Source organism: Molothrus ater, chromosome 1 (assembly GCF_012460135.2).
Source record: "Molothrus ater isolate BHLD 08-10-18 breed brown headed cowbird chromosome 1, BPBGC_Mater_1.1, whole genome shotgun sequence".
Classification (NCBI taxonomy): Eukaryota; Metazoa; Chordata; class Aves; order Passeriformes; family Icteridae; genus Molothrus; species Molothrus ater.
Window position 1 is genome coordinate 111,916,345 of NC_050478.2, and position 72,089 is coordinate 111,988,433.

At 34.6% G+C, this 72,089-nt stretch overlaps 1 long non-coding RNA gene across 1 annotated transcript; it reads left to right on the top strand.

The window, feature by feature from the left end:
* Positions 1-26,974: 26,974 nt before the first annotated feature.
* Positions 26,975-42,043, top strand: LOC118697566 (uncharacterized). Its single transcript, XR_004981781.1, has 3 exons — positions 26,975-27,051; positions 40,122-40,173; positions 41,976-42,043. It is a non-coding gene; the product is annotated as an uncharacterized LOC118697566 (long non-coding RNA).
* The last annotated feature ends 30,046 nt before the right edge of the window (positions 42,044-72,089 follow it).

The following is a 72,089-nucleotide window of genomic DNA, read 5'->3' on the forward strand; positions in this document are numbered from 1 at the left end:
AAAAGTTGCCAGTGGCTAAGAGCAGGAACATTTGTTCACACAGCATGGAATGAAAAACTGCTTTTTGAAGTGCTGAAGTGAAGGGCTGTTACTTCCTAAAATGATGCCTGATGAAATGCAAGTACTTAAATTTTGTGATTGAATGTGCTCATGATGTCAGCATCAAGCATATTTAATGAGTAACATGATCTCTATCTGACCTGCAACAAAATGCCTCTCTAAGAAAAGCTAAATAATAATGTGCTAAAAGCAGAAAATGTTCCTTTCAAAACTGAAATGGAATATTTCTGAGGAAGCTAAAGGTGGTTATGCAGCTGGTTTCAGGATTTTCTTATAACAGTTACAGTGTCTTAGAAACATACTGGGAGTTTTTTCATGATTTAATATATTTGCTCATATTTCTAGATTTAGACATTTACCTTAAAACAAGTCAAATGAATTATTTTGTAGCTTCTGATTTGGTCTTAATGCATCCCTGTGTTACAAAGATTCAATCTAGAAACCAGATGCCAAGGCTGGTAGATGTGGAAATATGGTATATAGACATCCTCATGTATTTCTGCTTTTTGAGTTACAAGTATTTTTGGAAAGATAGGGTAATTTAGCATTAATGTAGCAAAGAAAGTAAAAACCTGACCCATTTCCATTTCCATTGGTGTTTTGTAATTTTTAAATGGTCCCTTGCATAACTCTTTTGAAGTATATTCTAATACCCATTTTATCATTCTAGGTAAAATATCTTTTTTTTTCTTTTTTTTTCTTGGACTAAACCTACTGGTGTCAATAACATTATTTGTGAAAGGATTGTGAGTGTCACAAAGAAGTCCATGTTGAGCGTCTGCTTCACATGCCAAAAAATCATCAGGTAAATTCATAAATGGGAATTCCACATGGAACAAGAACTCAAACTATAATGTATAATTTAAAAGCCTAAAAATTTTTCTTAGTTTTCAATAATTTAGATGTGCTTGTCTAGGGAGTAGAAAATAGAGATGAATAGAGATATGGGAACAAGGTATGTTGTGCAGCATCACATTACTTCAGTAAACAGTGAACACAACCTAGCCAAAAAAGCTTCTTTTCCTCCTTTTCCTACCACTCAAACCAAAGGAAACTAGAATAAGTAATGGGAATGTAAATAAATTAGAGAAGCCTCTCAAAAGAAAACTCAGAGCATGAGATTTTTCTGAGAGAACTAACTCAGCATGTTGCCTACCTAAATCAGCAGAACACCTGCCTCCATTTGGGATCCAGGACTAAATTTTGTTCTTGAGTCTGTGTGAAAATCAGGTTAATTGCTCTTCTCAAGTGCAACAGGAGAAAGCTCCTGCCATTAATTACTGATAATTCCTCTGACCTCTGGGATGTAAAGGGAGAGAGAGATTTGGGCTTGAATTCCCTCATAAGACAATCAAACCCTTATTTGTTAAAATCATCACCATAGAGCATTTTGGCATAGATTTCTCATTCTCATCTTGCAACAGTTGTTTGATTTCTTAGTTAGGGGATTATCTTCAATTATTGCTGCAATAAGCAGGTGTCCTATTAGTTTTCTTTTGCATGTCACTGCTATAGTCAGTGAGTGACAGCATCTCTTACTATAACCAAATAAATACTGTGTTATGAAAAATAAAAATACCTCAGCAGGGAAAAAAAAAAGTCTTAAGTTATAGTATGTTATCTCTGTCTCTGGACCTGGTTTAGGTTGTTTCACATAAATTGATGTCTTGAAAGTCCCCAGCCTCCTACAGGCCAGGTGCTTATTGTTAGGTCAAATTTGACAGCCTGCTCTTTGCTGACCTTTCAGTAGAACTAAAACTAGTTCCATAATGTCCTCTCAGTTCCATCCCTTAAAATGAGTGAAGAAGGAAAGCATTTATTTCATGGATATCATTGAAGATTAGCCAGAAGATAAAAAGAATTGTGATTCATTAAAGCCATAGTGCAGCAAAAACTGCTAGCACCCTTTCCCATTGGAAACATAGGTTTCATTCTTAAACATCTGAAAAAATAGTAAATCTTATTAAGCAGATGTGATAAGGAAATAAAGTAGATTGATAGGAAACTAGTAAGAATGTGCAGGAAGTACTGCATGTATGTATATCTCAGAAGAGATGAAGATGATATGTTGCATAATTTTTACAGATTTTTTTTTTAATTAAAAATAAAATCTAGAGCTTGAAGTAGTAACATTCATTTCCTTCACCAATACTATAGCTATATGCTCTTTGTATGATAATGTTTTTATTCCTTGAAAGAATGGTAAATTATTTTGAAGAAATTTTATGGGCAGGATTGTTGCTGTTAGTTGTTTACTCAGTACACTAAATCTCAAACCCTGTATCTACACTTGACGTAGCCAAGTTTTTAAATGTGAAAAATAGTAAAAAACCTCCAATATAAAAAAGGTAATAAAAAATTAAATTTATTTTAAAATTCAGATTTTTAGAGTACCTTTCTGTTTCTTAAGGCACAGTCTTCAGATAATTTCGGATATGATTTTATTACAACTTTTGAATTATGTCTCCAAGCTCTTTAATAAAGGGACGTATGTGAATATTTAAATTTTCAAAAACCAAGTAACCTTTTAGTTTTCATTAAAATAGGTCCCTTACTCTTTGAATCATCAAGTTACATGGAACCTATCTATTCTAAGAAATGAGGAGAACCTGAAACACTGAGCTATTTAGCCAGATTTCAGGATTCAGGGCTCTTTTTTATGTTTAATTAGAAATACTTCCACTCTAAAAGTTATTTGCCATTAATTAAGTTTTTTGTCTTAAAGATTATCTACATGATAAACTTTGAGGCTCTTGGGCTCTCTGAACTCATGTGGCCAAACCACAAAAATGGAGATTAAATAAAAATGGTGATGTGGCACTGCTTATTAATTGAGAAGGATTCCAAAGCTATGGTAACACAGAAAGCACAGACTTTGAAGAGAATAGCTAGCACTTTTCTCTGTTTTGATTTGCTGTATCACCAAAGGTCCTTTTAACAAAACTGAAACGCTAAACCAGCTGCGCTAATCTGTTTTGTTCAGTTGTATGCTTTTAAACCAGGACACATTTAGAACTGAAATTGGCTTAAAAACCAGGACTCCATTCTGGCTTTCTTTGAAAGAAAGGTCAGGCTACAGGGTAGCCGGCCAGTTTCCTGTCTTTTCCCTTTATTCTGGTAGCTTGAGGGTAGCTTGTAGATTGTGCTAGAAAATATCTTGTCTAACCAAAATGCTTAGAGCCATTTTGTTTGCACTGCTTGGAGGGAAAATGAACAACTATTGCTATTCTAATCCCCTTGTAGAAAACCATCAATTAAATAATATTTTCTGGGAACTTCAATAAGTTTTACTCTTTTCACAGCCCAGCTGCAGCTTGCACTGACTTAATAATAGAAGTATATATGTATATACACATAAAAGTATTTGATAATTTGTTTGTAAGGAAATATGAAGAACTCCTACCAGGAAGAATCAAACCAGAAATTGCAAGTGGGGTAACTGGGAGTCAAAAGGGAAGTCCCTGAATGCCATACACTCTTATACCTACATGTGGCAGCATCAGAACACCATTTAAGTATCAGGAAAGTAAAGTATAAGCATAATCGAAAGTAAGAACTTAATGGGCACATGGTTCATTTGTCTACTTTACAATGTCAACCTCAAGAGTGAACATTCTGCCATGGATCATCTGTTCATAATTCCTGCAGATGGTTTCCCTGCCTTTACAGAGCATTTGAGAAAGCTCTGTTAAGAACAACACCAATAGTAGATCATCTGGGAGTGCAGCTGTTATCCAGAGAGAAGTCAGATAGTAAGATGAAGGGAGAGGAGGAACAAATCAAAACCAGCCTGCTCATGGCACTTATCACATCATGCTCATTTTCCTTTACTGCAAATTTTAACATTTATAGGAATTGAGAAGATTATCTGAAGTACAAAGAGTCCTTATGGATTTCACCACAAGGACATGCATTCTGGAGTATTTGAACATTTTTTTTCAGTCAAGTCATTTAATATAGTCCACTTTGCAGCTGACAGTGCAATGTTTACTGGATCAAAAGAAAGCTCTTGTGTTTAGCATGTGGATGCACTTATAAAGTCACATTAGGTAAACAATGCCTATGACTAACTGCTTTAATGCAAAGAAATTCTCATTCTTTCAGTTTCTCAATCTCACCGCCTAAAATAAATCAAACTATTGCCTGTATCTGCACCTAAACTGTGAAGTGGTCTGAAGGTTCACTTGCACACAGACTCAGGTGGGCTGGTTGAAAAGCATCTTTTAGAAAGTTCAGAGGTAGTTATCAGCAACAAGACTATTGACAAACCTTTGATAGACTTGTCTTTAAAATGATTTAGTGTAAATGACCAGGATGAATTTTTCACAGAACTTTTTTAGCCTTGTTTTCTAGGTTCATTCTGTCACGGAGCAACTTCTGAGCTGTATTCAACTGGTTGTGGTAAAGAGAGATCCCCAGTTAGTCACACTTTTGACTACCTAGAACAGTCTGGAGTAGCAGTAGGTATATCCACACACAAACTGGATGCCAAGCCCTAGGAAACCACAGATAAAGTTCTTCCTGTAGCAGCTACTTTTCAAACTGCTATTTATGATGTCCATAACATTTATAGAATTATCTAGTTTGGAAGAGACCTCTAGAGGTTACCTAGAGCAACCTCCTGCTCCAAAGAAATCAAATTAAAGAAGGTAACCTTCTTGTACAAAGTACAAATTTATGACCAAATTTATGGTAATATTTTTTCTTTTATATCTACTTGAAATTTTCTATGTGTCAACTTTAATCACTTGACTTGTCCTTATGCTTTACCCCTCTGATGGCAGTCTTCTCTTCTCCAGGCTGAACAACCCCAACTCTCTCTGTCTGTTTTAATAGGAAAGGTGGTCTGTATCTTTGATGGCATCTTGTGGCCATTCTCTGGACTCAATCCAGCAGATCCACATCCTTCTTATGTTCAGAGACCCAGAGCTGGATGCAGTATTCCAGGAAGGGTCTCACAGGAGCAGAGCAGAAGGGGAGAATCACTTCCCTTGACCTGATGGTCACACTTCTTCTGATATAGCACAGAATATGGTTGGCTTGGCTTACAGAAGGATCATCCGCATGATCTTGGCAGGCATAGAGGTAAGACTGAGTGACAATTCCCTGTGTCTTCTTTTTTTCTCTTTAAACAGTCAATGGGAACTTCACCAGACTGCTGTGACTTCTCAAAGATGATGGAGAGTGGCTTAGCCACTTCATCAGCAGGTTCCCTTAGATCCCATGGACTTCTGCACCTCTCAATGTTCTCACCTTACCTTAAATGTTCTCAAACCTGATCTTCTCCTGCAGTGGGTGCTTCTGCATTCTCCCAGTTCCTGCCTATGTGTGGTGGAGTTTGAGGGTCCCCAGGATGAGGGAAGAGATGAGAATCTTGACTCCGTGTTTCAGAAGGCTGATTTATTATTTTATGACATATATTATATTAAAAGAAAATTATATACCAAAACTATACTAATGAAAGAGAAAGAAGACATCGGAAAGTTAGAAAAGAATGAATAAAAAAATCTCGTGACAGACTCCGAGAGTCCAACACAGCTGGCTGTGATTGGCCATTAATTAAAAACACTTCACATGCTGGGTAAACAATTCTCCAAATCACATTCCAGAGGAGCAAAATATGGAGAAGCTGAAGCTTCCCAGCTTCCCAGGAGAAGAAATCCTGGCAAAAGATTTTTCATAATATATGTCAGTGACACCTATGCCTTCTGTGATATGAGTGGTGCATCTGAAGCACTTGCTGGTGAATACTAATAGAAAAAAGTAATTGAGTACCTCAGCCTTCTCCATATCCTGAGTAACCAGGTGTCCTATTTCTTACTGAAAAGGGCTCACATTTTCCCTAGTTTTCCTTTTATCACCACCATACTTGTAGAAACTTTTCTTGTTTCTTCTTCATGTTATGTGCCCTTTCACAGAGAAATTTAAGTTTGGTTTCTGAGGAAGCCATCTTGTTTTTGTGGAGTGGCTGGAATTCCTTTGTGCTGCTCTTCTGCAGCTGGTGCGCTCCTGCTGATTCTCTGATCCCTCTCCAGACTCTGCCCATCTCCTACTGTCACTGGCATCAAACTGCCAGGATTGGGATGGACTGACTTCCCCTTCTATGGTAACTTTAGTTTAAAGCCCTCTTCGCAACTTGGCAAGCCTATGATCAAAGATGCTCTTCCTCTTTTCTAGCAGATCATGATTCAGTGAAAGCTACACTTGCTTTATCTCCACAGCATGTTAAGTAATACCTAATCAAATAATAGACTCATTATTTCTTCAGTATATTTCTCAGGATACTTTGGCTGCAAGTGGAAGAATCCAGGTTATATAACCAATTTTATTTTCCTTCCCTTGATGTGATAACGTGAGTCAGATAAAGTCTTCAGGAGCGTAAATACTGAATCTATCCCTTTCATGAGCAGCTGCAAGTTTGACATTTTGACTGCATTATCCCAAACTGCTATTATCTGTCATTTACTGTGGAGAGTAAGTACAGTTTAAATGGTTGAAATATATGATCAGCTAACTAATAGAGAAAGAGCATATTGCTGCAAAGAGTTAAATATTAGTAAAATGTTGACTAATTGCATAGTGTTGTAACTACTTTTTATTTCAGTCTAGCAGTGGTGGAAAAGACACATTGTTTGGAAGCATGTATTTAGAAATCGTCAGGTATGTCAAAATACAATGTAATTGGATAAAAATGTGCATCAAATATAAATATATAAATTTAAATAGGTTCTGTTTTCTCTAAAAGGTTTGAGGAAATCTCACTTATCTAAACAGGAGAAAAGTTAGAAGAGGGAAAAGATGTAAATTAATTACATGAAATTTATTACATTGTAGGTGTTCTTACCTGTGAGTTCAATGAACATACTACATGCATGATGTTTCCTACATCATGCATGTAGTATATTTTAGTAGTAGTGCTGTATTGTGTGTGAAATCTGTGGTGCTTATTATGGGGTAATTATGCCAATTTTTCCTTTTTGTTTCCAAAATGCAAATTGCTATAAGCCAGAGGAAGAGAACACATATATCAAATAATTTTTCTGTCTTTTTATAAATACCTTTTTGTAAATGTACTGTGAGCAAGCATTATAAGGGAGTAAATAGCCTTCAATTTATTGGGGGTTTTGTGTATTTTCAGGAAAAGCAGTGGTGTGCTGTATCTTAACAGAAATAAAGCTTCACATATGTCTGACACAATCACTGGCTTCTCTGTGATGACAGAAACAATCCGCTTGCCTTCAAGTCTTGGCTAAGAGCCTAGGTTAGAAATGGGAAGCTTCATTTTATTTGGTGCCCCTAGATAAGAAATATGAGCTTCAAGATACACCTTGGAGCCACAACAAACTTGAACTCTAATGGATTATTGTGGAAAGAGAGATCTAAAATCATCGAAGCATTCCAATGCTGCCAACAGCAATGTCGAACTTGGGCCGGCTGCTCTCTGGTATCTCTGATGATCAGAGCTGTGGTGCGAAAGTGTGAGCCAAGGAGGTGATGATTCCCCCTAATATTTGGATGAAAAAACACTCTATGTTTTATTGACTGAAAGCAGCTGTCCACTTTTCATCTGTAAGTAGATTCAGGTTAGATAGCCTAGTGCTTTTTTCAATACGTGAAGTGGGAAGGTACCTAACAGCCAAAATTTTTAAATTATGGATACTTGTGTAGTTAAATTCTAGCTATTTATTTCTGCTGGATAATATTTTGTTTAATATGACAGAAATCAGAGAAAGGACAAACCTTTCAGTTCATAACATTACAACCAGTCCAAATCTTTTGCAATAGAAGGCAGCAAACTTTATAGGGAGAAATGTGGGTTTTTTACCATTCTATATTATACAAGCAGGAAAAGCAGTTTAGAAGAAAACAGGGCAATCAGGCAGAACAAGCACCCTGGTATTTTGAAAGATTTAAAAATCAGTAGAATTGCAATTTACAAAACTAAAATTTTGCTTTTTCAACCAAATTTGTCATTCTTATCCATAGGTATTTGAACAATTTAATAAATGCTCTGATCAAGTGACAGATTTGTGTCCTCTTCTTGTCTACATCAAGGGTCTGGTTTTGGAGGAGTTATCTGTCTGGTAAACTGGATCTTCAATTATTTACTGTTGGAACTATGGAAAGTAATTTTAATCCAGTTTATTAACTGAAGGTTAACAGAACTATGATGGAAATAACAGCTTCCTTAGTCATTGTTGCTCCCACTGTTATTAAGGCAGGAGGTGGGAACTTGTAGAATCACACTGAAAAAAGGGTAGAATTGCTCAGTGTTTACTAAAGAATCTATGTGATTCTGCTCTTACTGCGTGTCACCTGCTTGAATGAAAGCTGCATTTCAGCTTTCATTTTCACTCTTAGAAGAACAGATTTTTTTTTCCTCATTTTATCCACATCTGATCCTTCTAAAATGGCTCCTTCACTATGTTGTAATGGGAATACATCTACTTCAGCTCTTACCAGTTCTTTTAATTGATTGAGTGCTGTCAGTTTTATTAATACCATAAAAAAAACTCTTTGTCATTGTTACTTGATTTAGAAGTGCTGACCAGTTAGTTAAATTTAAAAGCAATAGGAATTATCCCATTCATGTTCATTATAACACCTTCCATTATAACTCTCTTTATCATTGCTGATGACTAACTTAGGTTAATCAACCTTAAATATTCTATATAGTATTTCTTGTTAAGTATGATGTTTTTATTGAGATTTCTGGAGGGATGAAAAAGAAAGGCAACGTAATAAAATATTGGAATTGTCTGCCTGGGGAGGTGGTGGAATCACCATCCCTGGAAGTGTTTAAAGGAAAGACTGGATGTGGCACTCAATGCCATGTTCTAGTTGAGGTGTTATGGCATGGGTTGGGCTCAATGATATTGAGGTTCTCTTCTAACTTAGTGATTCTGTGATTCTATGATTCTATAATGCAGGGTTCCTGTAAGAAAATATTGTGATTTTGTTGTTGGGTTGGTTCATGACCTATATTCAAGAGAAAAGTTAGTTATGACAAAACATTTGTTTTTAAAATTTTGCTATGTTCTGTTAAAAAATATTTTTTTTCAATGGACTATGTGTCTCTTCTGCATTTAATTTACCAGGAATCATCTGGATCTCCTCTTTTGAGATTGGTTGATAAACTGGGACCAGACTGCATGTATAGAATTGTTTGTGGAAAGAAATGAGGAATACTGCAAGTAGCATACTGATGTGGTCAAAATATATGAATAAGGATTTAAAAACCAAAGGGTCCATATCCTGTATCTTGTGATGCAAGAATGAGTAGGAGTATCAAACTTCAAAATAAAGAAGATAAAAAATAGGAACAAGATTGCTGTGCAAATACAGAAGGTTAGAATAGTGATTAGTATGGGAATATAGGTGTGATTAATAGTCAAACATATGATGTGGGAAAGACAAGGTGAACAAGGGCCCAGTAGCCACACATTTTCCCCAAAGAGCTGGTTGTCAGCTCCTATGGAATGAAGTCAAAACAAGATCTGAAGTCTGCATCATAACTTTTTTGACATTCTGAACCTAATTTAAATATTTTGTATTTGCCCCACAAAGAGATTTAGTGGGTGCTAAGAAAAAATGTTTAGGTCTCCTACAGTTCATGTAGAGAACTCTAAAATTCAATTTCATGGGGATGCTATAAGTCACTGTTAACACACTTGAAATTTTTGCTATTAGCCGTTGTACCTTTGCTAGAGGAAAATAAGGGAGAATTATCTGCTTTCTCATACGACAGGTGATATTTTGGAATTTTTTTGGCTTAGATATCTAGTATGGTGCAATTTTTTCTTCAATTTTAAAATATTAATATAAGGCAACTTAAAGCCTACTTACTGAATTTGTTGAGGTTTTGAAGGATTTTTGTTTGGGGAATAAAATGCACACATTCTTAGGAAACTATCATCATTAATTACACTACTCACAGAAAATTTATGTTATACTGGAAGAAAAAGCCCTCATGTAATTTAAGAAGTAAAAGGCTTTTGCTAATATATGTTATTTTCATTGGATAATTACTAGGAAGTCCACTGTCAGTAAAACACTTTTGCTGACAGTGACTTGACCTAGGCGGGAATTTCTGTACTGGTACATGCATTTCTTGGGTAGGCTGGGGATGAAAAACTCCTTTATCAGTTTTGAAATAATTAGTTTCCTTCTACATATCTTTTATCAAGTATTTGTGTCTTGACTGCATATGCTATTTTACTTTTAAGAGTATTATATGTTTTAATAGACTTTAACAACAGTTTTAACTCTAAAGAGCTCTGTCAGAAGAAAAAAAATGTTATTCAAAATGCTAATTATGAATTTTTCAATAATGGAACATTTCAAGCTGGTAGTCTATCTGTGTGTGCACATCATAGACGTGTATGTGTATATATATATATATATATAGACACACATACATGGAGATATATGTATATAAATATATACTCTGTGTATATACAATAAAAAGTGTGGGTTTTTTGTCTTGTCTGCCGTCTTGCTTCATGAGAGTAAATGACATCTTAATCTGTTTTTAGACATAGATTTTCTGGGAAGGTAGTATCCACCTGAAAGCACACGTGCTCCCTTGTGTCTTAATTGCACTCATTTCATTGTAAAAATGAATCAGATGAGACCTCTTTTAAATTCTACACATTTTTAGCCTCTTTTATTAATTCCTGATGTGAGATAAAAACAAATGTTTAACTACTACGCATTTCCTTTGGCATGCCAATATTCAGTATTCACGTTATTTCAAAGTCCTTGGCTATCCCTGGAATGTTTGATAATTTTCTTCTTTCCCTACATACTTGTATCTAAATATGTCTTTAAAAAATATTGTAATTATCTTTTGATCTTTTCTTATACCAAAGTTTGCTTTAAAAAGAAAGCCTCTTTTCCTACTCTCTTGTATTACTTCAGTCCTTCTGGAGTGCAATCCCTGATTTTCAGAAGAAGAGACTGAGTCACACATACATAAAATGCCACCATGCAGAGCTTCCCTTTCCCTGTGGCTGTCAAGTCTCAGGTCAATTGGTCATCTGGCATTTGTGTGCGGTTGTTGAACCTCATTATTGTTGCACCTCTGCTCAGTAAGACAAAGGCACTGCCTGGCTGTTAACAGTTTAATGTGTTAAACAGGGTACAGAGGGCTGCAGTGGCAAAGTGTGCTGCACAAAATAGAATGTATAAATTGGTACTTAGCTGTAGTACAGAAGTGTGCAATAAAATTTATAGCTGTGAATTTTACTCAGTTGCAGAAAATGTGATGTGAGTGTAGGGACAAAGTCATGTCTGACTACTTAGATAATAAGAACTCACTGAAACAGTTATGAGGAAAAACTCTTTTGAGATTTCTTTTAAATTAATATTATAAGTATAGTAGAAAAAAGTAAATTAATATTCTTTCTGTGTACTTTAATCTCTTTTGTCTTCATTCCTGACCATTAAGTTATAGTAGGAAGATTTTTTCCTATAAATGTGGAAAAAATTTTCATATGAATCCATCCTACGATTTCAAAGTGAAAATGTGTTTGAGAAGACAATTACATATTTCTCCCTTAGTCAAGAGCTAAAATTTGTATTTGCACTCTATCAGACTGGAGAAATACACTAGCTGGAATTCTGGATACTTGCAGTCCATCATACAAGTACACTAGGAGCAGAGTAGCATAATTTAGTTTTTCTAAATGCATATGCTAAGCACTATGTACTAATGGATATGAAGATAATTTGAATTCTCTGTTATATTATTCTTCCATATATGTTGTATTTGTTTTCACTGTTATTCTTTTCTTTTAGTATCTGCCTTTAAAAGATCTTCATGAATATCTGTTTGCTGTTGGATGATTTTCTTTTCTTTTTTAAAATTTTATTTATTTATGCATCTGTTTATGTCAGTGATAAAGTCTAGAAATAATATGTTTGTGGTAAGTCCTTTTAAAGAACTCAGCACAGTGTCTTTCCTAAACAATCTTTTCCTGCTGCAGGACACTGGAGAACATCTGAAGTACTGAGGAAGACAGAATCACAGTCTCTAAGGCTGATCAAACAGTGAAACAGATTACTCAGAGAAGTGGTGAGGTCTTCATCCTTGAGGACATTAAAAATCTGACTGGGAGTCCTACAGCTGTGGGTGCTGCCACTGCTTTGAGCAGTGGATTGCAGTGGGCAGTCTCCAGAGGTGCTGTCTAGCTTCAAATATTCTGTGACTGCAACCACAGTGAGCCAAGAAAATGGCAGTTTTGTCGTGTGCACAGTGCAGAGAGCTCTGTTTTCATGCTGAGGAAAATGCTAGTATGCTCCCACCCTCTGACCAGAAAGGAGGAGAGTGGCTCAGGATGGAGAGGAGAAGGGAGCTGGAAGAGCAGTGGCTGTGTTTCTGGAATGCCAAAGTAACAACTAAATGTTCAAATCTCAGCTGCCTCTTTTCCAAAGGTCTCTGTGGTTAAAATATTTTTAAAAGCTGACCCTATGGATCAGCAAGAGATGATCTTTATTATGACCCTCACTTCCCTAGTCTACTTACCCTTTTTCCTCTGGGAGCACTGAAAGGATAGCACACTATGTACTATATTTCTCTCTCTGAAAAATTCCCTTTACTTAGAGAGAAGATGAAATATTTCTGCTTTTCTTTCATCTTCTAGCACCAGTATCCCTTTCTGCTTCTTTCATCCCTCAAAGTGTCTCTCTTCCTCCTAGACTGCTTGAAAGAAAACACCTACCTCATTCAGTTATTATATAATCTAGGGGCCCTTCCTTACTTCCAACATCCCCTCCTTTCTTTTTCCACTTACCTCATTAGTGAACTCAGTCTCCACAGGCTTTTCCTATCCACTGTGAATGCTGCTGTTATCATTCTTGCCTAGTGGAGGGGAAAAAAAAACCAAAAAAACCCAAGGATGCTATTCCTGCACTGGGAAGTACTCCAAATTATGGATTTCCTTAGCAAAACTCTTGGAACTCTATTCCACCTCCTTACCTCCCACACTGGGCACACTGAAAATCTTTGTAAAACAAAAAGTTTTAGAAGAAATAATCTCAGCCTAGACACATTAATAAAAACATGTTTCAATTACATAAGTAAACTATGTCATATGTTGAAACTGTCTCTGTCACTGTCTTGCTACTGTAGCAGTTATTATTGATACTTTCCAAAAAACCTTGTGCTCATTTTTCTGTAACTTTTTTTGTCTGAGACTCGCTTTCTCCTAGTCTTTCTGATGAAAGCAATATTCTTAGCATTGCCTTAAATAGCAGTATGTGATTTTAGATTATTCTTACTGTAGGTGGTGTCATGCATTTTAAAAAACACACTATTTTTTAAATGAAAATTCAAAATTCTCCCTGCGCAGTGCAGTTCAGATATTTGGGTTACAATTTTTACAGGCACTTTACTTGAAGAAAACCCACCCTGGTGTAATTTCAGAGGCGAACTGCAGAATCTTGTACTGAATCTCAAATAGGGTATAAATGTATGAGTGGTGCCCAAAAGTCAATGTTGCTTCTTGCACACAAATATACTTCTCCAAATCTGCTCAGTAGAACTTATTCCTGGAGGTTTGTCACCAACTCTGGTGCTTAGAAGCTGTCTCCTAAGTGTGCTGGTTTCTAGGAGCAGGCAGCTAGGTTACACCAAGGTACTGAGCAGTTCAGACATATATTTTTGTCAAAAATGTTCTTGGTCTCTTCTCCCAGGCAACTAGCAATAGCACAAGGGGAAACAGCTTGAAGTTGTGCCAGATGAGGTTCAGGATGGATATTAGAAAAACAATTTTCACTGAAAGCATGGTTAAACATTGGAAAAGGCTGTCCAAGGAAGTGGTGGAATCACTATCCCTGGATGTGTTCAAGAAATGAGTGATTTGTTTTCAGTGTCATGGTGGAATTATGTCAACAGTTGGAGTTAATAGTTTTGGAGGTCTTTTCCAATCTTAATTATTCTATGATTCATTGGAAACCTGAGAGAAAGTGAGTAAATTTGGCTCTATAGTTTTTTGGAGCAGTTGCCTAGGAAGAATGCATAGTTTTTGAATTAAAACAAGTTAGATTGGAATACATAAATTGTGCATCGAGACACTGGACTTTCAAGGGTAACATGAAGTGGATTGAAGTTCTGATTTCTGCACCATTTCTGGGGATGTTCTTTTCTATTTTTCTTTGGCAAAACCACAATTACTCCAGTTCTGAGTGGTTCACAATTTTTCACTCAGTGTCATCCATTACAGTCAGTCTTTGTAAATCTGAACTGTTATTCACACTTAATTTTCTTCTAGGTGGTGGGAAACAGAATATTACTGTTCTTCTCCAGTAATACTTTAATGCATATGTTGATTAAAATAATCTTAGCATATCTATATTTTTTTTCCCTTTTGTTTTTCTTTTTCCACCACCCACCAAGTCTCAGTATCATGCCTATTCTGTACTGATAGTTTTGAACAGTAGCTTTATCTGGGCAGTGGGAAATCTAGCTGTTCTCACCTAACTGCAGTTTCATTTTTGATCATAAAATTTTCAGTTTTTCCTGCTTTCTTACACACACTGTCTTCTTGGGGGAGAAATAAATTCCATTCTCTCTAGGGCTTATATAGTTGACTGGGCAGTAAATAATATTTTATCACTTTCCAACCTAAATATTTTCTCTGTAAGTCTTTGTTCCACTAGAAAGAGGAGGGGACATATTTAAAATGAATGAAAAGCATTAAAAGACACTTTCTTAAAGTACAGGAAAATAGGGGAAAAAAAAAAGAGACAGCTTTGTCTTAGGAAATGGAGCTCTCAGGTTCTAATAGAATAAAAAGTGATTGAAGCCTAGTCCAGTTAATAAACCACTTATGTTTCTAACAATTTCATTTTCAATTTTGAAAGTGTTGTGAGTTTTAAAGTTTCTGAATGTTTTAAATTAATAAAAAACTAGGATTATCAATTGAGAAGAGGTTGATCCCTTACTGGTGCACAAAGAAAAATGTCTTCGTTTTTCTCAGAATTTGTTTCTAATGATTATTTTTTTCAAAATTTTCCAGGATTTGGTTTAATAAAACCACACCTTTTCGATATTGTTTATTGAGCAGGCACAAGAGCATGTGGATTCTTAACAGTGAAAGGATGGCTCTGTGTTCAAAGATAATCTACATAGCTTTTACAAAACAGGAAAATTACAATAAACTTCTTCATGCAAGTTGCTAAAACAATCTCATCAGGAAGAATTTGTATTGACATGGAAGGAATGAAGAGGAAAATTACAGAAATGAAGATGCACATCTAAATATATTGCAGTTTGAAACATTTCAATTTGCATGCAAATTGGATATTGAAGAGAAAAATTATAAGAAAATTAAGGTGTAAGTCCTTTTATAAATTAAGAGAATGTACAAAAAGCTGAAAGACATTTTACTTGTGTCTCTGCTACCCTCTTGGCATATATATTATGATTTTTACTACCACCCTTCAATTAATAAAAGGTAAAAGAGTTTTGATTTAATTCCAGTAGGACATATAATGCAGTACATCACAATATTATTGCAGGGCAGTTATTAACATTAATCATTATGTATATATTCTCCTTGATTTATTAAGCAGAAAGATGAAAGGAAAAAAAATAATTTGAGGAACAAGGTCAAATAAAAACATAAAATAAAATCTACTTTTGGAAAAAATTCAACTGCATAAATATTAATCACATTTAGTTTTAAACGTGTCTGCAAATTACAGTAGATAAATTACATTGCCACTGGAAATTACATAATGAGAGCTGTTATGCAAGGGAATGCCTGTGTTACTGTATTAAAAATGATACTGCACTCTGCCTGCTTTTATCTGTCTATCATTAAAATTTATGTTTATTGGCCAAGCCACTCATAACAAACTCTCTTATTTTTGGATTAAATACTAATTTGTTATAGCAAAATGAATGCTCTTATGCAGTCTTTTAAGTCTATTGGAAATTTTTATTTACAAGTACTGAAAAATAATTGAACATAAAAATTATTAATCCCATCCAGAGAAAGAAAATATTTTTAACATTTCTTCACAAAGTCGCTCTTTTTGATTATACATACAATGGTCTTATTGATATCTAGAAGAGGCATGCATGTGAGAAGGACAAAACCACTTCAAGTTGATTGGCAAGATTTCATTATGGGATTTTATTATGAGAATTTTAGGTTCATTTGTAGTTAGCAAACTACCCCAAAATATAAATTAATTTACTGTGGATTAATATTTGCAGCAACAATATGCCTTTTTAAACATGATCATCATGCTTTATACGAATGTCCAAACATCTAACTCTCATTTAGGTCTTCTGTCTTTTGTCTTCTGGCTTTAACTAAGTTTGGGCTACTCTTTAGTTGTCTGTGTTACAACTGTAAAAAGACGAAACACATTTGTGAAGTAAGTGAAGGAAAGAAACAATTAGAAAACCCCATAACATTTATGAAGACAAAAGTAATTTCCAAATATGCAGTCAACGCTGATGTGGCAATAAAACACAGCAGAATTTCAAACAGAGCTGGCTTGGTTTTGCTGTTGGATGTTTGAAGGTTACCAAACTGCAATGGGCAGTTTGTTTAGTGCAGCGGGTGTGGGTGGGCTCTTACCCAGAAACCTCCATAGAAGTGCCTGGGTCTCATTGTGCACCATCCTGGTAATTTTGATCTATGAACCTGGAGGAGAATACTCTTGTAAAATGCTAGGAAAGGCAAGTCCCAAAGGCAAAGGAGAGAAAACCCTGAGGTTTCCAGTAGTAAATGTGAACTATAGAACTGTCAAGTGAGATTCCAAGAAAAAATGGGCAAGGAGATCTGAAAAATAAATTCCACTGAAAACTAAGTGTGACATTATTACTTCAATACTTCTATGGACTTTCTTCATTTTGTGTTATATTTTTCTTTACACAAAACCAGAAAAAAAAGCTTTTTTCTTTTTTTAAGCATGCCATACCTGGGTACATGCTATGAAGTTCTCATGAGAAGCTTGCACTTTCAAAAGCAACTCTGACACAAATTATCTATTTTTCTCTATAGCTGACAAAACTAGCTGTAACAATACTGGAATACAAATAAATAACACCTAAAAATATGTAATGAGAAAGAAGAAACTGTAAACCAGAACTATGGATTGAATATTACTTTGGAGACTTGAAGGGTTATCTAAAATTTAGGCATATGGAAATACATACTTTTACATTTCATTAGTTACTTTCAAATACTCTACACACTCAACATTCCTTAAATGTTGATGAGACTTTTTTATGTTAGTCTTTATAGTGATAGTTTATATTTGTATTTAATTTTAAAGCAGTGACTACTTAGTAATTCTTGTAATATGTTATTGTCAAAATGTATCATGTTCATGGAGCAAATACGTAAATTTGTTGTCATAAGTATTCTTGTCTTAACTTGGACTTATTTTTTGTGTTATTAAAGGAGACTTTCCTGCTTAAAATTGTAAGAAAATAAATGGATTGGTTCACTGTCATGGTAAGATAATGAATGCATTTTATCTTTCTCTAGCATGCTAGCAATAAAGTATGTAACACAGCATGATGTTTGATATTTTCTATCTATTTGTGTGGGTGGTATTGTTTTAAAATTAGCTTAAAATCTTTCAACAAAATATACAGTAAATGCTCTTAACTCTTCTAGCTTGAAGCGCATTTGAAGTGTGTCTAATAGGAAGATTTTATGAGAATCTCATTGGACCTTAAAGTCCGCTTCTTAGGACCAATAACAATAGGGGAAACCAGTAGAACTAAAGCCAATATTTAGCAGAACTAGTTCAGGGTTTTCTTCATCCAGATCCAAACATTTCTTAAGTTATTGCCTCTCAGATCATCCTTTCTTGGAAACATATATAACAATGTATATAACAAGCAATGGAAATTAAACATACAAGTGATCAAGCTTACCTCCTATTACATCAGATATTTTAATTCTTGCTTAATAAAAAAAAAGTTTAAAAAACACCAAACTTTTTTTCAACAAGAACTGTGTTTTGTAATTTTTATTTATTTATCAAAATGAAACAAAAAGTTACCAAGGGTAGAATAGATTGTGAGCCTTTTAGGGAACATTCTTTATTGGTACTTTCATGCTTGACTGTGCAACTAGAAAATCAAAATGCTATCTAAACAGAATAAGACTATAATAATAGCTTTTAATACTTTCATTAGTACCTAGATATTCTAAAACCTTTTTCTTCTGTAAAAAATAAACAAAAGTAATCAGCAAAATAAAACAACAAGCATTTCTGCATAGGTCAATGTATCATAATTATCTATGTATAAATAGAAAATATGGATAAATGTATGAAAGGATCATCAGCAACTCTTAACCAAAACAAAAAAAAATTAAGTTCTGTAGGGGAAACTGACAGGAAGAAATACAGAATTCTGCTCTGGAACCTCTTACTGTGAATGCATCCATAGCAAGGTAGTGACGGAATCATGGTTTCACCCCAACCACCAGCTAAGGGCTACATGGCCACTTTACGCATTTCTGCCTGGTGCAATGGAGGAGTGAAATGAAAGAGCAAAAAGTGAGAAAACTTGTGAGTTGACATAAAGTTTAATAGGGAAAGCACCCACCACTTCCCATTGATAGGCAGATTTTCAGCCATTTCGGAATTTAAAATTTTGAAGATGATATTTTTTGGATGACAACTGGACAGAAGAACAAATTCTTAGGTGTAATTTTGATTAAAGATTCTATTTATATTACAGGAATTAAAAGTTATTGATAATTTTATAAGGAGGCTTTAATTCTGGTACGTGTGACGAGGTACATATTTACCTTCAAAATTATGCAATTCTTGTTGATTCTTACTTAATTGATATTATTTTCTTCTGGATCCTGCCTAGCAAGAGACATCAACTCAGCATTTTTGGAGGAGGTTTAGCTCTGCATGAAATAAATATTGTCATCTCTTTATTCTTATAAACAAATGAGTAAATTATAGATGGGGATAGAGTGGATCCCAACTACTTGATCCCAGCTACATGAGCCGGGGCTCATGATTACTGTGAAGAAATGAATGGCCCATGGTCAAAAAGGCACTTCAGGTTCTACTGCCTACACCTACAATGTCTGGTGTTGGTGCTTTAAAGCAGGAGCCCATATCCAACATATCTACCTAGGAGAAGACATGTGATATCTCTTGCAGTTAGTATAGTGGCAGATTATATTGCAAGAGCTGTGTGTTATACCTTAGAGTAGCAAGTTTGCCTCTGTGTGTTTCTTCTCATAGCATTATCTTTATACTATTTTTTCCTAGTAAACTCTGTGAAAAGGAATGTCAAAATTCTGGGCACCTCAGTTATGGGGACTAGGGAGCCCTACCTAGCTTTGTGCCATGGAGGTCTCCACTTCTAAGACAAAGGATAATTAATTTGCAGGAGTCCTGCCAGGATTTTGAAGGAAGAAGGGAGTCATTATTGTACAACAATGATATTTCAAAGGCGGTAGGGTCTTATATGCATGAGTTTGTCTGTTAAGTGGACATCCCCAAAATGAATTGACACATCAACCTGACTCAAAATTTCATTCCAAAGCAGTACAATACTCTTAAAGTTTAAGAAATACAATTCAGTGAACATAAATACCATTTTAACACTGTTTATCAAAATAAAAATTTCTGGGTTTATGCATTACTTGGAGATGATTACACATTATCTTTGGCAGATCTGTTGTATGTTATAATTATGAAGATAGAGATTCAAACAACATTTGACTTCTGTAAAGATGTTTCCAGGAGACAATCGCAAAATCTTATTGCCCTTCTCTCAGTGACTGAATTTGGTCTTAGTCTCAACTTCTCCCTCATTCTGTCTGCCCTTAGTTTGAGGATCTGAAAATCCTTTATTCCTCTCTCCTTCAGTGCCACTTCTCCTACAGAAAGCAGGATCTGAGGATCTGTGCCTTTCTGTGCTTCATCTCTCCTCTATATCTCACATCAGACTGTTCCAGATGAATGTCGCATCTGACTCACATTCATCATGCTTTCGAGAAAGAGTTTATCAACTTCTAAAGAAAACTAAAACTCCTTTGCTTCCTCCACCCCTTTTCACTACTTTCAGGATTCAGTTAAATAAAAAAAAAAAAAAAATCCATTAAAATATTATTGAACTCTCCATGCTAAAATAACAGTGGGGCCTCCCTTTTTTCTCTTGTTAAGTCTTCTCTTTTGAGTGATTAACATTCCAATGAAATACATTCAAAAGCAGTGCAGAAACCCTTTTAAGCATTCTACAGTTACTTTTGACCTGGGTCTGAATCCTTGGCAGCAGTCAAGTGTTTGAGTCAGTCAGATGTATGAAAGAAATGGTTTTTTCCTCTGTAGGAAGACATTTGAAGTTTCAAGCAAAAATATGCAGTTTGGCACTTTCAGTAGTGTTGTGGCATTAATGAAAAAAATATCATATTTCTGTGTCAATTTTTTATATAGTATTAAGGTGTATTTTTTTTTCCTTTTCTGATTGATATTTCATTAATGCATCATTTATGGCTGCTCTAGCTGCCCTGATTTAATGGTTCTGTCATCGTGTTGTGATATAAATATCTAGTCTTGTACAGAAGATTAGGTCATGTGCCAGTATTACAGTCTCTCAACTGTAATGAAGGAAGACTGTGTTTACTTCCTAAGACAAGGACCCTCCTAAGAGGTTCGTCTTTTATTATTTTTTATTATTCTTAGCATATGTTCCACACAATTATTCAATGTCTATGAAAAGGGAGGCTCATTTCCCCATAATTTTTCATAACAATTTATTACATTCATATCTAAAAAACTGATGCCAAACTGAGCTTTATGACTTTTATCTTCGTTATCTTTTCCTCTGTGACATAGCTGAAAACACATTCCATTAACTCTAGATCTCGTCACTTATCTTTTTGTCTAATAATAAGAAACAACTCCGTATACATGAGAAGAGTCTTATCTTCCCCAAATAAAAACATTATAGAAGGAGGCTCCTTAAATCAGGTTCTAGTAGTTTTTCCATGGGAAAATTTGTTTCATTCTGTAACCTGACTTTATAATTTTCCCCAATATTTTCAGTACTTTTCTTCTTTTTACAGAATTTATTCTGTTGTGTCCTATTACTTGTCACTGCATCATGGAATTAAATGCAACCACATTCTTCTCAGTAACTTTTTTATCACTTTATTTTTGCCTCTGTTTATTTTGGGGACTTCCAAGTAGTTCAGTAGCTGATTCTGCAACTTGAATTTCATAAGAAGGCTGCTCTTACTTCACTATGAATTATGCTGTACAATGCAGAATTGGGTGAAAAATACATTGGCATTCCATCTACAAAATAACATGAAAGTTTTGTAATGGGAAGTAATGCTCAGAGAGACCTGGAATGCACCTTACTGTCCAGCAACAGAAACAAATTTACTGCTGATGGGGTTGCAAAAGGCAATAGTAAGGTAAAATTTCTGTTTAAATGGAAAAATTCAACCAGTGCTTGTGTCACAATCAATCTGATTCAAGCTCCTTTACAGCATTTATTTATTTGTTCTTCCTTTGAAAGTAATTTTTCAGGTTTCATCTGTAAATAATAATGACTTGTGAGGCCTTATTTTATGAAAAGAGTATTTGAAGGCTGCTAATGCAGTTGCTGGGGATAAACGGAACCACCAATAGAGGGAGCATTGCACTGGAGCCATTCAGATTACTCAGTATTTTGAGAACAGGTCACTGAGATAATGTCCCAAAGGAAACACAGAAAGAAACTACTGACAAAATAGATACATTTTTAGCTCCTATTTGCTTGGTTCCCAAAGTTAGTTCAAAAGCCAGTTAAAGTTCCTGATTAAAATGAGACTCACTAACAATTTAAGGAAAATACAGAGGAAAGAACACTGGATTGAGAAACAGAAGATTCCTCCACCAGTAAGGCTTTGCTTATTTGGGAGGACAGCTAAATAAGCCAGCCTTAGAAAGAAGGATGAATGGAGATATTCACTAACATAGAATCATGGAATGGTTTGTTTTGGAAGGGACCCTAAAGATCATCTGTTTCCAACTCCCTGCCATGGACAGGGGCATCTTTCAATAGACCAGGTTGCTTAGAGCTGAATCTAACCTGGTTTTAAACACTTCCAGAATTGTTAAAATTCTCTTTTAACAATTTTAACAATTTCTATTAATCTAGAATGCTATTTTCTCCCCTTTATATTACAGTGAATTTACAAGCTACATTTTTTTTTCTGGCATATTTTATAGTTCTAAATAATGTTACCATATTCTAATAGAATTTGGAGCTTATCCCCTTATTTGGAGATAATTTGGAGCTTATCTCTTCAGTAGTAAATAAAAAGAAAACAAAAATAAGGCATAAAGGCCATCATTTTATGTCAAGACCATCTGCTACATCATTTTGAATTTACTCCCTCTTGCTGTCATTTCATTCAAAGAGTGTAGCAGATGGTGTGGAACCATCACATAAAGTACCTTAGTCTTCTTTTGTTTACAGGTATTCTAAAAAATCTGTCTATAGATCACTGTTAACTAGATACTCTGTAGGAAACCAATAAAGGTAGGTGACTATAATTAACAATTAATGACTCACGTCCTGATGTCTTCACTTATTTTAAATTATAGAGCATTTACCAGTGGGAAATCCTCCCTGAAGCATTACCAGAGCAAGGAATGACTGAAAAGACCATTAAAGTTTCAGAATTTTCTCTAATAAACTATTATTACATTCACTTTCTTCTTGTGCTGTGTGAAATCATTTCTTTTAGAAACAAACAACATTTTTAAGTTTACTTTCATGTAAGTCTACATGTCTCCAGTTACCTTTGTGTAAAAGGATCTGCAAATAAATGCAGTGGCAGGAACAGCCACTGGAGAAAGGAATTATAAAAGACAACATGGAACATTAACTACAAATTCTCCTTGAGACTTTGACCTCTGATGTTTTAATGAGAAAGTTATTCTGAAGTTGTGCGTGCTACATAGCCCTTGGCATTTAGTTTAAACACTCCAGTCAGAAAACCATAATCAATTAAGAGGGAGCGAAAGAAAACAAATTAGTCACAATGAGATTCAGAGTTGCAAAATTAGTCCCTGGTCTTAGCCATTTTTTTCAGGCAGAGCTCATCTTAGTACAGAGTGATCTTCAGAAGACAAACCAGGCAGTGTCCATGGCTGTAGGTGGGTGTCAAGAATGCCTCAGAAGGATTTCTGTTAACACAGAGTGGGAGGTAACATCAAATGTCATTTGTGTTTAGGTAAATCTATGTCAGCTCAAATTTTGACTCAAGATTTTTTATTGCTTATGCAGAATAATTGTGTGTGCACAATAAGCGCGGTAGGTCTTGCAGGGATTATGGTTTTAGTACTGCTGAATTGCAAATACAAAAGCAGGAAACAGTAGCTGAAATAAATGATGGAAATAACCTCTAAACCAAGAGGAAATTTAATTTCACTGTTTAGTCTGTTTTACTTAAATGTGGTTAGTAACAACAGCTGGGATACCATTAAAATAAGTGTGATATAGTTACATTTTTTTCCTAATTAAAATATTTGTATGACTTTTTTACTAAGAATTTTTATGACTTTTTTACTTTGATTATATTCTAGTATGGAGACATTTTTATTCATCTTTGTGAACAAAATAACAAATGTTAGTAGAGAATTTAAACAGTAAGATTGAACACACTAATAAATTCTATCAAAAATCTGTACACAAACTCATTTTTATTAATGTGCTATAGCTTTAGCATGTAGACATGTAAGCCTTCAAAAAAACGGCCATGGGATATTACTGGAGGATCAGACTCTAAGGTTAATGTGTTTAGTTGTTTAATGTGAATTATAATGGATTTTTAAAGGTAGTTTGTTTCTTGTTTTTCATTATTTTTGAGAAAATAACAGATGCATGGAACTTTAAAGCTGTCTATTAGACTACAAGAGACAACCTGTAAATATGAAAGTAAATTAGAGAATTAAGACTGTCTTTGTAGCTTTTGTGTGAGCATTGGACTCAGAGGCAGAAGTTTCCGATAACTTACTCCATTTTGACATTGACAAAAAAGCCACCAAAGACACATGACGGAGAAAAATGCCAGCGACAGCCTGTGATGAGGGCACAGCACAAGAAAGGTAGGACATCTGTTAAGTGTGCATTGCTTTTCATTCTTAGATCAAGCAAGCTGACAAAAAGAAATAGATGCTTTCATATCTGTAAGATGATAGGTTTCTTTTATCCCGCAAGATCAACTTGGAAGTTAAAGCAGATTTTTCTGTTGACTTGAACCACAGACAGAATTTTCTTTGCTCTTGTTTATGCTGTAGAGATGGAAAATCAAGGAATGGTTTTAAAGAAATTATTCAAGTGAAATCTAAGAGGATGCTGAGCTCATAGGGACCAGGAAAAGTATTGGAATAATTTCAAGGATTTTAAGCCTGTTGTAGACTCTATGTTTGTGCCTATGTTTTCCTTTTAGAAAATAACTTGCAGGTAGTAGGAAAGTCAGTCTGCAGGTTTTTGCTAGTAAAAAATCTTCTCCTGTGTTTCAGAGACCTAAATTGAGTCAAATACATGAAAATTGTTTAATTGTGCAAAGTTTCTTTGTCCAGGATTTTCTTTTGAGAACACTAATAGCTGCTTAGAAAAGCTTAAGACATTTTTTTGTCCTACAGGATGTGACCAAATCACTCCTTCTACATTTCTTTTTTTGATCTTCATGTGACATTTATTTCTTTAATCTTTCTACTTGTCATTCTGCTGCTCATTTGCTTTTGTAATACCCAATTTTACAGACAGATGATTAAAATTCTGTTTATTATACAAGCAGGACTTCTATACTCCACATGGAAGTCAGATAGAAAATGCATTTGATGACTAATGGTATGTCTGTGCAATCTTGTTATTTTGAAATACATTCCAGCATCCTATTACCGAAAAAGTAATGAAATCAACTTAGTAGACCAGGTTCTGTTAAAATAAACAAAAATGCCGGTAGGGAATTTCTGTCCTCTTTTGAGGCCAGATTGTTTAAAGAATTCTGCTGTTCTCGCTTTTAAATTACTTTCTCACTCCTAAATTAATTAGAAGTTTGATTCCTGAATGCATATATTACCGCCCTCAGCTACTTCAGGAAACTCTTATACACTGGTTTTTAAGCCCAGTATATAAATGGTGATGCTGTTAGGCAGAATGCGTAGTGCTGACTTGTTTTTTATCATTTCAGAATTTCCCTGTCTCATAAATGTGTGACAAAGTGTTATAAAACATACACTTCAAAGTCATACAGCTTGCTATGCTCATCTGACGCAATTGTTCAGACTGACCACGCTATGTTATTAGCAGAAAAGAATATTCTTGAGATATATACAGAAATATATACAGAAAAGAATATTCTTGATCAATCATCCTCCATATACTTAAGACAAAAAGATACTTAAGATAGCATATAGTCACGACTACATTACTTTATATTTGTATCTAGTAAGCATCTGGTTCTTGAAATGCAGTTTTAAACCAGTAAATAAAGTTTTGTATATCAAAAAGAATCTGTTCACTGATAGGAATTCTGTTTTTCAATGTGCCTTGCATTATTTTTAATGTACAGCTTCTTCTCTGAAAGGCCTTCTCATCTGACTGGCATTAAAACATCCACCTAAAAAAGCACAGAGATCTTTTCATTTTCTATCTCTAAGGTTAAGAGTGTGAAGACAGCATCCTAATACAGCAATTTCTTTAAAAGTGTTTAAAAGGCTTCTTTGGTGATTTAAGCTGTCTCCAGTGACAGAATGTGTAGGTGGAAGATAACAAAATCCACAATTATAGAAAAGATCTTCTTAAAACCCCCTAAGACAGATCAAATCTCTTATCTATTAAATTTTGACTGATATTATTTATATTTTTCAGGACTTGATAGTTAGGGTTATACGTCAAGTGCATACATAACTTTTTAAAACAGATGCTAGTTCTTTAAGTCCCACATTAACAGTCAACTCATTGCAAGAATATAACATTTTTTACATTGGATCCTGCAGTTAGAAGTCATCCTAATGCCACTTTCTGTCTGCCTGGGAAAGAGGAAATGCCCCACTATTTCTACTCTCACTATCTACCACTGTCAGAAGCAGAGTACAAGGGACAACACTTTCTACTGATCTATCACTCATCCTGGGCAGACATGGGAGCAAACAGGATTTACTTCAATATAAATATTTTAAATATATTTTCGAAGCTTTTCCATTGATTCTTACACCAGTCTTGGAGACTACCTTCCACCAGAGGTAGTCTCCAAGACTGGTGGTAGAATCAATGGAAATGGTACCAGAGGAGTACCTAATTTTTAATGCAAAAACTGCTATTGTTTTAGAAAAAGAAGTGCAACTGTTGACTCATTTCTTCATGAAATGTAAAAGTAATTACTGTTTATGAGGAGAGAAAAGAATTTCACTACAGATGCTTTTCTGCCTGTTCATCTTAAGACAAAATGGCCTCCTTTTATTGTTTATTTTTAATAGAAAGCCTTCTTATGATTAAACAATGTCACCCTTTTTTTTAAGATTTTCTAAGCCTTCTGATGTTGACATTCTTGTAGGGAACTTTCTTACATACTTTCTGTAAATAACTCATTGTTTTGCATTCCTTTATGGAGGAGGAGAGAGTTGATGGACTGTTGGTTTGACCAGTGTCATTGGAGAGGTGGCACTGTCACCCTCAATCCACTGCCACTTCTGGAAAACTATAAATGTTGGAGTCAGAAAATAAACTACCCTTTTTTCTTCACCTTAAGAACAGTAGTGTGCGCTTGTGCTTTTTCGTGTCCTATAGTGACAAAACAAGCCAGCTGGTGTAACAAATTGCATTAAGCTGAATTTTTTAGAAGTAACAGTTTCCTCATTGTATCATCCTGTTAGATGATACTGCTGTTAGACCTACTCCTTGAATGTTCTGGTTTAGAAGAAAGCAGCATGAACTTTGAAATGAAGGTGTGATCAGAACTTGCCTTTTGGGGAAGAAGCCAGGTAATTTGAAGAACATTTAAAGTATGTTTTTGTGTGATTTAAAAATGTTTTCGTTCAAAGGCAGGAAAATGGAGTAGCTTTTAAGTATTGAAAAAAGCTCCCAACTCTTTTCTCAATGAGACCTTCACTTCATTCTAATGCACTTGGAACTAGAATGAGCATTGCCATACATTAGGTAATTACTCCACTTATTATAATCTAAGCTTAACCTAAGAGAGCATATTGAGACACTATTATAAATTTCACTCTAAAGAAGTGAAAGAGAAATCCTAACACTGAGTTTAAACATGCTTTGATTGCTTAACTTTTCCAGCAAAATCTATGCCAAAATCTGAGGGACAAGAGGAAATGGCCTTAAGCTGAGGCAGAGGATACTCAGATTAGACATTAGAAAAATTTTCTTCACTCTTAGGGTGGTCAGGCATTAGAATAGGCTGCCCAGGGAGATGGTGGAGTTACCATCTCTGGAGGTGTTTAAGATGCATCTGAATCTGGAGCTGTGTGGTGTGATTTAGTGGTTTAGAGGTTACAGTGACAGAGCTGATTTGATGATTGGACTGGATGATCTTGAAGACCTCTTCCAACCTTGATGCATCTATGATTCTATTCCTTTTGGTAAATTATATAATCTGGGAAGAAATAATGGCAACCCTCCTTACTGTGTAGAAATACTTGCAAAGATTTTAATTAAAAAAATTTATTCTTACTCAGGTAATTCATCACTAGATTCGTTATGAGGGAGTGATAGAAAAGGAGTACTGTTTTTGTAAACTAAATTATGGAGATTATTTTTGCCTGTTCTTACTTTCATTTCCATCATAAAGCAAGTGCAAATATATATTTTTAGTACAAATATTGTAAGCATTTTTAGTCATATACTACTAGTATGTACTTCAGTTCAAACTACTTGGTTTGAAAGTGTAAAATATTCATGGTGCCTACAGACATTTCTTTTCAGAGCTTCCCTTTGCTGTGTATTAGTAAAACTTAAACATGTTACTAAACTTAAAATGTTAAATATACTCTTACATGCTGTTATATGTTAAAATGTTAAATATGTTATGAAACTTAAACAATTCTATGTGGAGTTAACATGCTCTGTCAGTGCTGGTAGACTATGTAGTCTTTTTTGATTCATTTAAGTTTAGTTAGATAAATTAAGTTTAAAATTTTAGGAATAAGCATGCTGTCATGTTCCCATTTTGGCAAAGGAGTAGAGATAAAAACATACTCAAAGTATTTCTTTCCCATAATATAAGACTGCCTACACTAAAGGCAGGAGGGAGTAAATATGCATGGCTCTCTGAGAGAAAAATCTCTCTTCATTTGGCATTTACAATGAATCTTATAACCTCACTCTAGAAAATAATTACCCCACATTAAGTTTGTGTGACATTAAGTTTGATATTAGCATAGGTTTAAATAGAGGTAACCATGAAGAAACTAATCTAGTGCCTATTAAGAGTTCAATCCTCTAGTCAGTTCAGTTCATTGAGGTGATCTGCAAAATCAGGCTCATCTGACATTTCCGGCCACTAGTTCTCAAGATCTTGAGATCTTGACTTAACTTTTTCAGAAGATCATGTTTTCTACTAAATTGCAGAGTTTTGCCTGAATATGTGCTGTAAGGTTTTCACTGTAGTGGTTTTCCAAAGAACAGATGAATTGAGCAATTTTTAAATTTTAAGCTATATGACTTCTGTTAAAATCTCACTTTTTGGATCAGGGACAGAAGCTAGATTATCATTTGTGTATGCTGGCTGCGGATATTAGAGAAGGCAAAAAATATATGACAGAAGAATTCAGTTGAAAAACATAGGTGATACAATTCTATTTATTAAAAAATGATTAATAGTAATATTTTATTAGAAATGGATGTACCACAGAACAAAACATCTGGGAAAGCATGCTCAGTTCCTTGATCAGCTGTTTCATGCAAGAGAAGGAACAGAATAAACTGAAGACATTTAGAAAGCATCATCACAGACATAATTCTTGAATTCCAAATCACCTAAACCCAAATGTGTCAATGTATATTATTCAGAAAAGCTCAGTTAAAGTAAATTTCTTTTATTACTCTGTAAAAAAACTAGTTGTCAATTAATATTTTAAAGTTCATGATGATTCTAAGTCTTGAAAAAGCTTTTTTCTTTTTGGAATTAGACAAAATTGATACGTCAGGAATGACAATGCAGACTCTTTTGTGTGATTTTTCCTTTCATACATTTTAAAAACAAACAAACATAGCATTTGCACATAAAGTGTTACATAATTTTGACAGCAGGTATATTTCAGAGGAAATGGAGAACTGGGGAATTGTTAGTGAGAATGGGTGATCGCCAGGGAAAAGAAGAGAGTAACAGTGACAGATACAAGCTGTTATGTTAGCAGGAATAAATGTGACCAGACTTGGGTAACTGCCAGGAGTGTGATTGCTGCAAAGCCCCATGCACAAGGAACAAATAAGAGGACGAGGTTTATTACTCACCTCTTCACACCTTAAGTAAAAAAATAATCAACAACTCTGAAGAAGTTTTGGGTGACTATCTATTAACTACTTCCAGTTTACAAAGCAAGTGACAGCATAATTTTTATCCAAGTAGACATTACAGATAATCCAAGCAGTAAAACAGACAAGATATTTCCTCAATAGGACTCTCACTTTGAGTCCATTTGCATTGTTGCATACAAAAGAGCCTAATTATATATAAGAAGAAAAAGCAGTAAGCATTCTAATCATATCTGCAGGAAATACGTGTTTTGAAGTCTCCCTTTATGTTGTACATATTTGTGTAATAGCATGTTCAGCGCTAGTGGAATATCCTATATCAAGAATTATAAAAAACTTTTGACTTGGAGTTGCTCATATATGATCTATATGCATATAAGGGGTCATAAATGACATTTTCAGGGTTCTTTTGCTGTGAGTATGTAAAACTTTTTTTAGTAGTTCTTGTATTATTTTGTTTATGCTTATGTTTCCACACTGTTGTTGAAATAAAGTACAGAGCAAGAGAATTATGGGATTCTTGGGGTCCTGGCTCACCGAAACATTCCTGATCAGCATTGCAGTTCCCTTGAAAATGATCCATATGTATGGGCTTTAACTGTATGGCAGAATCTTTTAAAGATACAAATTGAAATATCATTCCCTCTAGTCTAAAACAAGCTAATATTACTCCTTGCACAACTAATAGAGAATGAAGCAGTATGTGAATCAGAGCATCTTTGGAATTTGTATGAATTTGTGTTCCTGTGTGTATTCTGACCATTGTCTTTTGGTGGAAGTGTTAAATAATTTAAGTGCAAGAATCAAAACATTGAAGTAACTCACCTATAATTTTTTAATAATTATTAACATGCAGGTAGTGGATTGCTTAATTTGGAATGCATCTAGAATATCTAATTTCTTTGTTTGTTTGTTTGTTTTCTGAAAGAGATGAGTGCTGGCACCAATACAGCAGCACAATTTGAAAGGCTCTGTTTTATCACACTGAGACTTGTAAATGGAAACAACCAAATAGCAGGTCACAGAACAGCAAAAAATTCCCAAACAATTCCCATGGATACAGAAAGCCAAATCTTTGTTTCAGTAGATGTTAATTTCCACTCTGTAATATTTTAATTTACATTCTATAGTATTTACTAGACTTTGTTTCTAGGCCTAGGTTTTTCATAGTTTTGAAATCACTGCAATCCTATATCGATTACTAATATATTCAAAAAGAGACAGATGCTTTGGTGTATTAATTTACATTTATGCAGAACAGAAAATTCATCCTGGAAATAATGAAAAATATGTTAGTTAAATGGATGCTGGCTATGGCTCATGGAGGTCCTAGGAAGGATGATTCCCTGAAGCTGAAAAGAAATTTTTAGAGACACATGACAATTGTAAGATTTTTTGGGCACAGAAGAAACAAATCCTAAGGCCACAGTTTCAATTTTGATCAATATGGTAGATTTTTGCCTCAAGGAACAGTGGAATAGGTTTCTTATGGCAGCCCTGTAGGGGTGCCTCCATTGCATAAGAGATGCATGTCTGAAGCAAAATTCTTGATGCCAACTACAAAAGCTGCTATGCTTTGTATGAGTGTGGCATGGGAGTGCTCAAACTGGATTACCTTTGGATGAAACTTGACTGGAAACTAGATTCTTTTATTGATTGTTCAGTTCATCAGATTTTCACTAATCCAGTGCTAGACTTTGGTATAGAAATTTGGAGCATGTTTAATGCCATCATATTCTCAGCACAACCCCAGACATTCTCCTGGCCAACATTTGCCCAGGCAGGTGTAGCCATATTGTGTCTAGATTTTCACTTGTGTTGAGTGCCCATTATCTACAATAAAATAAAGCTTGATCCAAATGGAGAAACTCCTTCTTTGTATCTAGAAAGTCTTTAATTTCTTAAAAATTCAATTATTTCCTGTTACAAAATCCTGGAATTTAATGGCATAATGCCAAAGGGCACAGAACAGCAAGACATCTTTTAACTTTGGGTATTGATTTCATGTGAAACATAAATCAGGTTTTTAGATTTGTTTAAAGCACAAGTTGTAGTTCAGCAGTAGGCAAAAAACCCACAACACGTGAAAAAAACCCAAACCAACCAACGAACCAAAAATGAAACAAAACAAAACAAATCCCAAATCCACAACAAAACCAAAGCAAAAGCCCAGTCCTGCTTTGATGAAAGCTAACCTCCAAAGGAAAACAATTTAATCTTGTGACCTCCCATTTTATAACAACGTAGTCAGGAAGGAAGTATAGGGTGAGAGGTTATTGAGTTATATTTGCTGCTTGAATCTTGTTTTTTACCTTGAAATCTGAAAAGGGAGAAAAAAAAATAAAGGAGAAGTAATAGAAAAGTTGAGTTCAAAATGAGGGGTGAGGCAGTCTGCACAGGAAATTGCATCCTAACACTTTGAACTGAAGTAGGGTCTGACCTAATCACAGGTCTTGTTTGCAAGATGTAAGTAACTAAAGAAAGGGCTGCTTAATTCTTAGAGGATGACACAGGTCACGGTCTCTGTCCATTGACTTAGGCAAACACAAAGGACATCACATGGAATGATCGAAAATTGAATTGTTTGAAGCCTCCTTTGCACACCCACTTATTTGAAGTGATTTTTTTTTAATTGTTAAAGCATTTTATATTAGTAGGTCTGCATTATGCCAGCAAGAATAAGAATGTAACCTAGCACCTTTACATATTAAACCTGAACTTTTAAAAACTTTTCTTTTTTATTTTTAAGGTTGCTATTATCCATTGATATGTCTTATTTGGAAATATTATATATTTCCAAATAGCTGCCAGATCTACCAGTATTTTTCCTCAAAATGCCCTAATTCAATTGCAGCATTAGCTATTTAATGTAATGGAGAAGCTGGTTGAACTCCACCCTACATTTGTTATCTAATTGTGTGGCTAGCAACATTCCCTGTAGCTTGACCTAACCTTTGTTGCTTTACGTACTTAAATAATAATATAGTGGTGACTGCATTAATCTGAAACCATTTTTTTTTTTTATTTCCAGCCAATATGAATGGTTTAGTTATAGTTCCAAATCTATCTTGAAGTGGTAGGCAATGGAAAGAAAGGGAAAAGTTTTAGAAAGGTCTTGTTAAGGCATGCTGAACAAAACCTAGTGTCGTTAGCAAGTGAGAAAGCCCCAATAAGCATAAGTAATCCCAGTTCAAATAACTCCCCAAGATCCACCTAGATAATGAAGGTTTAACAACTGACTGCACATGAAGTTGAAAAGCAATGTTCTATTCTCTTTAACTCAATGTTCTGTGTAACTGCTTTGTGTTTCTCATCAATAATGCAGCCAGTTGCAGCTGTCTTCATGTTCCACCAAGCTCAACTATAAATTCATTCAAGCTTCTACACTTTTTATTCATACTTCTGACTTAGAACAATTAATTCATTAAGTTTGAATTGCTTCTTTTGCAAAAATCTTTGTCTTTGCCAGTGAAATATGTCTTTTTTTTTCTATTTTCATTAAGAAACAAAAAATTAAACAACAACAAAAAAACAAAAATCCCAGAAAAACAAGAAGAAATGCCTAAAGAGATGCAGGGAACCTGACAGTTACAAATTGTAAATGTAAAGGGCCTCAATAACACAGTTTTTAGGATGAAGCCAAGAGTCAGAGAGGTGCAAATGAATGGTTTGCAAATTTTCTTGAGTTTAAATGAAATATTTAGAGAAAGATTACCCTATGAATCATTACTTTGACACATACTGATTCCCCAATCACTCTTCATTCTTTTAGAGCACATTATTTATGTATCATTCAAGTACCCTTTAACTGTTGCTAAAGTATCATTCAAATCTTATTTGTAGTTAAAAGGAGTTATTTAAAAAGTGTAGAACATAGCTACCACTACCAGAGCTAATAATGGGAAATTTAGCATTTAGCAGTGAAAAAATAAATGCATTCTGATTTTTAGAAATCAACCTGGATTCTGCCGCAATTATAATCAAACCTATTGAACAAAAATGAAGTTTTCTTATACAGAGAAAAAGAAAAAGAAAAAATATCAACACAGGTTTTACAGAAGTCCCCTACAAGGAGATATGGAATGGTTACCAAAAATATGGCAGTTTTTGTGGATTTACTCAAGCTCCCACTCAATCTCAATAGCAACACTCAGGTACAGAGTGCTCTGAAGTCAGAGACTCAGAGTCCTGAGGTCTCTTTCTTCTGCCCCAGCTTCATCCACTCTTTACTAACGTAGAGTTTTATGTTCCCTGAATGTTTCTGACAAAGAGTTTCCAAGACCTTATCTTTCAAAAAAAAAAAAAGAGAATTCTCTTTTTCCTATAATCCATCTTTTTTTTCCCTCACCTTTTAGGTCAGTTCAGCTTTCTCCAGCTCTAGCCAATCAGCTCCTGCTCACCCAGAAAAAACGCAACCCACCTCAAAGTTCTTCAGCTCTGTTGCTTCTACAACAGTCCTTCTACCTCATGAATTTATTTTATACAGAAGCTCTTGACAGTTCCAGCCAAGTTTTCCTAATCCTGTTCTATTTTACATTTTCATTTAAACGCTGGCATTGTATTCTTGGAAGATGAATGCTTTCTTCTCTTCTCTCAGAGACATATCTCTGACTTCTGTTTCTCAGAGGGATGGAAAAAAATTAAGGAATATCCTTAGTGTTTCTGAAGGAAATCTAGAGGGAATAAAAATCCAACCTCTGATAGCCTAAAATTTTGAGCAACAATCAAAATATTTTGTGAGTACAAAATACTCCTGACTTGAAATGCTGTATTGGCCCATTTGTTACTTATTACATGAGTTCTCTGGCCTCAGGAGAAATTTATTAAGTATTAAATACTTACCTACCCAAGGTACTAGGCCATATATAATGATTTCTCTTTTAATCACAATCCAGAGATGTGAAGTGTGGGTTCGTTGGGGTTTTTTTTGGTTCATATTTCAATAGAATTGCAAGTCTTCAGCTTCATGATGATGCCTTTTTCTTTCTCTCAACAATTTTGACAATATAGTTTTTAACACTTCCTGTCCACTCTCATCATTCTTCTGAGGTATTCCTTTATTTCTTTTAGATCTCAACCCAAGCTGAATTTCTATTTAAAATGGTTTGCATTCCACTTACATGTTTACTTCTACTTACAGGTTTACTTTTACTTACATGCTAAAGTAATTCAGCTTTAAAATAACTTAAATACCCTCTAAAAAAAGTATTCTTCATTTTTTCAATTCTATAAAAAGTAGTTCTATATTTCTGAGCTTATAAAAGCTTCAGATGCCTAATATATTTTTCAGTTACTATAAGCATTCTGAATACATGTGGCTTATGTCACTACAGATTTCTAGCAAGGTGATTTAATTCCCATTCATTCATAAAATAGCTCACTACTCATACAGGAAAAATATGACTATGTCAGTATACTAGAATTTTGTATGTGGACATAAAATGCAAACACAACCCATCAAAAATGGGTTTAAACCCTGCCAAGCGTGTAAGAAAATACTTTTTCTTTGTGAGGAAAAGTGGGTGTGTTGTAAGCAGGCTGTTTTGGGAAAGGGGGGGAGTTCTGAGTGGAGAAGGCATGAGAAGAGAAATAAAATGTTAACTTACAAAATCTACATTCATTTCCATCTTAATTAAAAAATTAAGAACAATAACAGTAGCTGTACATTTGAAAGCACTTCTTTTTTCAATTCTGAACCATAATCCATAGTCATGCTTCGGGATCCTTTTAACAAGCAGAATTTACAAACCTGACAGTTATTTGAAATACAAGGAAAAACTACTGAAATATTTAATGCTAAGAAAATTCTGCTCATTCAAATGTTTAGGACCAGATTGCACAAAGTATTTCAGAAAAAAGAAGACATCATAAAAAGCCACCTTGCTCTCTAGAGCACTGAGATTCTACAAACTCTTTTCTCTAGAGAAGGAGGTATTGTCCTTTAACCTTTTTAGAAGAAAGCTTTATTTCCTTAGTATTTTTCTGACATATCAAGCTATAGTTCTATATTTTGTATTTCTCTCTCTATGATGAACTACATTTTCCATATTATTTCAATGTCTTTTTTTCCTAAGCTGTCATAATGTATTCCAAGGGAATAATTTTGTCAGATTTCATTGTGGTTCATGTATTCTATTAGCTTTTAAAGAAAAATGAGACCCTATGTAACAAAAGTGAAATTTTTCACGTTTGGGATAATGTTTTTAATATATTTTAATATTTTTCTATTTTTCTATACATATATAAAAATTAGATTTCCAAGATTAGAATTTTAAAATAGAAATTCTTAGGCATTCTCTCAATTTATTGAGATAATCAATATAAAAATTACTTCCCTACTTTTGAAGCAGTGAAATGTAGAAGATAATTGAGTCATTTTACTGGTTTTGCTATATTTCACATACACAATTTTCAGGTTAGCAGTTACAACTCATACTGAAAGGAGAGTGGGTTAATTTTATATCAGGATTTTTGCATAGGAGAGAGAAGTGTATGTAATTTATCTGATTACAAGCAAGATATTGAATTATTTTGTTATATTTATGGGTATTACTTCTCTACATTACATGAAGATTCAATAAAGGAGAGAACGTGAAAGAGTGGCTGTTGCAAATTTGGTTTTAAGTCACAAAGGTAGTTTCTTATGCCTCCTTTGACTATGCTGATAACTTTTTCCTGAAATAGGCCAGGGGCCAGAGGTGGGGACCCAGGCTTTTAATATCATGCTGAAAGAGCCCTACCCTCCAAGGGGATACCTGGATCTTCATGGCTGGAGAAAATGCCAGGGGTGGCCAGATATGATGCTGATGACATTATTCTTCCTGTGCACTACTGATCACAGAAATTGTTGTGACAACTGTGCTAGTTCAGAGTACCCATGGCACCACCTACTATGTTCTGTATTTTTATTGGTGTATCCCAGAGCACTACCAGGTGCTGAGAGCTCAATACAAAGCTTGAAGTTAAGTTCTTGGTTGAGGAAGGAGCATGAGGAATACCATGCCACACACCTTTGAGTTTGTTCTGCTCCCATTATTCATAACCTTGAACACTAAAAGAAGAATTTACTAATTTTGTATTGGCTACTATTTTAGCTAACATACAAGAGTGCAAACTAGGCATTGTAGGCCTTTTGCTGAATGAAAAATAAATTAGCTTTCATGATGTTTCTAAGCACTGATAAAAGAGCAGCAAAGGATTCTTTAGCCTGTCCTTTGCCATTTAGCACTAGTTGATGAAATACTCCTATGAAGTCTCCTGCAGAATGGGCTTGGATATCTGTATGCTGCCCATAAGAAATGACAGAGCTTCAGACAATTTGTGGAGGAGGCACATGAAGAAGCACATAGAATATACACAGAGTGACAAGTTGCTTATATGTATCTTTTGAAAACAGAAAGCCTGTAATGCACAAAGAGACAAAATACTTAAATCCTGGACAAGCTTTTAATAGCACAAGTCAGCACAAGTTAGCACAAGTTATGAAGAATAGCTTGAACTTAGTTGAACCTATGATTCAACCACAGGGGTCATGAAAACTATTTTCTCTGTGGACCATGCACAGATTCGGCTACAGAAGAACCAGTGATGGATAGATTATACGGACAATAACTTTTAACATGGTTGATGTTATATTTTCCACATATTTCTTTATATTTGCCATGTACTTTCCTGAATCATGAGAGTGAGTCAGTCATAGAAAGTAAAGCAAGTGAGCAAGTTTTTCCGGAAAATTAGGGGCTTGTTTGACGTAGCACAAAGTAAGTGTGAGGGATTTTGGACCGTTACCTGCAGAGATAAATGCATGGAAAAGAGGAAAGTTTGTTCAATAAAAGAAGAGCTTGAGATATGGACATTTAATGAAATGGACCTGAATATGTTTAAATTAAGGAAGAAAAGAGATAAAGATGGTAAGCTTAAAGGATGACCTCCCAATAGGAAGAGCACACAGCAAATAACCTAAACAATTTAAAGATAATTAATAATGTTGTGAACAATTTGCACATGACAGGGTTGAAAGAAAATTACCACAAAATTCCTTTTTTGGTTGTATGTAACACAGAGAATAACCTTTTTATTATTCTTAGCACCAGAAGCATTTGATTGTTACTTTAAGGCACTTTCCATTAGTGTCATATATAATTGTTAATAAGTTCTACTGTAAAAACAATTGGCTTCATGTGTTGGGGAGATTTTGTGGTTTGTTTACTTATTTTCATTTATTTGTTTTTGTTTTGGTTTGATTTAGTCTTTTTCTTCTATGAAAAATGAAATTATAATTGAACCAGACTAAAGGGAAAACAAAAAATTTTTGAAAAGGGAACTAGGGAGAGCTCATGAGAATTCTAATAAACAGCTGGAAAATTGCAAATCTAATATAAGAAAAACAGTGGAAAAATTAAAACATATAATCTTTGCATACACTCACAAATTATCAATAAATTTAAGCAGAAACCTCTTGATTTCTCTTAAGAGCTCCATACATCTGTATAAACCTGCAAGCTATTTTGAATTGCTGACAGGTATATTGAGATTCCTTATCCTTTAGTTTATAATTGAAGAACTAAATGGATATACTACATTAACCTCAGAGGGAATGCATTGATTGTGCAGACTTAGGCCAATTACAAGGTGTTTAAATCATTAGAAAGATGGAAGCTTTTGTTAGTAGAGCAGAATTGTGAAGAAATATGTCAGCTCAATGCTAGAAAATTACTTTTTAATAAAGAGTAGTGTAAAATAGATTCTATTTTGGAAGAAAACACCCTGAGGATAGAAAACAATTTGCTAATAGAATGCTGTGCCTTCTTTCTTACTTCTCAGTATATTCTAAGAATTTGGAAAATCCTAAAGACCTACAGCTGATAAAATAACTTTATATCTGTTGAGGACATATTCAGGAATAAAATCTAATTGAAAATCATGTTGCATGATTTTATAAAATAGTTCCATGACTTACTTTCTCTTTATAATTTGTTTGCAATCTGGCTTTTGTTTTATGACCAGGCTGTGTGGCATTTTTCATCAAACTATGAGATGAGGTAAAATGAGGACTGCAGGTAGCTCAGTGGCAGAGTGAAGTAATGGATTGCTAAGTCATTCTTTCCTGCATGAAATATTCAGACTAAGCTATGTCTATTTCAGTAGTTACTGTGCAGAAGAACTGATGATGTAAATATTTGCTGTTGATTTCTTTTTCTCTGAGCTATGCATGAGGTTCTACACTCAGAATAAAAGCAATAAACAAGGACAGAAATGACTGCTCTCTCACTTGTAACACTCTAGGCTTAATACTGTACCCAGTACTGGCTTCACACTAGATCCTTGTGCTTCCCTTGTGCTGGAAAACACTATTTTCTGTGAATCCAGAAAACAGTTTGAGTTTCTTACAAAATGTCCAGCAAGATCAGTGAAATTTGTTGTTTCCCAGTAACTTCACCCAGAGGAATAAAAAAACCAGAGATGAAATAAAGTGGCAGTGAGAAAGACAGGATTTCTGTTCCAAATTAAAGGGCATTTACAGATCTGTGAAAATTTTATCTACAGAGAGCTTTTTATTTTTGAATGATCTTGTCACTTGGAAGAGATAATGGCTGTATGGATGACCAAGGATCTTTGGATACCCAGGAACATAATTTGTCATTTTTGTTTTTTCTAAATCTTATCTTACACTTAGGATATGGAATTATAACTGTAGGGAATATATTCTATACAGATATTCAGGAGAAAAGTTTAATAGGGAAAGATGTCAGAAATACATGTGAGATAAGTAATAGCTACTTATTCTAAGCCCCACACGGTGAGCTGATTACAAATGCCATGTGTCCTGAAGTGACAGTAACAAGCACCATTGTCAAATGACTCAATAAGTGATCTGAAATAATTTTTTTTTGATGTTTCAACAGCAAGGCTCCAAATGATTGAATTTCAGACATTTAAATTTATAACCTGGATCACCAAAAAAAAAAATCAGTTTTTTGGGAGGGTTAGGTTGATTGGTGGAATATTATGAAGCATCCCTTGGAATAATATTTCATTATTGTGATGAAGTAGATTGTGATGCCTACATTCTGTTTTTCATCTCTGTTTAAAGAGATAATTACATTGAAATGCAGCAATTGACAAATATTTTTGGGATATATATATTGATCATTTGTGAAATACATTTTATTAATGCCAAATTTTGTTTTATGATGTAATCTGCTGAGGAAAAGAATGACCACAATTTTCTTTAATAATTTTACTGTGACAGTTCTGTCCCTCAGAAAAAAAAATTACAGACTGGAATATCTAGGTAGGAAAAAACTAACTGTATGTGTCCTCGGTACTGTTGATTGTTTCTGGCTCATGTCAATATAGACAACACCTCAATTTTCTCATGTTTAATTACCATATATGTATTACATCCTTCATTCACACTGCTGCTTTTGTACTGTAGGAACATAAGACCTGTATTTTTAAGGGCTGCTTCTGATTTCTTGTTTTTGTAGCACATTATGTCTTTTTAGAAACTATATAATGCTGATTGCTATATAATTTTTCTATTTTTCATGTCTTTCAGTAATGACAATACATTGGAAGCTATTACAGAGGGGATTCTTCTGGAACAGCAAGTACTTGACCACTGTCTCTTGATTCTAAGTGACTGGGGCATGATTCTTTTAGATAAGCCTCTCTTGACTGAAGGCCATTTTTTGTGCTGAAGATGGTTGAAATTTGGCTGTGTTTTTTGCCTTCTGAAAAACAGAAAACTAAGAATCTCAGAAATGGAGAAATATAAACTAGCCTGTGTAGACAGGATAGAGGCTATAACTTCTGCTAAAACATAATCACTACAGCAGCATGCACTTAATTCTTCATGATTAAACTGTATTATTCATAGAAATTTTGAGGTAAAAATTATAGTAGGAAGTCCTAAGTCAACTCTTTTTGTCTTAGATCATGCAGCTTTATTTTGACCAGCTGGACCTTGGGAAAGAAAAATTAATTACCATTCCCTCTTGTGTCCATTCTGAAGATTGAAGATAATGTAAAAATGTCTTCAAAATCACTGAGGGTCAAATAGGCGCATTCCTGTGAATTTGACTTACCTGTAAGCACACTTTAATTAAAAGCAAGTTTTTCTAGGACATTGCCAGGTTTTCTAAGGAATCTATATCATTTCAAGGAAGAAAAAGTGTGATAAAATATGGCATATGTGCTTGCATCTTAGCTATGCAAGAGGATGTAAGGTAGTAACTGACTGCAAACACTGACTGTGTTCCTTTCTTGAAAATGCTCAATATAGAATCATGTGTATTCATTTTTCCTACTTTGTAGATTTAGTTATGAAATAAGTTGAATGTTTAGGAGGACAAAACTGTTGCAGGTTTTATGGTTATTTTTCCTGGTTTATACTCTGGTCTGTCCAGGCTATAAATTTTCTTGATGTATGTATTGTTTTGACAGTCGTCATTTTTAAGGGAGTTTTTCTGCTCTTGTGAGTCCTGATCCTTTGGAAACTCATAATTTAAGCATTAAATTGATTTTATCTTTTTATACTTTCATAAAAACTTGCATGTCTATGCAATTCCATGCAAGATATATGGCAGCAACTGGGACTGCCTGCAAAAACAGCAGCTGTTTAAACATCAAGTATCATGAGAATACAAAAATTGTGTATTCAGAAGAGCTGATTGTAATGATTTGTGCAAATTTTCATGCTTTTGTGTTTTTGTGCTCTTTGAATGTAAATGGAGACACCAGCTGAAAAAGTTAAATAGGGAGAGGGGTAAGCAGCTTTCACTTCTTAAAATAATCCTTGCTGTAATATTTGTTGCCTTTAATGCTCTACCTTTTTTCCTTCCCCTTCCACTGGATGTATCACATGTCCTACATGAATACTTTACAGATGGAAAAAATTCATCTAGACCATCGCAATCATAAAATTAAAAACATTTGAAATGGGCATCGTATTTTTGTACAAAAGTAATTATGGAACTCCAGTTTAGCTTGTAGTGGGTAGTCTGTAATAATTGTTGTTACAGACAGTTGACAAGAGGGCCCCTACAAAGAGTGTGAATAGCAATTCTGTCTAGCTCTGGTGCTTCACACTATAAATTATTTTATCGTGATTTTATTGTTGAGAGCTACAGAATACGTACATGTCAAATTGGTGCTACACCTGCTGCAGAGAAGCAAAGCAGTGGTTAAATGAGGGTTGATCAGATTTGAGGGATGGCATAGGGGTGTCTGATTTCTCATGGTGTTTCTTTTGCTATTCTGGTATTCAATTTTGTTAAATCAGGTCTCCCTTTTGATTTTATTGTTCACTTTCTTTTCCCATAATCCACTTTTCTGAGGTTTATGCATGTTCTGCAGAGCTCATTGAGTCACAGGTTTTATCACCTCATGTTATCACATCTCCCACAAACAGCCAACAGTCACTTGATGTTTCCTCCTACTTGTTGCCGACTTCAGACCATTTCGGTGTGGTTTTTTATCATCACTGACTTGGATCAAAGGCAAGTATCTAATTTTTTATAGCAGGGGCAATTTTTTTTTATTTCTTTGTCTATTTTGTCAATTTCTGTGACTGGGTTTTGGAGGGATCTAAAATGCTTTCTGAATAAAAATTCATCTCTTTGATTATGTAAAACAGATTGCAACTGGCAATTGTTACAAAAGATTTTAGGAAAAATTTCTCTTTATTTTAGCCTTGTGGTATACTGCTATAGAGGCTGTTGGACCCATTTTAAGCACCAGAGACTAGTTTGTTGACCAATTCAATATAGAGCTGAAAATAGGTCTTCATTCTCTAGATAAAATTATGGTGTAGGGAAATGTTTTTTCAGAATTTCCTGCTCTTAGCTGCCCAGTGTGAGTATTCTTGTTGCTTGACAGAGCAAGGCTTAGTTACATTTTCAGAGCCTACGGCAGCGCAGAGTGAAATGAACAGATAAAATAATAAAAAGTGCCATGGATTTTGCAAACAGAATGGATGGATGCCCATGGGAGCCTTGCTACTTACAGCAATATTTCAGAAAAATCCACCAAATCCACATAAAGTTAAGGAAACTCTAGTGTAACCTGCAGAAATTCAACAAGCAAATGCAAGGGAATACTAAACCACAAGTTCAGAAAAACAGTCTGTACTATTGATACTGGAAAGAATCCAGAACAGGGATGTGAAGATCAATGAAGGACAGGAGCATCTTTCCTTTGGGAAAGGCTGAAGACAATTGGAACTGCTCCTCTTAGAGAAGAGAAGGCTCAAGAGGAATCTCATCAACATGTGCAAATGTCTGAAGAGAGGTTGCAAAGAAGGCACAGCCAAACTCTTTTCAGTGGTGTCCAGTGACAGGAAAAGAGGCAATGGGCACAAACTGAGAAATGGGAGAGTCACTTTGAACATTGACTGTGTTGCCAAGAGAAGTTTTGTAGGTCCCCTTTTTGGAAGTGTTCAAGGACACGTTGCATGGAGCTTTGAGCAACCCAGTCTAGTGGAAGGTGCTCCTGCCCAAGGCAGGGGGATTGCAACTGGTGGTCTTTAAGATCTATTCCAACCCAGGTCATTCTGTGATTCTATGATTATCAAGCACTATTTTACTGGGAGGATGACTGAGTACTGGCACAGGTTTTGCAGAGAAGTCGGAAAACCTCTCTTGAGGATATTCAAAAGCTGTCTGAAAATCATTCTTAACAAGGGGTTCTAAGTAACCCTACCTGAGCAGGGTGTTTGAACTCTATGATCTCCAGAGGTCTCTTGTTCAACCATTCTGTAATTTTTTGATTCTACTTCTGAATTATTTTCTATACATCATTCATTCAGTGTCAGTATGCATACATTGTTAATATCTATGAAATCCTGTTCTTTTATTTCACAGAATCTCAGCAGAAGGATGATGAGCATTGATTTATCTAGCTCACAATTAATTTTAGAGATGTTTTTAGTTATACAGAAAAAGAGCTGAAAAACCATACAGTAGAAACCGAGGGACTTGTACTCAGTGTATTTGTTATAGTTTTGTTCACATGCCCTGACCCTCCATCTGTGTTGTTACCAAACAGGGATGATCTATTATCATGACTGCTTTTACTTGCAAAGTAGCAGCATAAGGGGCCAACATTCTTCTCTTCAGTTCCCTTTGTTCCCTGATTCTGGTGAAATTTGTAAGGTACAGATCGGTAAAAATGTTGCTATTTTATGAGCAGAGGTATTTTTAAACTATTAATTTGTTAGGTAATTTTTTTTTACTGTCAAGGTGCTAGAGGGAGGCTACAACATTCTTCATTTCCCTTCTCCCAGGCTGGGAGATCAGGAGATATAAATAGAATTTCTGACTTTCTTCATGGCAGGTTTAAATTGTATGTCCAAATCATCTTTCCTGTTATCCATTCATTCATTTTTCCCTCACCACTTCTGAAAAGGGAACCCCCCACCCCCACCACCACCACATCTTCATGTACATCTGATGGGAGACGAAGCATTTTTAGTTGAGGTCATTAGATAAACACAACTTAAAAATATTCACCTTCCCAAATTCAACTATGAGAGCAGCTTTCTTAGCTAATTGTCTGTTTCCCATATGAGTATTGGTAGCTATATGGCCTACAATATTTTTGAAGTCATAGCCCTTGCAGAAGACAGAAGAGTGTCATGGGATGCATCTATAAAAAGGCAAATCTTTGACATTTCCTTTTTGCCCCTAATTGACCAATAGCCTCTAAAAATGAGGCAGAGTGACTGATGTTTATGTGATTTCTGCTGAGGCTTCAGAGTTTCTCCTCAAGGAATACTTTACTTCCTGATCTTTCTGTATTTTTAGGGAAGATATCCCCTTCAGATGGAATGCAAACATCTGATACATAAAGGCTTGCCTCTCACGTAACTTCACTCATTTTTCTTCATTCTTCTAATGAGGAAAACTGTAGAGAGCTGCAGCAGAGTCTTTCAGAATTTACTGGTGATTCTTGCTCTTTTTTCAAGGTTCTTTATACAAGTTACCATCAAAAAGAAAAAAGTACTTTCAGTAACTGCTTCCTTTTATCTGGGAGGCTTCATAGAACCTCCACAAAATATTTGTTCTCTTTCTCTCCAGGGTCAGCTTTAATTTCTTCTGGCAAAGTGACTACAGCACAATGTAGTAACATTTCAACTTCACTGTAGGGGAGGTGTGAGGAAAATTAATGTGCACTTTCTAAAATTAAGCCTGTTCTTTACATTTTCCCTTTCCTGGGCAAGTATAAGTTACTGGCCTTAGTCCTTGTCTACAAGATGAAAAAATAAATCTAAGTATAATTTCATTACAATAAGGAGAAATTTGGGGTGTTGTCACAGTTTAAGGTTTTTTTTACATTTTGCCAGCAAAAAAAAAAAAAATCATGATATATATACATATGTCAGTGTTAAAAAGGTGGCATGATATAGCTACAAAGACCTACTTTTTCATAAACACGAGTTGAAAAATGCAAGCCAGACTAAAACTTTTGCAGAAGAAAAAGATTAAATTACTTTTTCTCTTATGAAAATGCAAGAATTTCAAACAGTAATGCATATTTCTTGTCATAGAAAAGAAATACTTATTGAGTTTTTTGATGTATGTAAATACATCTTGAGGAAACTTACAATATTTTTTGACCTCTACTAGCTGAGCCATGCTGTTCAGCTGTTAGAAAATTAATACAAGGGGGAGTAATTTGTACTCCTAATAAAAAGGGTTCATATCACAATGTCCACAGCAGTGGTATTGCTAATTTTTTGGAATTGGCAGTATTTATTATGTTGGGCAAAATAGATAAAGTTATTCTGTTTTCTATATAAGATGTGTTTCTTATTCACGATTAAATATTTATCCTCAGAGTTATAGATATTGCTGTATCAACTTGGTAGTATTGCATTTCTGGCCAGTAAAAGTTCTATAGTGAACAGAAGAATTTACCTTCAGTATTGCCAGAGGTATACAGTGTTACAGGGGAGAGGCTTTCTAAAAGTATTTATTTATTTTTTTAATAATTAATAAGATTAAGTCAAATCTTCCAGATAACTTGTAGGAAATGAAAGAAGAAAGACCAAAAAATACAAATTAAATAAGCCTCTTGCTGGCAAAATTGAAACATTAAACTTTGGGAAAATGAGACATTATAGATGGAAATTGAGACTTCTGCATCTAACTTTTAAGAAATATTTTGTCAGATCAACTGCTTAAAGAAAGTTCTCTCTTGTCAATGGAAGCTGGAAAGAGTCTGACCCTCTGACATTAGGACTTGGAGACTGTAAAGTCTTCTCTTACTCTGTTATATAGGTCCATAAATTATAGGTTATATAAATGCCTAGGGAGGGCATATGATCCTTTAATTACTAGAGCAGGTAAGCAATTCTACAAAATTGAAGATCCCAGAAATGCATGTAAAGAATTATAAAAAGCATATAAAAAGCTAAGGTAAAGGAAGTACACTTACATCTTAAGGCATCTTCTCCAAGTCATATGCTGGATTCAGAGATAATTAATGCATTATGAAAACTCCCGCTGTAAAATGGTGAGAAAAACCATCTATTCAAACCATATTTTAACACATTACATTTTCATTCTGTTGCTATTATAATCTTTATGAAGTTCAGGGTAAAATTTCAATGTCAGGTCTTGTCCTTTTTTATAACTCTTTTTTGAGTATGCGTCTGGCAAAGGCCTTGTCCCATTTCTAACTTGTGGATTTTTTCAAGTAGGGTTCTGCATTCACTGCTCTGAAAGACTCATACTCTTTCTGCCCAGGAGAGAGAGACTTTGCTGAATCCCCAGTTAGCAACTGAGGACCACTCTGCAAATGAGATAACTTCATCTTGTCTCTCCCCATAATCTTTCTTTAAAAACTCATTATTTCATTCTTTTTTTTTCTAAAGTCACAGATTTTACCTCTACTGCCACCCAAACTGAGGGTGGGATTTATCTGTTAAATTACATGTGTTTATGCAATATGATGTAATGTAAATTGTGGACATCTAATCTATTGATGTCTTTCATAAGTCACTTTCAAAAAGTCCTTTATTTGAAAATACTCTGACTATAAAGTATTCCATTTTAATGGAGGAATTACTTCTGTTTTTTTGCATGCATTCTATATATTTTCACTACTACAACTTTGCAATTTTTTGCTCTTAGATATTCAGTTATATGAAAAAAAAAGTCCCAAACTGTTCTATAAGTATTGCAAACTTATAAAAGTGTTAATCTCTGCTATCTCATCAGAGGTATGTCAGGTCTAAACCTTTCATTGTCTCTGCAATTTTAGTTTCCAGCTTTTCTGTGTAGAATCCAATGTGTCTGTTTAATACCTTGTACAATTAAAATCCTCTTCACAAAGCACCTGAAGATTGATTCAACAATCTCATCATTAATGCATATATGCACATAAAATACATTGATATGAACTATATACATATAAATATATATGTAAATATATTTATAATTTTTTTCTATCACAGCTAATGCTACAAATAGAAGGTTTTAATAAGGTATATCCATTTTAATATTTAAAACATCTGTCCTTTTTTGATACTAGAAAGATGTGATTGTAAATATGCTTTTTCAGCCCTTCAGTTCTTGGAGTCTCCTATATAATTTTCACAAGCATTGTTGCAAGAACTGATGGAAAGCCTCTCAGGCATTTTTAATGGTAGATTTTTGTTAGCTGTGCTCGTTTTTTGACTGGGGCTATAAGAACGTGGTTCCAGTGAGCCTTTGTTTCTCCAGTTGTTGCATGGCAAGCTGCTTTCACTCTGAAGAAAGTGGAGCAGTTTGGCAGTCTCAGCTGTGTGTGTTTTATCTTCCTCAAGATGATTTGCAGGACCTATTCCCTATTTCTTGGTTTCTTTTACCCTAGTCTGAAAGGACTCCCTGGTTGTAGGAATGCATGGAAGAGAAGCCTCTCTGAGCTCCTCAGAGAGAAAAATAAATGCAGGGTTTGATTTAGAGCCTTTAGAGAAGCTGAAATATAGTAAGCCACACAGACATGAAATAGAAATGTAAGTTTTAGTTTTAACTAAATACAAATAAATCTTAAGTGCCTTAAGAGACTGTGTTAACTAGAAAAGGCCCTAAAGCCTAGTTTAAAGTTCAGTAGTGTTATTTTTCACAGGTTTAACTTAGCTCTAGACATAACAAAAACATAGCAGAACTTTGCTTGCATTTCTAGAACAGGCAGAAGTATATGAGTAAATAGATAGAACTATTGATGTAAATAGATAAACATATATGTAAATTTTAAGTAAGAAAACAGATGGTATATTTGCATAAATAGATAATATTATATACACAGTTTTTTGATAAGAACTGAAACTACTTTTGTAGTACTTTTGCACATTAAAATCAAGCTTAGATTGGTGTAGAAAGAATGTTTTAGAATTGTGCTTTTAGCTGATTGGATGATTTATGAATAAAAAGCCCCCTGTATTGAGGTGCAAGGGATGGAGGAAGAAGAAAAAGAAACTGCAGGAGCTGCTGCTGCTGCTCTGCTTGAAACATCAGGACTTTATGCCAGAAAGCTTTTAGCACAGACTTTAATAGTCTGAACTCCTTGCCTTCAAGACTGGTGCAATAAAAAACTTTACTACAGGAAACAACTGCTCTCCTCTCTTGGAAGACCCAAGACCCACGAAAACCTCGACACCTGGTGTTTTATTTCTGACAGCATTTCTTAATCTTCATGCTTCCTAGCCATTACTTGTCAAAGGGATTGAGTCTCTCTTTATCTTTCTCATAATCATTGTGAGGTTGAAAAAAGAGTATTACCTGTGCTCTGCTGGCGGGGGGGAACACAAGGGGTACTCTCTTACCAGCTGCCAAGCTCTGTTTTCCCCTTGGCTGGGTGATTTCTATCGTAATGAAAAAAGTTTTAATAATGCTCCAGGTAGTAGAAAGTTCAGAAAATGCTACTTCTAATTTGGTAAAGCATGACATTGGCATGGAGTAACAATAGTGGCATTTCTTTCAATTGCCATCCCACCACACTGTGCAGTATGCACTGCTGCACTGTTATCTATTAAAATATTACACTTTCTCAAAGGGCTTAAATAACATAATTTCCTAAATGTAAAATATGATTTTGAAAATACGTGTAACAAATTTCATCATGACTTATAAAATTGAAACAATCACTGAAGAGCACAGTTCATACTTCCATGATTACACCAAACCAACACTTACTCATTAGAAATGTAGCCTATTGCTAAACATTTAGCTTGTAATTACCTCACCTATATCTGAATTTTTTTTGGATCAGAGACTATTTGTATATTTAATTGCTCTGGAAAATATTCTTACTTTTAGAAAAAATATCAGGCAGCTATTTGATAAGAAAGAAAAAAAAATCTCTTTTCTTGCCTTTTTCTGGAGACTTATAAGGAGAAATCTTGGCTCCCAGCACTCATGAGTTTGGAAAGATCGGCGAACTTTATTATGTAGGTCTTGCTTTCAGTAGGAAAGGCAATCCAAGTCAATAAGCATTAAATAAATCAGAAAAAGTAATGTAGGTATCCATAACAAAGAATTATCTTCCAGTCCTAAGTCCTAGTGAAGATGAAATTGCTTGTTCTTCCAATGGTGTGATAATGGCTGAAGGAAACCACAGGATCTACAATGAATTGTTGAATCACAATAAAATTGCAAATTGTTCTTATTCACTTTGTTATTGAGTATATATATAGTATTTTTGTCTTTCTTGTCATAAAATAAGCCTTGGATTCTAAGAGACCACAGTCCCTGAAAGGAGCCTCTCCTTGGACCTGTGTCTGGGGACTGCTCATTATCTTCTGTGGTTCTGAGGAAAATTCACACTATGAAGAGAAAGAGAAATATGTGCAATGGAGGTGTAACAGAATATATCTGTAAGGTTGTAATGGTCTCCTGTGTAACCTGCCACAACTTTGTATCTCTATCCACAGTAATTTGGGAGTGTTTATCTCCCAGACTGCATTTTTGTTCAGCATGACACAAGACTGAAGGCACCATCAGAGCATCCTGAGGGTTCATGCCTGCCTTAGGGGTAGGAGCCCAGAGCCCAGCACCACAACTGCTCAGTGAGGAGCAGGGCAGCTGGGGGATCCCAGCCCCAGGTGCTGGATGGCATCCTTCTTGAGGATGGACTGAGATTGAGGACGGACATGGACCCCTTGCGAGGCAGGACTGGGCTGTGGGGAGCTGGAGAGCAGCACTCCTAAAACATTTCTCAGGCAGAGGCTGACAGCCCTGGTGACTGCCAAGGGTTCTTGGAATCTGGGTAGCCCAGGGGAAGCATAGGGAGGGCATTGTTTCATGAATGTTTCATGATGTAAATTTGATATAGTCTTTTTTAATCAGATTGGATTAGTTTATGTCTGTCATGAGTCTAATTTGACTGTATATCTGCAAATTGAAGGGGACCCAGAGCTTAGTAAAGCTTTCTGGGGAAGGGAATGTGAGTTCTTCCATGTCTTGACAAAACCCTAAATTCTTTCTTTGATTATTTGGAATTCTTAAAGGCTTTCACGGGTTTGAGAATACAAAGATTCTAGATTAAATATGACATGATGTAACTACAAAAATATTTGGCAATTTTAGTCTCCACTGTCTTCTCATTTCTTTCCATCTACCAGCAGCAATGACGTTCCACTGATATGAGCGGAGAAGTGGTATTATGCATGGTATTATTTCTGTCAGTGTAAAGTCTCACTGAATTTTAGTGGTAGTGCAGCTACCATAAATAATGCATATGTCTTTGTTACAGTAAACTGATGATGTGGCCAATTAAGACTGAACTTCAGTGAAATAATATACTTACAGTCAGTAAGATACTTGTTCTACTTAATTCATTACACAATTAACAAGATACATTATTCTCTGATTTTCTTATACTGAATCAGGTGATGGGTAATGGCAACAGCCAGGCAGTAGTCTAGGTTATTGCCCAAGCTACAGCTTTGTGTGTGTTATAGAGGAAATCAGAGGAAATCACTTCAAATCACTGGTATCTCAGATGTTCTCTCTCTTATAGTTGAATGCAGTAATTTATTGTTTCTAGATGAAAGCAATTCTTCAGTCATAACTAATCAACCAACCACACCCTATTGCTAGACAATCATATAGTAGATTTAAAAAGATTTTATAAAATTTTATGTTCACACTTCCTCTAAAATCTCTACCTTCTTATTAATTGTCCTTGTGTTCACAGAATTTTGTTAGTTTTTAAGACAGTTAATCCTTTTGCACTACATTAGGTACAAAGACATTGTGCACCTAATGGCTAATTCAAAAAGAAATGCCATGAATTGTAATAAATATACATTAATTGTCTGCATTACAATATAGGGAAACCCCATAAAACAGAGAAAGCAAGAAACATGAAATAAATGTAAAATTAGGAGGTGAGTTTACCAAACTGAAAGCATATACAAAAGGATTGTAACTCTATCAGTTCTCTATTAGATGAATTCGGATACATGTATATATTTAGGCATTTTAAATATAAAAAAATCTGTAAAATAGCTTTGTAACTTTTCTATTAGTTAATGAAATTTTTGTGCATTGCTTATTAGATTTATTAAGGAGGGCTTGTCTTTGTCATGATAATGTCTCTGACTCCTGTTCACATGATGTTTTCGTTTTGCAAGTTAAAGATTGCATGCTTAATTATTTTTTATAATAGCTATGATAAGATTTTTATATAATGTGTTAATCGTTATACCTTTGACAAAATGCCATTGGGAACATTTTCTCTTAAAAACCAGAAATGTGAAGTGTTTCTTCGACGTGTGAAGTAAATGTGACCTGTTTTTTCCTTACTCTGTAGTGACTTCAAAGAAAATGGTAAAGCCTTTATACTGCCTTAGCTCCAATCTTGGGGGCCAGTGTGACTTCACAGAAGAAAAATCTTTTGGATTGGTAGCACAGAGACACATTGGTCTCAATGTTTTTTAAAACCTGCCCTATTACTATTTAGTGGGAGTTAGTCTTATTTCTAAGCAAAATTTTTCAAGCTTTTTTTTCACTGCAATTGTTTTTGAGGTCATATGGTTACTCAGATTCTGTGCAAATCAATCTATTTTGGATCTATTTGTTCAAAATTTTAGGCTTCCAGGATGAAAGGATAATTCATAAACCAAAGATTATATACTTACCTGCTTTTGTTTTTATATCCTCAGCAATGAGCTGAGGATATAATCAGCAGTTTCACAAATACAAATACATCTTTACCCAGTAACACTTCATTTCTTAATATCTGCTCAAATTCTTGATGTAATATTTTCCACTATAATAAATAGTGAGAAATAGAAAAGAGCAGGCATGCAAAAGGATTTGTTCCATATTCATGTCACTCTTGGTGTTGAAAAACTCCGATATTGTTGACATTTATTTTGTGAACTGTCATCTTACTTAGGAACCTATTGTTTAACAACTTAAAATTAAATATTGATTAAAAATATTTAAGTCCTGTAAAAGTCTTTTAAATAAATCCCTTAAAATGGCTAACAGGTCAAATTTAGTGTAATAATTTATGTTAGTTTATGCTTCTCAAAGACATCATAGAAACAGAAAAGTTTTAAGCTGTTTCTGATACATAAAAACATTCTACTTTAGTTCAGATTTTCAGAGAAATCTTCCCAAGCAAAGGGCAGTCAGAGAGAAAGCAGGAGAATTCTTCTTTGAAGCTTAAGAACTGGATAATAGGTTTGGCAAATGCAATGAGCAAGGCAGGAGTTAGCAGCATGGCTATGAACAAGAGAGATGGGATAAAATGGGGTGCACCAGGGAGGACAGCAAATGACCAAGAGTAATGTAGCAGGTAAAGAGAAATCAGTGGTGTAAAGCAAAAGAACTCACATAGTCAGCAAAGTTGTGGACTGGGAAATCGATTTTTTAATCAGCATTCTGAAATAAACTTATTTGGGCAAAAGGTAGGGCAGCAATCCAGAAGTTCACAAAAGAGAAGATATAGGTGTTCCAATTCTATATAAATCACAATATACAGCCATATTAAATAGAAAACTCAGCAGCATAAAACTCTTAATGTGGATCTTTAATGACTGTCCTGTATCCCATGAAGGTATAAATTTCCTCAGCGTAACATGAGAAAATGCCTTTAAATAATTGTTTGTTCTCATATATATATTTTTTTCTCCTTTTTCATGGTTTTAAGAGAAATCTGTACCTAATTAAGCCCTTCAGATTTAAACATGTAGTACCAGAATAAAAATTCAGCATTTTTCAAATTATAAAAGATTTCTGCATTTTTTAGTAACAGCAGTGCTGTAACTGACAAGCAGGCTGTACCACAGGAGAAATTATTTTCAGTACCTGTGTGCATTAGAAAACACTGGTCCTGTATGGATGTGCGTCATCACTCAACAGCTGAATGAAAATTTTAATACACCTAGCAACTTAAAGGAGATGGTAAAAGACCCAAACTACACACATTTATATTATTGGTGCATGAAACTGAGAAAGGTCTAATTTTGACTGGACAGCATTTGACAGTACTGTACGTGAAAGAAACATCAGTGAATGAGCTACTCTGATAAAAGCTATAAGCACATCTTTCTGAACATCCAGTGCAAGTGTGAAATATTTAATGGCAGAGATGATGCTTTCACACCAGAAACTGTCAGATGAGCCCTTATATCCCATCTTGAAGCATCAACTGATAGATTTGGAGTAGTCCTAAAAGCCTCTTACAGTAAGACTTAGTGAAAACACCTCTACTCACTCAAGTTGAGTAACCATAAGTGAACAGAGTAAGTGGCACAATTTGTATCTGTGATCCTTCCCAAAAGGAAACCTTGACATTTATATTTATTTTCATTTAGATCAACCAATTAAGCCTGGTAATACCCACTTTCCACCATGAGATATGCCATTTAGAGATTCAAATGTGTGTTTTATAACTCAGAGGTTGAAAATCATTGCTGCTAGGAGAAAAGCTGTGGGTTTATGGTATTTCAATTGCTAAAAATGTACATTAATAGTTTCATGCCAATTTTTGCATGCTAATGGAAAACTTATATTAAATTGAAGATTATTCTTTCTGAAACCCTCTTTTAGCTTCCATTAATGTCTGTAAAAGACATTCCCTCCTTGAAGCCCAAAAGAGTACTAGAATGCTGTTGACCATTCTGTCCCCACCCCCCACCTACATGTTTGTAGAATTTTAGGCATGGGGATGTATTCAATTTACTCTTAAGCAGCAAAGTCACATTTGGCATCAATAGCCAAACCATCTAAATAGGCTAAAAAAATCAGGGTATTTCCTTGGCTTCCTGCTGACAGAGAGCTTCCAACTTCTCTTCCCTTTTTTAATTTGGGAAAATGTGTACAGTATTTTCTAACAGAAATAAAAAAACTTTATTGACATGAAGTCTTATCATATTGTCATAAATCAAGGAGAGAAACAAAAAAAAAAAGAACCTTTTGCTGTTCTACTTGATAGAATTGTCATGGCAAGATTGGATCTATTTGATTTATGGTTGAGATTGTCAGCTGCAGAATCTGGAGGACAATGACTAAACTCTGCAATGGTGTATGCAAATATGACTGAAAATCAGGACAACTGTAAAGATTTCAGGTAAAAGGTATTATAGCTTTAAAAATGGTATCAAAACTGGTGTCAGTACTCTGCTTTCCTCATAGTTTCTTTGTTTCCTGTTTATTTTTTTTTCTTCTTTCTGCTCTGTCTGTTTAATTTATTCATACTGTTTTTGAGGGGTTTTTTTTGCCTTCTCCTGCCAAGACCACTAAAAAGGCTTTACTCAAAGCTTCAAAAGATTTGCATCTGCAAACTAAGTCTAGCATTTGCATTTGCAATGAAGAATACTTTTCTCATCTCGACTCTTGTGGCTCAGCACCAGTGAGTTTCTAATTAGGTAATAAGATACAGCAATCTTGCCTTAAAAGAGAGCACATTTAGGGCTAGGCCCACTTCCAGGTGGCATTTTCTTGGTGGTTGGACTTCTGCTTTTTTTTTCTTATGTATATTTATAGAATTAAGGTCAATTTGTATTATTTTGAAATCTGTTTATTGAGGATTTGGAGAAGAGTGATAATTTATTAAAATGGATGTTATTATAATACCAAAGGATAGAGAAACCTAGAAATTATGAAGATCAAAAATCTCTAGAATTCTTTTAGGTAGGTATAGGCATTCATGGACATGAAAAATTACAGTAATTTACAGATTCTTCCTGATACACTTATTTATAACTATTTATAACTATAACTATCAGTCACCTCATATGGTGAAAATTTACCAGTCACCATTTTAAGAAGGGCACTCTTCTCCTTGAAAGGAGGTTAACCAGTTAACATATACATAAAATAAAGGATGATTTAATGTATATGTTAACCAGGTTAACATTTACATGAAATAAAGGGTGATTTAATATGTCTCATAGTCTAACAGCATGTAAAAAATAGATCCCCCTTTTGGACATATTCAGGGGGGAATTTTAAAAAGAATAATCCCACAAATTATATTCTAGTCACTGGAATGGGCTTTTAAATATCAGAACATATAATTTGATTGAAAAGCAAAAGCTACATTCCTAACTACAGTGGAAGGTATAGAAGAGGAAACTAATTCCCCACTTACAGTCCTTTCTTGCCAATTTGCTCACCTCATGGGCTCAGCTGAGCATTGGAAATTGCGCCATTCTTATACTTGTGTTTCCATTAATGACCTTGCTTCCATGTTCTCTTGGCAAATGAGGGTCTATAGATATATTTCTATTGCTTAACTAACTCAATTTTTTCTTCTCTTTTTGAAACTTTTGAAATGAAATCTCATGAATATTTGAATTTTGCTCCATATGAGAGAACTATCAGCAAGAAGCATCAACTTTCTCCTCAGCCTTAAATACCCAAGTCTACCTATGCAAGGCTGTGTCCCTCACCTCTCAACACTGAGTGGCTGTGTACTGTGTGAGATGCTTATAGAGTAGCTGGGTGCATTTTCCCTCCATTTGTTCACTCCATTGTTTGCTTGAAGAGCTGTTCTAGACACTTTAACAGTGAGTCAGTGTCTTCTAAAGAGCAGAAGGGCTCCTGGTATTTTTTTATGTGATTTTTTTTTTTAATAAAATGGGAAGTTGTCTATAACACATGCTCACTGCTCTTGTGTTAAAAAGTCTATAAAAGCATTGAACCATTTTGAAAAGTGGTTGTGCAGAAGCTTTGAAGTGTTAGAGAGGCTTTGAAGTGTTAGAGTGTTCAGCCAAAACAACAGTATATTCTTCTGCTAAAAAGACTTAGAATATCTTCTTTTTTCAATCTGTTCAAAGTTGTGAAGTAGAAAATAGACATTATTTAAAATGCTTGTGTTGGCTTTGTTCAAGCTGTACAGCAGAGATATTTCAAGGACTAAGAGCAGTACTGACATAATGAATTAAAGACAGGAGATCATGCTTTGTGTGGCCAGTAATGAAAACCCATCTATTTAGAAATCTAAAGCTTCTTCTTTGACATCCTCAAGTTATCTAACACATAGAAGATCAGTAAGACATACATCATTATCAGATGGTGAAAAAATGTTGACTTGGTTTTGGTGGATCAGACTGAATTTTACAGCAAAATCACAGGCACCATCATTTAAAAAGTTTCAACAGAAAGGTAATTAATGAATTTGATCTGTAAAATAAAGAGTCAACTGCATCCAACTATGGTGAAGAGTATTCCGTGTGTGTGTGAGGAAAAAAAAATAATCAAAACAAAAATATTGCAGTCATAAAAATTCAACTAGGAAGAACAAAATTGTGTTGGAATTTAGTGCATTCATAATCTACCTTGCAACCATGAAACGAAAATTGTTTTGACTATGTATTCTACACAAATATTTATTTATTCAAACTACATAAAATTGTCACAATGGCATATTAAAATCACCAGAGCGAGCAAAATTACAAAGAACTTATGAATTTCATTATCATACAGATATTATTTGGAAGAAGCCAGGCTTTCCACACTGAAGCTAATGTTTCTCTCTAATTGCAGGGATAATGGGAATGAAAAGCTATTGATATAGCCATTGCCAACAGATACTTCCTGTATAGCTCAAACTCTCTCTGATACAATAGATGCCCCTGTGTGTTGATAAAAGATTAATCATATTTCTATTTAATTAACTGTTTGTGGAAAATACATCATACCTGATTGACAGAATGAGAGAGATGAGTCTGCCACAGTTCCATGTCCCCAGGTTCACCAGTAGCAAGTCCTGCACACACGCACACAGATAGGGCACACATAAATAAACATGTATATGCTTAACTGGCCACAGAGATTACAGGCAGATACACAAGACACTCCTGCAAACCCAGAAAGCACCAATTTACTCATCCTCGTCCCCTGTTTGGCTGAGCAGGGTGGAGCTCCATTATTGAGAATATATATGTGTGTACATACAATATGTATGTACACATATATTGTATAGATGTGCATACTGGTCTGTACTTGTCCATCCACACATGAGCTGGATAGGATTCCTCAGGTCCCATAGACAACTCATAGGTGGTTCTATAAATTAAGTTTATAGACCAAAGACTCATGAGAATACTGCATTCTGCTACGTGGCATGGATAAATAGTAACTTGATATACAGGAAATATTTTTTAAATTATTGAAATTATTGCTGGAGACAAATGAGATAATGCTTTCTGACAACAAAAAAATTAGTTCAAAACAATTGTTCAGATTTTTTTGGTTATGTTCCTTATCCTCTGTTTACAATGCTGAATAATGGCACACATTAGACTGTAAATTTAAAAGAAATTTCCCTGAGCAGTCATTCTGTCTGCACTCATATTCCCATTATCTTGATGTGTGTTCATAACAGTTTGATACAAACTTTACTTGTGCTGTTGCAGCAGGTCAATGCCTTGTGACAGCTTCTGTTCCACAGCTGCAGTTTCTTATTGATGAAAATATAAACTGTCCTCAATACACAGACATCGATTTTGTTAAGCTGAAAAACAGTAAAATTCCAATTTGCCCAAAAACTTCGAATGCAGATTGTGTGTTTCATAGGCACAATGGTTGCATTGCTTCAAGGGGAAAGGCTTGCAGATGGAAATTGATCACTTTTATGGTGTTTGCTTACTCTTGACAGGGATATAGAAGGACAGGGGGTGTAGATCTTTCAGATATTGCAGCACTGTAGGCTGGCATGTTAAGTCAGATGGAAACCTGAATCCACAATTCCACTCTCAGTCCTTCTTCACAATTTCTTTACCAGACAAAAAAATGCTGTAGAGCTGTGTGGCTCTCTAATTGTCTTGGAACATCTGTGCAGAATCAGGATAATGGACTGGGGACTCAGCAATTTGGACTGAAGAAAGAACAAAAGTGACTGATTCTCTCTCATTTCTCCTCAGATGTTGCCTGACAGGAGATGTGAGTTCCTAAATCCTGTGACACAATTTCAACCAATCAACCAGCCAAACCTTTCTGCTTTAACCTCTTTTTAGGTCCTACATTTTTATTTCTTTTCTTGGCACAGTTCATGCAAGTTGCCATCTAGCTCTTGAAGGCATAACTTGAACTCCTTGTTTGAAAACTCCTTCTTCCTGAAACAATCACAAAACTAATATGTAATGAAAACTAACATGCTATGAAAACCAGAATGAATAGGACCAATAATATGGACAAGTCCCTTTGCGCAGGAAATGTGCACGGAACAGATCTTCCAGTCTCTTGGTTTTCATCAGGGATTGAATATGTGTAGTCAAGATCTTCAATGCTGCATTTCTGTCTATTTGATAGAATTCAGGCCAATTATTCTGTAATTCTGCATATAGCCGACAACTAAGAACAGATGTGAAAGAACATCATGCAAATGCAGTGCAGCGTATATTATATTTACATTGTCATAAAACTGCATGTGCAATCTTGTTTTTGTATGAAAACTGTGAGGGTATTTGGTCCTGTAAGACCAGATATTTCATATCTGTGAGTGTATTTGGTCCTGTAATGCTGCTGGGAAGTTACTACAGATGATTGGGAATGTTATGTTCCTATGAAGGGAATTAAACAATAAAAATAGAAGTAACCCTGGAACAAACAGAAAACATGCTCTGTCTACATTCAAGTCCCAAGAACTGGTGAATGTTGGAGATTACCATGCTTTTATGCAGACCTAAATTTTTCTTTACCTGTATGAAGATCATAATTTCCTTTGTGAGCATGCTGTACTGATCAAAAATAATGAATACTAAGTGAAAAACAGACCATCTGCTAAGGAAGGAAAGGGAAACATTACTACCTAAAAACTAATCTTTTAGAGATGACGAAGAAAAGAAGTTGACTTTATTGTTGTATAAACACAACAAGATTTCCGTTATCATAGAAATAATAGGATAAGGGAAACTCCTACTTTTCCTTCACTATCTGTTGATTGTAGTTGCCATGGTTTAACAGACTCTTTACAACACAAAGTGCAAGGTAGATGAAAATTTTGGGAAAATGAATATACTGGAGCTACTTTTGCAATTTTTATTTATTTTTATTTTTTAATTGTTTTTAACTCCAGGAACTTAAAAGCTATGACAGTAAAGATTCTGAGTATAGACAGAAAACTGAAGTCAGCATGTGGCAGTTTTTCCACACAGAGTTCTCTGACCAATTGTCAGGAAAAGAAAATTAAAAAATAGAAAGCCAGGTACCTCATAATGAATGTATTGTTATATACAAATTAGTTAAATTAAGTTTTCATTAAATTTAACAGTGTAAGAGAGCTGCAACTATAAGATAAAGATAATTTCAATCCCTCTAGGCATCCTCTAAGCAAATGTTTGCAGTGGCTCAGAATTTTTAATTTTGTAAATTTGGTCTACCTCCAAAATAAATGAATTTTACATCTATTCACAAAAATTAGAACCTTTTTCCGTAGGCCAAAATAAATATCCTACCTGTTCATGCCTCAGCTCAAGTTGTATTGAGATGATTATACAGTGCTATAAAAATGAGGCAAAATTGGATACTCAAACTGTATGCCTGTGTGCACAGGAACATCAGCATGATAAAATAGCTTGTGTTTGCAATTAGAATGCTTCCTGTTAATGGAAGTAGCATCATTACTTTGCTCTGCTTAGCAGATAAGAGGATTTGCCACTAATCCACCAATCCCTGCCCTGCTTTCCTATCTACTCACTTGTTACTATAAAGTACTTTTACCTGCTGGAATAATGCACTGCCCAAGAGGAAAAAGAAGTGTGTTCTGCAGGATGCAGTCTTTCCATGCATCTCACTGATATAGCATCCCCTCTGTTGAAAATTACCCTTAGATTTCCCTCAGACACCTGTATGTGTCTGGAAAAGATCTGGCTTAGAAACTAAGGAAAATGTCTGTAATGCCTAGTGTACAGCTGAATGCCGGGGAGGAAAAGTGAACTAGATCATTCTGACAGCATGGTAAATGCATTAAACAGCATATCTTCAAACTCTCTATACTGATGAAATGCTATAAGGATTCTACTGAAGACGGTAAAAAAAAATGAAGGGCTTTCTCCCCTTCATCTTTTGATTAAAAATTTATTCAAAAGACTGCATGCACCACATTTTTGGAAGCTCCTAGCTCTCCTCAAGACTTACAATAGCAGCACCTTAAGGTAATTTTAAGGAACAAAAAGGAGCTGTGCTAATCATCAGAGGTGTTTCTGTTCAAAACCAGCAGGTATTAATCAGTTGGATTTGCTTAACAGGTGAATCTCATTAACATAGCATGTGGGAACAATTTCATCTACTGATATTTTCTGCAGCAGGGATTTAGCTATAAAGGCCATTTTAGGTTTTTAATTATTTATGCATAGCATGCAGACAATCTACATGTTGCTGCTGCTGCCCATATTATAGGAGTGCTCTTTCTAATGTATTGAGGTTTTTTTCCTTCTTTTAAAACTCTTGCCTTTTAATAAGGAAATAACAGCATTAAGAACTTATTTTAAAAAGTTATTATTATGTGTTTCCAGTGTGACTGGTTCGATAAACAATTAAAATACAACATATAAGAAAGGGAACGTTTTGTTTGTTTGTTTTCAACACAGAGAAGTCTGGTATGGCCTGAGAACTGAACTTGAAGCCATTCTAATAAGGTAATTCAAGGAAATATCAATAAATGGCTACAGTACATTTAAAGGTCTGCTAATTTAATTTTATGTTTCTTTGTATTTTGAATTCATTATATAAAATAAAATGTAGCTGGGAAGAGAACTGAGAATATATATTCCTCTTCTAGCTCTTTTGAAACCTGAAGAGTTTTATTTGTTGGCTCATCTTCTGACATAGATTCCATTTAATGTGCACTTACAAAAAGAAGCAGTGGTTTTGTTTTATGCTCTTTAGAAAAATAATAAGTGCTATCTTCCCACTCTTTAAAAATGTGGAAGAACTGAATGGTACCACACAGATGATCTGGGAAGACTAAAAAAACCACAGAACTATACAAATGCTTTAGTGGTAGAGACCAAAGCACAAGAAATGTTCTACTTGAAGAACCAAATCAAGGGCAAATAAGGCAGGATAAATGTGCATCTTATTTTCATTAAATAATTTTTGAAATGTGAAAAAACTAAAAGAAGCTGGGAATAAAAACTGGAACTTTAAAACCACATATTTCAGCAGTATATAGCAAAAAAGTAAATTACTTCCTCCGTGTTCAAGTTTGTGGCATTCTTAGATGTAGGTGTTGATTAGCATTGTCTATTCAGACTAGAAGATTTTGAGAACTTAAACTGGATTAAGCTGATTAGCATAAAATGTAAAATCAGGTTATTTTGAATTCATAAAAGTAAAATCTGTGGTAAACAAGTTTATTTGGTGACTATGGTTTGTTTCATCTATCAAGATCAACCTGTGTGACCATATTTGCTATACATAATTTAAAAGAGAGAATATCTAGCTAAATTAAACATCACAAGTGGAGTAAGTGAAATCAGGTGAAAATTGGTTGCACATAAATTTTTACACTGGAAATAGAAATAAGAGTAATTTTCTTGTATAGGTAGTTGTTGCTTGAGATAGTACTCAGAGCTATTAAAGGTCCTTATCTTTTGTTCACCTTATCCTACTATTAAACAAAAAGTCTTACAGGTGAGTGGGACCTCTGGTTCTGCTGAGTTGTTATAGCAACACATATAAATACAGAGGACATAGAAATACAGAGTATTTATAAATACTTGACAGGAAACTCTAGAAAGAGTAGATTATCTTGGCAGTGAAATTAACCAGCATTTTTAGGTCCTGATAACATCTATGTCTGTGTTAACTCTACCCCACATAAAACCAGCACAATTTCTTCTGCAAAACTTGTTTTATATGTAGTTTTAAACTTTTTTTTTGGCAGCATATCCTTCAGAATTATATATGCAATGTTTAAATATACATAATTTCATGCACTATATATTGCATATGATTTGAATACTTTGTATACTATATAGATGCAATATGTATACAATATATATTACAATACAGGTAATGTGTATATATATATATATATATATAATATACAGACACATATAAATATCTTGATTGAAATATGTATTTTAGAGTACATTGATATTCCCTAAATTTGGGTGCCTCAAATAAGGTTGTCTCATCCAATTGTAATAACATGTGAACATTTGCCCAGCTTTGGCACTGACAAATTTGATTTGGAGCCAAGAATGATAGAAATATAATTGTAAATAAATGGTCAGCTGGACAAGAGGATCACTAATTTTTAAAACCTGATTTAATTTTGATCTCATTGCAGTTGCACTTAGGTTTTCTGAAGACTCTATGTGTCCAAACCTTTTGACTAGCTCTATGGGAATAATTTTAAAATACCTGACATAACATAACAATATGAAAATGTCCTCTCCTTTCCCTAATAATTACTTGTTTAAATGCAAAGTAACTGATTGCTGTTTCTGTTGCAATGCAGGTCTTGAATTTCTGGACAAAACCTTGTTTCATTATATACAGTGCTCTTGTTGTGAATGTTATTAAATATTTTTTACTTATCACAGACGTAAATTTAATACCAAAGAACTAAATCAGAAATCATGTGAAGAAGGGTAGGATTTTGTATGCATTGTTACACATTATGTGCCTAATACTGTGCTATAAAGCTTTCTGTCACAGTGACCTTCACACTCTCATACAAAAGGAATTATTCCACATTAGGCAATGGAATTTCTTTCTGAGTTCCCTCCTGAATGTCACATTCAGAACACTTTTCCAAACTTCTTGATTCTGAGTCAAATTATTATGAATATTTGCATAAATCTTTGAAGTTACTATGTCAGTATCTAAAGCTCCCTTTAAGTCTCCCTTTCAGTTGTGTTGATGCTGGACAGTGCTGGTATTCTTGTGATCACTTAGGGCCTGTAGCATAAATGCCTATATAATGCTTATAAAACATTTTTCATCAAACATCTTATGTGAGATGGTGCCCCTTGTGTTAAATGTTCCTGGGGAAAGATTCACCAAAATTGGTTCTTTCTTTTTTTTTTCCTGAAAACTGTATAATTTAAGAAAACCATTTCTATTTTCCAGGCACTGTGAAGCTGTAAAAGACCTACATTTTGGGCCTAGGATTTGAAAAAAAAAAACCAAAAAAACAGGGTTATTTTATGGCCTTACTGTTTAGAATATGAGTTAGAAGACTGAAAGAAATGTCATATTGTATGGACCAAGTAGAGTTTGAGAAGGAAACCAGCAAAACTCCAACCAGTGTTAGATGTATTCTACACCTGCATATTATCCTGGGGAAAGCCTTCTGTACATCATCATTTGTTTTCTGCAGTTCACAGAACTGTTTGCCTAGCTGGGGATCTGGAAATTGTGTATGCTTACAGCTGTGTAGATTGAATCATTGCTTAGCCTTTTACTAAGTCCTCTGCAATATGGATCCTTAACATGACTTTTAACCTAATCTCTTATGCCTATGTCCTTAAAGATATATTGACAGCAAATGCTGAAATAAAATAATACTTAAATTCCTTTATTTTAGAAGATAGTAAAAGACCTGTGCCTTCTCTACCTTCTGACTCATCTAGAAAATTAAGATCATTGTGTTACTCCATCTCAGAAAAGCAGTCAGTTGGAAATGAAGTTTTGGGGTTTTTTTTGAGCTTGATTCAACAGCGTAGAGAGTAAAAAGACCTAAGACTTGCAAACTGAAAAAAGAGAAAAATCAGTAAAATCACTATTAACCGAGCACTAGCCTTTTGATGTACTGGACTGCTGTGGTTGTGGAATTAAGTTTGCATCCTAATACTTATGCAGAAAGGAATGAGATCAAGACAGTACTCTTTCTGAGTAGTTAATTTAAAAACTGGTTTCTCTGAAGTGCTATTGCATGGAAGAATATATATATATCATAACTGTACAGTTATGGAGAAATAAGTGCATTTGGATTGAGCTTTTTTTTTACTTGTCACTGCTTGCTTGACATAACTATGTGTGGAACAAGAGGAATATTATCTAGACAGCTAAAATTACTACGGTGGACATTTACCTGCAGTTGACAAGTGCAGCTTCAAAAACTGTGTATTTGAATTCCTGAGAAATGAAATGGATAAGTTTTGTGTGAAATCATAGAATCAATTATATATTTTTTTAAATCTTTGTTACAATTATATTTTTGAATATCCAGAAATATTTTTTGTTACGTAATAGAAAAGACAGACATTTGGCAAAGTTATGGTGAGTGTTCGTAAAGTTATTTAATAAAGATACTCTGCTTTTCATATAGCTAAGGATATAATGTATTAAGTGAAAATATCCTTGGCAATAAAATGAATTACACTTTGTTTTTAGTTGCAATTCATCTTCTTTTAACCCAATATGAATTATGGAACTTTCTAACTTCTTTTAAGAAAGAAGTTAGAAAGTTTATATTCCTTAAGTAAGTATTTCTTAAGTGTATGTGTAATGGATATCATGATCACAATAAATATTGAGTTAACTAGATAAGAAAAATGTATAAATATTAATGGTTTTGGTTTGGTTTTATGTTCCATTTTTGGTAATGTGTTGCCAAAACCCCTAAAACTGAATATATCAAAGGACCAGATGTGATAGGGCCATAGCAACCTGTTCTAGTGAAAGGTGTCTGTGCTCAAGGCTGGGATGTTGGAAATGGATGATCTTTAGGGTCACTCCTATCCAAGCAATCATATGACTCTATGATTCTATTTATATGAGTTTTTCCCCATTTAGCTATAAGAAGTAATTGTCCATAACTTCATATAAGGTCATGGAGTATTAATGCACATTCAACTCCTTTTTGAAAAAAGCAAAATAATCTAGGTCTTTTACTGTGGATATGAATGTCCTTTAAAATACAACTCTGTTATAAAATTGAAACACCTCACCCCAAAATGCAGTTCACTATAAAGAACAGTATTTTCTGCAAAATTTGTTATAAAACGAAGTCCTTGAGGATATTTATTGGATTTTAAAAACTTAGTGCCAGTAAGGACTTCAGTCTCTTTTTCATCTGTTTTCAAGACCTGAGACTTAGGCTAACTCCCAACTAATCCCATTTTCATGGAGTTTCATATTCTAAATGATTTTCTTCTTTGATATCAAGAAGGTAAATGTTGACTTTTTAAAGTTTATTGCTACTCTGAATTCTGAGTTTGAGTTCCAGAAATAGAAACTATTAAAATTATACTAAATTACACTAAAAGAACATAAGAGGTGATATATTACCATCGTGGATTCCTAAATGCATAACCTTGACTCTAGGCTTACCTATTCTTCTGGCAGTTGTGGCATCACAAGTGTCTTTGACAGTACAGAAGGTGCCAGCAGGATGGAGACTATGAAATGTCTAATACTTTTTTTGACAGTGGGATCCAAGAATTTCCAGAACTTGGAAGGGGTTCTGCTTTTCCCCCCCCCCCCTGCATTTGCTTTAAGAAAATGGGAATTTTTTGGCCAGTGTAATTTTTATCAGCATATATACTATTACCACCAGTATCTTAAAGGAAATAAATTATATTGTTTAGCTAGGAAAAAACATGTAAAAACAAATCTCCTCCACCTGCCCACTCTCAGAGTGAAGCCTTTCCTCTGAGTTTGATTACACTCAAAGTTTATCCAACTTGGCAACCTCCTGGCTATATGACATTATTTTTGACAATATTAGTTTTATGAAAACTGCTAGTGCTGGTGCCATGAGCAGACAGCTTGAAGGTAGCCCTAACATTGATTGAGACCAGGAGCAGTGGTACATCGGCAGCTGAAGGCTCTCTGACTGACCGTATGGATTTAATGGAGCTCAGCAAGGAACAGGCTTGTCCTGTTTGGCACAGCTGTATCAACTCGCTGTAGCTGCAACCAGGGACGATTTAAAGCAGTCCTGCCAGTACCATCAGTTGCCTCTAATGAGCCAAGCCAATCCTAATCTCATAAAACTTAAACTTTCTTTGTCCTTTTATTGATTCTATAAAAACTTTAAAAATTAATCATCCGATTCTATCTTTACTCTGTTTCTAATATACAATTGGTAATTGAGGGCTTAATGACTAACTTGATCTTTTTCCTTAAGAAAACTTAATTCTCCTGGGCTTCTAACAAAGAAGAAATAGTTCTGCTGTAGTAATCTTTTGTTTATATCTTCTAACACTGCTTCTAGAGGCAATTCAGACAGTTCCCACTTTCCCCATTGTAAATCCCCACTTTCTTTTTAACTCCTTCACACAAAATTCTCAGAAAAATTAGCATACTAGTAAATTACATACTTGGAAAAACAGTATTTATGTTAACTTGACTTTCATCATTTTTCTCTATAGAATAATGAACTCAGGAAAATTTCCTGTCTTTTCTACACTCTGACAGATACAAAAAGAAAATCAGGTATACATTTATATAGCTAAAATTTGTGACTTCTTAAGCCAGAGGATTCTGAACTTTACCTTTATAGTATACTTTCTTGAACATATTAAAATATTAATCTTATTTGCTCACATGTAAACATCTAAAAGTTGATTGGATAATATTTAGCCTAAGATTGAAAAGGCACTGGTTTTTTCTGTATGAAATATTCTCTTCTGGCTTTTTGGAGTATGACTGCTAATACATGTCTGGGTACTCAAACTAGGACAGTAGCTTTAGCAGAAAAAGATAAAACTTGTCTAACTACAAAATAAATAAAAAATAGAAGAAAAAAGTACACTGGAGACAAGGAAACACAAAACATTTTAGTTCTGGATACTATTAAAATGGGTCTTGACATTTGGAAAAAGCATGTAGAAATAGCTCAGCCTACCATTTTTCCTTTTATTAAACAGTCGGTGTTGCAGAGAGAAGAGCTCTTACCTGCAAAATATAGGTTTTACAAGAACAGTAAAAGGCATGAGTAATGCTTTGAAGGAGCTCACCTTTAAGTACCTATGGAAAGAAAGCTCAAGGTGAAGCAGAAAAAGAATAGATTTTGTACATAAGTCTTTCCAACCAGGTTCTTTTATGTATGATTACTGTGAGAGTGGTTCTGTGAGGCACCAGAACAGGTTGCCCAGAGAAGCTGTGGGTGCCCCATCCCTGGCAGGGTGCAAGGCCAGGCTGGATGAGGCTTTGGGCAACCTGGTCTAGGGGAGGGTGTCCCTGTCCATGACAGGGGGGTTGGAACTAAACAGTCTTTAAGGTCCTTTCCAACCCAAACCATTCTATGTTTCTTCTCAAGAGTTTATTCCCAGTTTTACTGAATTCTGAATTGCAACAAATTTCAGTTTCTTCTATCCCAAAGAACTTTTTGTCTTCATCTGCTTCTTTGCTGTGCATAGGAAGACTTCCTCCCAAGAGAGCAAGTGACAACAAGAGGAAGAGAGTAGCTCTCTGATGCTTTATAGAGAGTGCTCCTTGACATGGTATGGAAAACTGGTTGCCTTTTATTCTATCTAACATGACTCTAAATGAAAAATTGTTACTGTTTATCACAAGGCTAAACTGAAAACCTAGATATTTTCTTTTAAATATTTACAGAAATATTTTCCCTGAAAAAAAAAATCTTCATGATTTCTTCTCAAATTTACATCTATTTGCAAGGAATTTAACAAATAACAGCAAAGATAAAGATGAAATCATTAGAAATGTAGTACTTATGGCTAACTTTGAAGCTCTAGAGAAATTAAAATTTAAATTTCCAGTTTCCATCCTTTTGCTGCACTATCTTCAGTACGATCAAAACTTGCAGAGGAACATGTATGTGTAAGTAATTTATATCAAATGCTATTAGGTGATTGTTGGTTTGGAGGATTTTTTTGGTTGGGTTTTGCTGCCTTTTTCTGGGGTTTTTTGGGTTTTTTTTTTTTTTTTTTTGGGGGCTGATTATTAACGTACTGAGGAATATTTATAAATTGTAATATGAGATTGCTGGTATGATTGGTTTATGTCTACCTTGGCTTGTATTTCTGCTAGAATTTGACTATTCTCTGTGGAGTGTTACCAAAGTAGATGATGATATCAATTTGAGTGACCTACTATATCTAGTGCTGTAAAATAGCTTAAAGTCTTTCTGTTCTACTTCTATTAGTTTTTCATCTGTAAACCCTTGCAAGAGACCACAAGGACACCTGGAAACATCCTAGAAGAGGGGATTTTTTCCCACAAAGTGTGAAATTTAGATTTAATTTTGAAAAGGGATATAGCTAACTAAATAGAATAACCTTAGCTGTCATTGATCCTACCACAAACCTAAAGATGTAGGCATTTTTTCTCAAGTTCATTGAAAATCCAATCACATTAACCACTTTACAGTACCCTTTTATCTAATAATTTCTCCCTTTGGGTGACACACAGAAAAGACAATTATAAATCATAGCTATACATTTCAGAGTCTCAAAATTATACTCACCTTAGAGTTCTCTTTATTGCTTATCTATCCAAGCATGATGAATCTCCAAGACATAAGTTTAAACACAGCTTTGATTTTAGATATTCTGAAAATAAACGGTTCTTCAAATAATTAGGTGTTTGGAAGCCACTGACAAAGTAATTATGCCCTGTTGTAAAATAAAATAAGACACATAGATCATACTACTCTGGACAGTTTGGAAAGGATGATTGCTCCCTATTTTAGTAAAAATGTGGTAAAGAACATTTTTCAATCTGTAAGCTTTTTGTTAGAAAACTCAAGTAATATCTCATTTATAATCCCTTTCCATTACAAGTTCTTAGGCTCCCTCGCTACCTGGCAGCCTGCAGCAAGCCAATTAAAAGAACACTGTAAAACATATTACATATTAATAGAAAATAAAATATTTATTTTTATTTTGATAAAAATAACTTGCTTCAAAACTGGAGAGGCTTTTGACAAATTTCACACAAAATTTGTAACTTTCACCTTTTTGTGTATTGCATATCACATGCTCTGAAATGCTGAAAAACTCAGCTCATTTATTTGTATGCTTGCTTATTAGATAAAATATGATATATAGTGCTTTTAAATTGGTTTTGTATTCTACAGAAGATTATCTGCCTGAAATAACTACTAATTCCAAAGTAAACTTTTAAACACCCTGAACTGTCTAGATTTCCTCCTGGAGGTTACTTAAAACTAATGTAATTCTGCAAGTCTTTCCCTAAAATGGTTATACTTCACAGAGAGAAACACTTCTCTCGATTATTACAAAACCCACCCTTGAAGTTCTAATGATTCCTTTTCTTCTGCATTAAAATGTGTTAGACTAAAGAACCTGAGAATTGTACTTTCAACAAAGGTTCCCGTTGGACTTGGATTTTCATTTCCTGTTGTTCATGTTGATCAGTTATTATGAAAATGAATAGGTAAACTTAAAAGCCTTTGTTAAAATTGTTCCCCCCTTAGTCTACCCATACAGGAAAAAGCAGGAATGAAGGAAGAGGATTATTATGACCATCAAGTTAACAGCTTCTAGTCTGGCCTTTCCTGATTGTAATCAAGCTCCTTATGCTGACAGGTGGGAAAAAAACCCAAAACCACAAAAATTGTGTACTTTCAAAGAAACTGTGATTTTATGATTATTTTTTTACACACAATTTATTTATATGAAATAAAAATTTATGATTTTGTGTTAATAATGATACATACTTCAGCCCTTTACTGACTGGGCTCCCTGTCCAAATCTAACAGATCGTTTTAGGGATTCCATAGAGATCACATAGGCAAAATAGTTTTGTTGCTTCAGAAATGGTCTTAAGAAATAGGGTTAAATGGCAAGTAGGAAGAGATTAATGAATTAATGAGGACATGACCTCATATTCTTCAATGAAACTTGATCACAATTTAATCATCTGACAAGAAGAATTTCACTGTCCAATAGCAGCTTTCCTAGCTCATTCAGCTTAGCTTTCCCCTGTAAAGGCAAAGCACTAGTAAAGAGCATCCCTCACTTTCTTCAGCCATCGAACTGGTAACATTTAATATTGAAGATGTCAGCTTTCAGGGTCAGCTAGCTCTGTGGCTTTTGTAAAACATTTTTCAAGAACAGATGATAGCAACAGATAACTGTATTTGTAGACTTTTCAAATTGTTTTAAATATGATACCTGACAGTCATTAATTTGGGTTATTCTGCAGCCTTGTCTCTAAATTGCAAGATCTGGCAGTCATTAATAGAAATAAAAATTAACTCTTCCTCACTGATGGAAGTAAAGTGTAGATAAAAGAGGAAGAAAAATACAGTATTAGCATGAAAATAAATAACTTGCAGTTTCAAATTTTATTTAACTTTGAGCAAATCCTCCCCAACTCAAGACAAACTAGAAGCTTAGACCATGAGGCAAAGTAGTCAATGCAGCCATTTGCTTAGTCACAGATGTCAAAGTCATGAAAGTAAACATACAGTTATCCTAATCAATCACTGTAAATAGTAAATTTTTGAGTAACAAATTGTGTCTATTCATTAAGTATGTGATATTCTTCAAGTTCTGTTTCTTTAGTGACAAAGGCTTGTTAGACTGTGACTGTCTGTGACTGTCTGTGACTGTGACATTTGGAAGAAATGGCAGGTTAATACCCTGATTGTCATGTACATAGTGTAAGTCAATGCACAGTCACTGTAAAACAGCATGTGGTAGAATTTCTAGGAGTTCAAATTCAAAAAGTAAAGCATATGCATTCATAATTTTAAATTAAATTCCTTTCACGCTTTCTTTCTTAATACCAGCAGTGATTAGATTGTTTGCCTAGTACCTCAGACATCAGACAGTGTTTGATTACCTGTGAATGAAATGAAGCATGAACAAAAAGGGTAGGTTACTTCTGTCAGTTTTTGGGGAAAATGGGTGGCCATATTCTCTGTAATGAAAGAAAGCAAGAGACAACCTCACAAAAACTGCCTTAACGGGAATGTTTCTTAGAAATTGCTTGTTTGGCAGGAATTTTTAGTGCTAGATTTCATCTTAGATCTCCATTCATCTTCTAATATTACTATAAATTCAGCTATTGTAACTGTTACTTGACCACGTTGGGTAAGATTCTACAGACACACGCATGAACAGTTATTTGTCTCTTTGAGGTTTTTGTTTTATGGTCTTTGTTCTTTTGGCCATGAACCAGCCAAAATGTACTTATTACTACAATATAGTAATAAGTAATAGCATTTTATGATTTTTTACACATTACCCATTTATATTAAAAAAATATTTCCAATTTTTTTGCTAGTAATGTTACATACCTGAGACCTTATAACACGTAGAACTGCCATATACTCTATTACTTTTTGTTCTGAATTATCAATGTTCCTTGAGTGCAGATTAGCAGCCTTTCAGTACATTGGGTTTTCTTCTACTTTTTGTTTATATTTTGTACAATAAGTGGAAAAGTGCTACATTCTCGCTTTAACTTGATATTAGTGAAAGAATATATATTGTTTGACCAAAACCATTAGAAAATCACACTATGAAAAGGTGTCTGAAAATTTCAAAACCAAAAATACTTGAAAGTTTTTACTTCTCAGGAAAAAAATAATGTTTTGGAACTGGGTTTTATACTGTTAACAACTGATATCTTTTAATATCTCATTCTTACTTGTAAGATATTAAGATGTCTTGCTTTTCCTTTTCTGTTTCTCTTTTCTTTTCCTCCTGTAAATGTCTTTGCACTTAGCACACTTAGGATTCAGAGAATAAACTACAGAGCTAGCAAAGTTTATCCTCCACCTGTTTTTAAAGTCTCTCTGCTAGGAATATGTAGACATAAGATCAAGGATATCTATTCTATCCTTGATGCATGTGCATAAATCCTGTAAAATATATAGGAATTATGTGCATACTAAGTGAAAACTACCTCTATGGAGTAATAAAAAAAGAGTCTGGTAAGATCAATGGAGAGAGAAATGTCAGTGCCATACATTTAAAGAGTTCTGAAACATCTGGGGAAAAAATATTAGATTTCCTATAGAATATTGTGAATTCCCATGTTATCAAAGCCCATGTTTTTCTCCTTTAGGAAGGATTTCCTCATAATGGTTTGTCTTTGCAACTTATCCAAGGGAGGTAATTTGTATTTTGAGTTTATGTACAGATTTCTACATCACATGAAATGAGGTCATGAATCGTTAAGTGACA